General features: G+C 46.8%; 2 protein-coding genes, 1 long non-coding RNA gene and 1 pseudogene across 5 annotated transcripts; 2 read left to right on the forward strand and 2 right to left on the reverse strand.

The window, feature by feature from the left end:
* Positions 1-8,911: 8,911 nt before the first annotated feature.
* Positions 8,912-11,553, reverse strand: TEX101 (testis expressed 101). Its single transcript, XM_036835058.1, has 5 exons — positions 11,475-11,553; positions 11,206-11,349; positions 10,879-11,061; positions 9,326-9,454; positions 8,912-9,165 (listed from the first exon to the last, which is right to left on the reverse strand). Exons 1-5 carry the CDS (start codon positions 11,536-11,538, stop codon positions 8,945-8,947), a joined length of 741 nt encoding a protein of 246 aa, XP_036690953.1. The 5' UTR covers positions 11,539-11,553; the 3' UTR covers positions 8,912-8,944.
* On the forward strand, positions 9,152-13,062 carry LOC118885883. The gene is made up of 3 exons (XR_005017575.1): positions 9,152-9,725; positions 12,255-12,449; positions 12,686-13,062. It is a non-coding gene; the product is annotated as an uncharacterized LOC118885883 (long non-coding RNA).
* A 14,879-nt stretch (positions 13,063-27,941) lies between these two features.
* CD177 (CD177 molecule) lies at positions 27,942-34,815 on the reverse strand. Of its 3 annotated transcripts, XM_036835055.1 has the most exons (9): positions 34,718-34,815; positions 34,503-34,643; positions 34,078-34,260; positions 33,207-33,326; positions 32,928-33,044; positions 29,848-29,988; positions 28,940-29,125; positions 28,669-28,803; positions 27,942-28,402 (listed from the first exon to the last, which is right to left on the reverse strand). In XM_036835055.1, exons 1-9 carry the CDS (start codon positions 34,761-34,763, stop codon positions 28,167-28,169), a joined length of 1,305 nt encoding a protein of 434 aa, XP_036690950.1. In that variant the 5' UTR covers positions 34,764-34,815; the 3' UTR covers positions 27,942-28,166. The 3 variants fall into 3 exon arrangements, with proteins under 3 accessions (XP_036690950.1, XP_036690951.1, XP_036690952.1); XM_036835056.1 differs by lacking the exon at positions 34,078-34,260; XM_036835057.1 differs by lacking the exon at positions 28,940-29,125.
* Positions 34,816-42,171: 7,356 nt separating this feature from the next.
* LOC118885447 lies at positions 42,172-56,540 on the forward strand (annotated as a pseudogene).
* The last annotated feature ends 8,691 nt before the right edge of the window (positions 56,541-65,231 follow it).

Raw genomic sequence — 65,231 nt, forward strand, 5'->3', positions numbered from 1 at the left:
AAAGTATTCCTCTGGACTGTACAAGAAGGGAAACAGGGACCACTGATAAGGCATGGTATATGATATTAATCAGACTTCTTTTTCTCCTTCTTCATCAGAGCCTGGATTCTCCTTGTTTTTAGTTTCTCCACTTTCTGCAGGTAAATCTTTAGTTTCTTGGTTAAGTACTTCAGCCTGTTTTCTCTCTGTTCCCCTTTTCCCTTTTGTTTGCACTTTTTTTTTTTTTCCTGGCACCTTTTTGACTTCCTTTCCACTTTTGCAGCAGCAGGTTTAGCAGACCAGCCCTCCCATCTCCTCCTGGGCTCCTCCTTCATAGTCTTGGACATCATGGCTGTGGGGAGGGTGGGTGCCCCGTGCCTACCTGAAGGGCACGCTGAGATCCTTCCCAAGATGGGCTGCCTGGCCCCTGTGCTCCTCCCACCACCCAAGCTGCTGGGACCCTTGGCCAAGTAGGGTGGTGGGAGGGTGGTGGGAGGACCAGATGGAACTGGATTGGACCTGTTATTGATTTTTTCTTCTTTTCTATTGTATTTTATTTTTTTGCTTTGCTGAGCAGCTTCTGGGATCTTAGTTCCCTGACCAGGGATCGAACTCATGCCCCCTGCAGCGGAAGTGCAGAGTCCTAACCACTCACAGCCAGGGAAGTCCCTGTTATTGATTTTTAATATAATTCCATCGTGGTATGAGAACATAATTTCTATGACCTGAGTCCTGCCAAATTTACTGTGACTAAATTTTTGGTCCAGAATATGGCCTATCTTGATAAATGTTCCATGTATACTTGAAAAGGATTTGTATTCTGCTCTTGTAGAGTGCAATGTCCTACACGTATCAATTATGTCACATTGGTTGATAGTGTTATCCAGTTCTATTATATACTTGCTGATCTTCTCTCTGCTTGTTCTATCAGTTACCGAGAGCAGGGAATTGAAATCCTGAACTATAACTGAGGATTTATGTTTCACTCTGCAATTCCTTCAGTTTTTGTTTCACAGATTTGAAATTCTATTATCGAGAGCATCCATGTTTAATAGTTGTATCCTCTTGATGAACTGACTTGTTGTTCATATGAGATGATCTTTATCCTTGATAGTGTTCTTTGATGTGAATTACGCTTTGTCTTATATTAAAATAGCCATTCTAACTTTCTTTGAACTAATAGCATGGACATGGTGAGTTTTACCTTGTTTGGTGCTGGATATCTTTTGTCTACCTATACATATTATTGAGTTTTGTTATCAAATTCAGTTTAGCTTTTTGGAAACAGTTGGATCCTTTTGGTCTTGCCTTTATGTTTTGTTAGGCAGGTCTGGAACAGTGCTCATCTGGGGCTAATTATTGCCACTACCGAGGCAAGACCTTCCTGTGTCCAGCGCCCCGTAAGTTATGAATATTTCCATTCTGGCTGATGGGAACAGTCATTATTCCCTGCCTGATGTGAGGGCCAAGCCTGACCTCTAATCCTTTCAGATTGTTTTTACCCCAGTCCTGGTAGTTTCCTCACCCATATGTGATGGTCAACACTCTTCTGCAGATCTCCAGAGTTCTCTCTCTGTGCTGCCCTCCTCTCGCTGGTGTTCTGGCCTGTGAACTCAAGCTGCCTTGATTTCCTCAGACTCTGAGATCTGGATTATCCTTGGCTCAGACAGGGTGCCAGGCTCCACCTGAGTTCTCTTTCCCTGTGCTATGGACCGGAAATTCTCTCAAGATAAAAAGCTGGTGTCATCACAGGGTTTGCCTTGATTCCTTTCCCATCTCTCAGGAATTACTGCCCTTTGTTGCTTGATGTCAGGTGTCTTGAAAACAATGTATTTTGTCTAGTTTTTGTTTGTTTCATGTAGGAGGATAAATTTAGTCCCTGTTACTCCATTTGGAGCAGAAGTGGAAGTGTATCATTTTATTTTTAACCTACCTGTATCATTGTATTTGCAATGATTATCTTGTAGACACCATATATTTGGTTCATGTTTTTATTTTTTATTTTTATTTTTTAAAAATATTATTTATTTATGTATTTTGGCTGCTCCGGGTCTTAGTTGTGGCACTCAGGATCTTTAGTTATGGCATGTAGATTTCTCAGTTGTGGCATGCGGCCTTCTTAGTTGCCCGACCAGGGATTGACCCCGGGCTCCCTGCATTGGGAACGCAGAGTCTTACCCACAGGACCACCAGGGAAGTCCCTATTTTTAATCTCTTCTGATGATTAGTCTTTAACAATTTAATAATTGGTCTTCCATGGTGTTTTTAGTGGTTTTTCTAGGGAGTATAATACTCATACTTAACTCTTCACTATCTACTTATAATCAATATTTTGCCACTTCAAGTGAAATGTAGAAACTTTATGATCGTATAGATTCCTTTACCCTCTTCCTTTATGTTATAGTTGTTAATGGGAGAGGCCTTTAATTGAGATTTCACGGTTGGTACAGTATTTCAGTGGCATTGTGACAACAAGGAGGGAGACAGAAAGAAAAAGTCATTAGAGGCAAGATGGTTAAGGGTGGAGACCCAGTTACTGGGTAGTAAGAGAAAGGATGGAGAGGAGGCAGTGACAAGGGTGAAGTTATCAACTGAGGACTGGACTTTTTACAGGGACTGGTTGATACTGACAACAAGGAAGGGTACCATGTGATAGAGTCTGATTCTGAAGGCATAAAATCAAAGCAGTTGGGAGTAATATTGGACTAGGACCAGAGACTCAGCTTCCTCGTGCTAAAAACACACATTGGAGGCTTCCCTGGTGACGCAGTGGTTAAGAATCCTCCTGCCAATGCAGGGGACACGGGTTCGAACCCTGGTCCAGGAAAATCCTACATGCCGCGGAGCAACTAAGCCCGTGCGCCACAACTACTGAGCCTGCGCTCTAGAGCCCACAAGCCACAACTACTGAGCCTGCGAGCCACAACTACTGAAGCCTGTGTGCCTAGAGCCCATGCTCCACAACAAGAGAAGCCACTGCAGTGAGAAGCCCTCACGCTGCAACGAAGAGTAGCCCCTGCTCGCCGCAACTAGAGAAAGCCTGCACACAATGAAGACCCAATGCTGCCAAAAATAAATAAAAATAAAAATAAATAAATTTGTTTTTAAAAAACCACACATATTGAGATTTTGATTTTGGCTTAGGATGTGGAGAACATGGAAGACCTTAACTTCTGCAATAACACCAAGAAATATCTGGACATTATAAAATGTCACACATTGGAAAATTAAAGAGAAATGGAAAGGGAATTCCCTCGCGGTCCAGTGGTTAGGACTCTGCACTTCCACTGTAGGGGGCACAAGTTCGATCCCTGGTCAGGAAACAAAGATCCTACAAGCCTCAGGGTGTGGCAAAATGAACAAATAAACAAACAAACCCCCCAAAAACAGAGAAATGGAAATGGATACAAGAGAGCCCCTCTGGTTACCATAGAAGGGAGCCCTTCATAGGTGACTGGCAAGCCATGGCAGCTTCCTGAGGCAAATCCTGGGTCAGGGAGTTGAGAGGTGGAGGAGAATATCTGTCAAAGACAGATTTTACTGTGTCCACAAGAAGCCAGTTGATTTACTGGTGACAGCAGGAACAGATGGGATGGATTGGAGTCTGGCAGACCACCAAACACAAAAGTAGTTTTCTCAGTATAATAATTCTCTCCTCCATCTCTACTCCAATTTTATCAAGAAAAGGTAATTTAAGGTAATACTGAAAAACAGAAAAAGTGTTATCAGTTTGTGCTTTTTTTTACAGCTTCATTGAGGTATAATTGACATATAGTACACTGCACATATTTAAAGGGTACAATTTGATGATTTTTGACATATGTGACCACCCCAGAAACCTCACCATTACCACAGTCAAGATAATGAATGTATCCATCACTCCAAAAGTTTCTTTGTTCTCCTTTGTAATCTATTCCCCCCTCCTTCTCCATTCTAGATAACCACAGATCTGCTTTCTGTCACTGTAGATTTAACTTTCGTTCTCTGAAGTTTAATATAAGTGCAATCGTACGGTATGGACTCCTTTTTGTCTAGCTTCTTTCATTCAGGATAATTATTTTAAGATTCATCCACGTGGCTGTATGCATCAATAGTTCATTCCTTTTTTTACTGAGTAGTTTTCCATCATGAAGACATATCATAGTTTATTTATTTTTACACTGTTGATGGGCATTTGAGTTGTTTCCAGTTTTTTGTTATTATAAATAAAGCTGTTATGAATATTTGTATAAAAATCTTTGTATGGACATATGCTTTTGTTTCTTTTGGGTAGTACCTGGGAAAGGAATGGCAGAATCCTATGGCAAGTATATGTTTAATTTTTTAAGAAATTTCCTAAGACTGGGAACAAAGCAAAGTGTCCACGCTCACTACTTTTATTCGTTGTACTAGAAGTCCTAACCACTACAATAAGAAAAGAAAAGAAATAAAAGGTCGACATGCTGGAAAGAAAAAAAAAACTGTCCCTATTTGCACATGACATGATTGTCTACTTAGAAAATCTCATGGAGCCCACAAAAAAGCTCCTAGAACTAATAAATGAGTTTAGCCAGATTCAACACACAAAAATCAATTGCACTTATTTTCTATACCAGCAATGAAAAATTGAAAACTGAAATTTAAAAGTACCATTTACAATAGCCCCATAAAGGTGAAATAACTATGACTCTAACAACATATGTTCAGGACCTGTATCCTGAAAACTGCAAAACTAGAATTCTCATCCATTGCTAGTGGGAATAAAAAAATGATACAAGCACTCTGGAAAACAGTTTCTCAGTTTCTTGTAAAGTTAAACACACTCTTGCCATATGACCCAGCAATCCTACTCCTAAGTATTTACCCTAGAGAAATACAATTTTATGTTTACATAAAAACTTGTACCCAAATGTTTACAGCAAACACTTGTACACAAATGTTTACTTTATAACTGCCCCAAACTAGAAACAACCCAGACGTCTTCAATGAGTTAATGGATAAACAAACAGTGGTATGTCCATACAATATAATAATATTTCTCAATTAAAAGGAAGAGCTGTTGATATACACAACATGGATGAATCTCAGAGCCATCATGCTGAGTGAAAGTAGTTGGTTTCAAAAAGTTCCATTCTGTATGATTCCATTTCTATGACTTTTTTTGAGAAGACAAATCTATAGTGATCAGAGAACAGATCAGTGGTTGTCAAGGACTTGGATGAGGGAGGATGTGATTACAAAGGAGCAGAACAAGAGAGCTTTTGAGATGAAGAAACTGTTCTGTGTTCTGACTGTAGCATTGTTCAATTAATTAATTAATTAATTTTTTTGGCCATGCCAAAATTGTTTTTGGCCGCACATGGCTTGCAGGATCTCAGTTCCTCGACCAGGGATTGAACTCGGCCACGGCAGTGAAGGCCCCGAATCCTAACCACTAGGCCACCAGGGAACTCTGTGCCTTGTTTAATTTATACAAGTGATATTTCGCTGCAAAGGAAATTTCTTACTTTTTAAAAAAACATAATGCAGGGCTTCCCTGATGGAGCAGTGGTTAAGAATCCGCCTGCCAATGCAGGGGACGTGGGTTCAAGCCCTGGTCCGGGAAGATCCCACAAGCCGTGGAGCAACTAAGCCCGTGCGCCACAACTACTGAGCCCATGTGCCACAACTACTGAAGCCTATGCGCCTAGAGCCCGTGCTCCACAACAAGAGAAGCCACTGCAATGAGAAGCCCACGTACCACAACGAAGAACAGCCGCTGCTCGCCACAACTAGACAAAGCCCGCGTGCAGCAATGAAGACCCAACACAGCCAAAATAAATAAATAAACAAAAAAAACAAAAAAAAACTCATCTCCCACTCTGACATCACTGCCCCAAACGAGGATGTGCCCACCTGGCCACTATAACATCACTGACAAAAGAGAAGAATTTTCAAATTCTTACTTTCTGCAGTGCCCATCCTTCTTAGACTTCTACCTCTTTTCTTGTCTACTCTCTAGAACTTACTGTCTTTTTTTTTTTCACATCAGCATCAAGTTTCAGGTAATTGGCTGCAGTTGATGGTGGTTAGTTTTGTTGTTGGAGAGGGGTGTGTGTGCATGTGTAGTGGAGTTTGGTTCACTTCAATAAGCAGAAGACCCATAACCTCAAGTTGCCAGTCACATCTTATGGGTGCTGTTAAGTTGTAAAGCTGCTGGAAATAATGCCTGTCCCTGAAGTGCTGCTACCTTGACAGGGGAGATTATACGTTGTGTGGGAAACTGTAAAATATTGAAGGAAGGCTGGCAGAGGTACTGGGGCTATGCTGAGGGAGATCAGTGGGTGCCAGAGAAGTCCGGAAAGGTCTGCTGGAGTTGGCAGTGAGATGTCTAGTGGGGCCCTCTGGGGTGGGTAGGTGGGAAGAGGAAATGGAATTTCAGGGAGGAAAGGACGTGAACGCAGCCCTGGAGGGAGCAATGAATATCATTTGTGATGATGGAAGCTAAATCCGGGTGGGTGAAGCACATGTACGGCAGGGTGATATTATGCTATTACTGTTATCTCCCCACGCCCCCATTCTTTGTACTAATTCTCTTGCCCCTTCTCCTCCAGTCAGTCAGTAGGCCTATTACCCTAGAAATGCAAAGAGCCAGAAATACCTTCATGTTCAGCCCTGAAATTTCAGAGTAGGCTATGTAAATTGAAGTTGATGTAATTCCAAAGGCCCAACTTTTGACTTTTAGACTTGGAATTTTAAAGTTTCAGTCTAAGAATGAAGGCTTTATGGCATGATTGTTTTGTTTGTTGTGGGATCTCAGTTCCCTGACCAGGGATTGAACCCCAGCCCTGGGCCCTTGGCATTGAGAGTGCAGAGTCCCAATCACTGGACCGCCAGGGAATTCCTATGGCATGATTGTTGGAAAAAGAAAAAGTAGATTTGAGAAGAATGTGTGATAGTGGTCTGTGTATGCTGGGTGATAAATTGCAGGGTCTAGGCCGCATCTCGTTCTCAAGTACCTTGGGAGAAAGCAAGTCTCTATGAAAGGATCTTCTCTCCAGATCTTCAGGAATTTCATCACCTATATGGGATTCCTAGGCTCCTTTAGATTATTTGAGAGCAGTTGGAAGAGGCCCCGAAGTCGCTAAGAGGGATGGCAGAGCTTAACAGGGCCTGCGTGGAGCCCATGAATCCCCAGACAGGGTTGAAGATTTCCCAGTGGAAGCCAGCAGGAATGGAAGCTGAGAACCAGGCATCAGTAAGAACCTGGACATGAGCAGCATGAGAGGTGAGAACTAGACAGTCATCTCCTGCCCACCAGCACTATAGCAAAGCCCTGGGTGAGGAGAGTGGAAAAGAAAACAAGCCCTGAATTGACTGAACTTAGATCTGAAATGACTGAGAAAACCCTGACATGACCGAGTTTACTCAGACTGGTTAAGTTTCTACCTACCACTAGGTAGAATGGGGGATTGTTATAAACAAAATTATCATAAAAAGAAATAATATATTTAAAAACAAAATTATCATAAAAAGAAATAATATATTTAAATAGTTTATATTATATATTTAAAAATTAAGAAAGTTGGCACACTTGAGTTTGTGGACTGAGAAATTTGTACATGCTGCATAAAGCTCTCTGGCATATGATAGATATAATTTTAAAAATACCAAAACAATTCACAGGCCAAATTTTTGAAAATTGTGGCTCTCCTCCATTTACTCAGGAGTGTCTTCTGCAACTGTCTTCAGTGCCATTAAGAAGCCAGTGTCCTATGGGAAACAGCTACTTGGCTTTTTCGGTTCGTTTTTTGTTTTTGATTTTGTGTTTTACCCCAAATAGTACTTACCAGTCAAGGCTCTGAATGCTTGTAATTTCCCAAATTTATATGTCCCCTCATTAAGTTAAAGTTTTATTTGTTGGTGTTTCCCTCTTTAGAGAGATTCACCAAACTGACACAATGGAGAACTGGATGCCTGGGAACAAAGATAACGTAGTAGCTGGAGTGGGCCTTTAACTCAAATAGTAAGAACTAGAGAACTTTCTAGAAGGAGCTTGGCTGGACTATACTATGATCAGACTCCCCTGTCCTTTGTGGGAGGGGTCAACAGTTTGTATTAAAAGTCTCTCCTCCCACTCCCAGTGCAGTTTATTGTATGTCAATTAAGCCTCAATAAGGCTGTTTTTTAAAAAAATGAAAGAAAGTCTGTTCCCCTTTACTCTACCTTTTACTTTGCTCTATACAGCTGCTATATCACTGGAGTCTTTTACAATAACATAGGCTTTATGTATTCTTGAGTAATAAGTTAAATAAATAAGCATAAGAATGTGAAAAAAGAATCTCCCCACCCAATAGTTTTACACCAACATTCATCAGACCCTACTGAGCCCCAGGTCCCTCCTAAGTTCCTTCTGTCCACTGAGGAGGCATTAAGTAGTCAGCAGAGATGGGAAGGAATGATGTAAAGTGGGCAAGGGACAAACAGGATAGAGGGAGATGGGGCCACTATAATTGAAGAATTTAGAGTCTGATTTTTCTCATTCTGCCCCACCTCCCAGGGAAATATTAGAACCCCAAAGCAGGTGACGTTGGCCTTACAACTGGGTTGGGAGCGTTCTGGAGGAGGACAACATTAGCCTCTTGTCCAGCTAGCAAGAGAAGGACACCTATTAGAGTGAAAGGAAAACAAGACTTTAGGTCAAAACATCAGAGTTCTGGTCCTGGCTCTGCCCATAGCTATGTAAGTGTGAGAAATTCATTAAAGTTTTCGAGATCTTTGATTCCCTTTCTGCAAAATGTGTAGATTGGAGAAGATGAATTTTAAGGGCCCTTTTAGCTCAATAATGCCACTTCTAGTTTTGAGGCATACACAGATCACAGCAGAAACTTTATTAGAAATGTCAAATACATCCACTGGAACTGTTCTTCAAACTTCCACCTGCTCCTCAACTTGCTGATGACCACTCAAAAGAGATGTCCAGTGACCCGGGACCAGAAGCACCTACTCAACGGACAAGCGGTTGCAGCAACAGCGGCAGCAGTAGCTCTAACCTCCAAGCTGAAGTGTGAAGCCATGTGGCCCCACTTTCAACCTTTCGGGGAGAGACAGACCTGAGTGGACACGTTTCCTTCACCCACAGGGGCCCTATTGTAAAGATCCCAGACATCAGCCTGCAACCATCTGCGGATGTACAGCCTTTGATCTCCAAAGGTGCGCTGAGGTCTCCTGTGGAACAAGGAAGGATGGGGAGACACACAGATGTTTTAGGAAATCAGAGAGGAGTCCAGTCCTCCCTCATTCCTGGAACCCTGAGTGTCAGAACCTCTTGGGCTACACTCAGATGTCTGGTTTTCCAGCCTCTGAAACCATCAGATGTTCAGTTTACCTCCAGTGACCTGAAGTTTTCCTTGATAGCATCGATTTGTATCGTTGGGGCAGGGAAGAGAAGGAGCATTCAAACAGGACCCCAAAGCCAGACAGGTTGGGCAGCGGAGGGCTGTTGACTCTCTGGGAGCTGAAGGGGGAGAGAGAGGGACAAGTAAGGGCGCGTCCCGCCTCTCGAGTTGCCTCCCCTTGCTGCCTTCTCTTCCTCAAGTCTTTCCTGCTGATGCCTCTCTACTCAAGGACTATTAATACCACCTCCCCACCCCTCTCCGACTGATCTCTGTGCTGTCAGAACCCCATCCAACATGACTTCCAAACTCTGTGCTCAGGTGTGGAGATACAGATATGAAAAGGACACAGTTCCTGCCATCTAGGATCACTGCCTTGCAGGAGACAGACATGTAAGTAATTAACTACCATACTGAATTGTAGGCATTGTGTCCAAGGTCTAGTGGCAAAGAAATGGAGGAGGACCTAAGTACCTAAAATAATTTGGTTACATATTTTCCCAGAGCAGACGCCTGAGTCGAGATGGAGGAAGAACAGAGATTAGCTATGTGGAAATGGGGGGGGGGGGAGGGGAGCAAGGGAAACAGCGAGGACAGAGGGCTGGAGGTGTGAGGCGGCTTGGTGGATGGAGAATTGTGCGAAACTGTGGTGTTGATACGCAGCTGGTAGGCACAGGTGGGACTGGACTGTTTTTTATAGCCAGCGTCTATTCTGATTGGTCAGTACCATCTCCACTGTTAAATATTTTGAATCCTAGCCCCAACCAGAATACAATAAATGAGAGAAGGAAGAGAAGGAAATGAGCTGAAAAGATAGGCGGGGCCAGATTTCTATAGGCCTTGAGGACCAACAGGGGAACTGGGCTGTGGCCATGCGGCAAGGCGGAAGCAATGCTTGTTAGATTGATGATACCGCCACCCTGCTCAGAAACCTCCACTGACACTGTATTGCTTAATGAACCCCATTTACACTCCAGCCTTCACTGATGTCCCTCTGCTTGGAGCAGTGTTTCCAGACCTCAAGGTAACAATTTAGAGAAAGAAAGACAAGGGGGCTTCCCTGATGGCGCAGTGGTTGGGAGTCTGCCTGCCAATGCAGGGGACACGGGTTCGAGCCCTGGTCTGGGAAGATCCCACATGCCGCAGAGCAACTGGGCCCGTGAGCCACAACTACTGAGCCTGCGCGTCTGGAGCCTGTGCTCCGCAACAAGAGAAGCCGCGATAGTGAGAGGCCCGCGCACCGCGATGAAGAGTGGCCCCCGCTTGCTGCAGCTGGGGGAAGCCCTCGCACAGAAACAAGGACCCAACACAGCCAAAAATAAATAAATAAATAAAATAGGTTGCAGTCTCTTTAAAAAATAATAATAATGAAATAAAAAAATTTAAAAAAAAAAAGAAAAAGAAAGACAAGCAAAAGGTCTGAGGTCCTTTTGTGTATGGCCCACTTGGACCTAAGCTGAGTAAGAACACAAACAAGGAAGACCTCCCGTTTTTTCAGGGGTGTATAGAGCTCCTCTCAGCACCCATCTCTCCCCTCCCAGGGTACCGGCAATCTCTTCTGTCCTCCATAACTCATATAAGTCCTCTTTGTTGTTGCAGAAGGAATCTTCACAGTAGTTACTGTAGGAGATTGCGACTAGGCCAGGGGCTGGCGTGTGCTGGATAAACATTATTGCCGGTGCCCCGTCTGAGCTGCAGCCCTTAGTGGCCAAAATTGCTGTCTTGGTCCCTGCTGTGAGACAAGAGGGGAAGAAAGTGGATGGGGGTGGGGCCTAACGTTTGGCCTGGGGAGGGGGGAACCGCACTAACATGGACATAATCCCCTTCCTCCCTGCCCCGTCCCGCCAGCCCAATTGCCTCTTTCTCATTTTACCAGCTTTAATCATCAGCACAGTTTCCTGGCACAATGCCCCATTGTCACAAGTCTCAACTTTGTCTGTGGTCCAGTTAAATGTCTCTACTGGATCCGCTTCTAAACCCACGAATGTACTCTTTTGACAATGCAATTTTTGTGCCACTGGGGAGAAAATGAGATAAAGATAAGCACTTGCCCTTCTCCGTGGGGCCCCAAACCACTCCTTTTTCACCAGAAATCCATCCTCCGTGACCCAGCCGCTCTCCCCCCACATCCCCAATACATACAGATCAAGGTCGGGGCTCCCAGGAGAAAGAGGAACAGTAAAACCTGGAAACGACAGGCTCCCATGGCTTCTTTTAGAGACGTTTGGAAGAACTGATCAGGTCTGTGATTTGATGGAGAAGAAGCTTTTCAACCACATGGAACGAGATTAGATCTAAGTTCTGGCAACAAGTGCTGACTTCAGGGCAGAGTTGACGGGTATATAAAACGATGATCTCTAAAGTCAGTCTGTCCCGATCTAGCTTGTGAGTTTGGGCAAGTTAACTAGTTAACAAGCCTCAGTTTCCCTAGCTGTACTTGTCAGACTCAGCCACCTATACCAAGCTCAACAGCCCCCTACCCTCCAATCTCTGGATCCGTAATCTGGCCCAGAGGCCCCTTCTCCCTCAGACTCCGGAGTCCAGGTTCAAACCTACGCTCTTTCGAGGCCCAAGAACCTCAGTCCCCAGCCCCCAACTTCATCCGAACCCAGGATTCTGAGATCTCAGCCCTGTCCTACCTAGGGACCCAGGAGTTTGGGTTCAGTCACCTTTTCTGTCAGGACACATGATTCTGGGCACCCAGCCTCTCCCCCTCTCCGACCCAAGAGCGCAGAGCCCCGGCCCTCGCCCCGCTCAGCTCCAGGAGTCCCGCACGCCCCGCCCCGCCCCCCCCCCCCGCCCCCCGCCTTCTCTTTCCTCAGGACCCAGGAATCTGGGCCCCCAGACACCCTTTTACTCTTTAAGGGACCAGAATTCCTCCTGGCTTCTATATGATCTCACAAGAATCTCCTTGTGCCGAAGGAACGCCCTGGAACGCTCCACTCGCCCAGCCGGGCCTTCTCCTTCTGGTCTTTCCGAGGCACGGAAGGCGGGGCCTGCTTCACCGGACAGATCACTCGAAGCCCCGTTGGTCGATACGAAAGCATCTGATGAGCTCATTGGATGAGCCTGGAGGAACGCCGCACCCCATTGGCCTATCCCTGGCTGCCTTGCCAGGTACGCATGCGCAGGACGCCGAGGGGCCGGCAAGCCGGGGGACCTAGAACTCGCTGGTCTTTGCCGCGCTAGGTCGGCAGTGCGAGGTGGGCGGTGCATCCCCAAATGGCCTTGCTTACACTTTTCTCTCTTTGGGTTATGGAGTCCTTACTTCTCCAGCCACACTAGGAAGTTAAACCCTTGGCTTTCACCCACTAAACTTTTCTCCCTGTCCAAATTGCCTCGCATGTTTCCAGCCTGGCCCCTGCCCCAGCACCCATCCAGTGGCCGTAGCCGCTGGAAGTCAACTTGGCCTTCTCACCCGTCGCTTGCAGTGGTCCCTGCTCAGCCCAGGCCTCATGATCTGAACACGTCATGGCACCAGCCTCCTCCGTGACCTTCTGGAAGGCTGAATAGAGTAATGCGGGCTTCAGTGTTACTTCCGGCACCCCTGAATGACAGATTGCCATCGTATCTAACCCACGTGTGTCAGTATCATGAACACGTTGTATCATTCAGATTTCTTGTTCATGGCTGGAATATCCTATTTCATATATATATGTATATATATATATAAGCTTTCTGATGTAACATGAAGTAGAGATGCCCTTTGTGTTCTTTCAGACTTGGTACTGTTTCTGTGAGTTCTATGGTATAAATGAATATTTATTTTTAATAGAGAAAAATGCCGCAATAAGAATGGTGTTGGTAAAACTCTAAATTTTATGTAAAAATATATTAAGAGTTTTCAATTGGGGACTGTTAATATTAAGAATATTATTATTAATATGGTTATTAACATAAATATTAGGAACAGTTCATATATACAGTAAGAGAGAGTTCTGGTCCCAAAGACCCTGTCTCTCAGGACCCAGGACTCTGAGCCACCCTCCCTTCTTCTTGGGACTCAGGCCTCTAGCACTCACCTCCTTTGAGCTGTAACAGTATGTGGTTTTCCTGGGTCATTGTGTACCTATAGGTGTGGTGCAAGGTCTCGGATCTTGGCCACAATTGCCAATGCAGGACTAATGGGTTAGGGGAAACTGGAGGGCAGAGAGGGTGGTTGGGAGCTGCACAGACACCTGCTTCAAGCTCCAGAATCTTGTCTCAGGGCCCTCATCCCTTCCCTGTGCCTCTGACTGGCACTCACCCTTCCTCTTCTGTCCTAGCCCCAAAGCTGGCTTCTAGCACCTGTAGTGAAGGTCATCTTAAATTATCTCTTGGCCTGTTAATTAGTTTGCTGAGGTTGCCGTAACTAAGTACCACAGATTGAGAGGCTGGAAGTCCAAAATAAAAGTATCAGCAGGGTTGGTTCCTCCTGAGGGCTGTGAGGGAAAGATCTCTTCCAGGCCTTTCTCCTTGGCTTGTAAATGGCTGTCTTCCTCTTGTGTGTTCACATCATCTTCCCTCTATGCATGTCTTTTTAAAAAATATTTATTTATTTATTTATTTACTTATTTTATTTTTGGCTGCGTCAGGTCTTAGTTGTGGTGCCTGGGCTCTTCGTTGCAGCCTGTGGGCTTCTCTTCTAGTTGTGGTGCGCGGGCTTAGTAGTTGCAGCTCTCTAGTTGTGGCATGTGGGCTCCAGAGCACGTGGGCTCTGTAGTTGTGGCACCCAGGCCCTCTAGTTGTGGCTCACATGCTCAGTAGTTGCAGCGCATGGGCTTTGTTGCCCCGCGGCATGTGGAATCTTAGTTCCCCTACCAGAGATCGAACCCACGTCCCCTGCATTGGAAGGTGGATTCTTAACCACTGGACCCCCAGGGAAGTCCCCTTCTATGCATGTCTATGTCCAGATTTTCCCTTAGTATGAGGATACCAGTTGGATTAGGTCCCACCCTAATGTCCTTGTTTTAACTTCATTACACCTGTGAGGATCCTATTTCTAAATAAGGTCACTTTCTGAGGTAATGGAGGTTAGGACTTCAACATGTGAATTTGGGGGCAATACCACCCGTAACAGCCTGTTAGAGAGACTTGTGTTACAGGTGAAGCAGTGAGTGCTGAATAGCGCTCCAGGGGCATCCTGCTACCATTTTGTAATTTCTTCTGTGTTAACGTCATTCCTGATGCAGCCTTTGCTTCCCACAGAGGCTACCTTGATGGCTGGTGAAGGAGGGTGTGAAGATGCAAGACTGAGGGGGTATCCCTGGAGCGAGTCAGGGGCTCAGAGGCTCACTCAGGGATTCCAAATAGCCCAGAACAGTGAGCTGAATTCTGGGTTCCCTGTTAACAGAAGGTATATGTAGTGCATCCCAGTGGGTGAGTTTGTAGGGGAAACAGCCCTTTCTACCCAAGCCTACCCATCTGATTCTATTATGAGGAGAGTAAGGATCAGATATAGGTTCAATTCTTAGGGGGGATGTAGGATTTCTCCTGCCTTCAGGCTTGCCCTGTCTTTGACATCTTTGAGTGATTCCACATCAAAGGATCTGGGAAGAAAGTGCCCCCTTTCTCAGCCTATGTCTGTCCCTCCAAGTCACAGGCTTGGGAAGATGATCACATTCTTAAGTCACACTCCAGGTGACCTGGCCATAGGGTCGCTCCATCTCAGGTTTAGAAGGAACCTTGGAAGTGTAACACCCCCTCCTCTATTCTTCACCCCATCTCTGTTTATACACCTGTAGGGGCCTTTCACCACCACCCCTGTGGGAGAAGTGGCTCTGCCGTTTTGGTTTGAGAGAAATCCCTGGATCTTTCTTAGCCTGAGCTGATCTCTTTTCCTTTCTGAGCCTCAGTTTCCTCATCTGGAAAATGAGAAGGTTAGTCTAGAGCAATGGTTGGCAAATTATTTGTGACATTATATGGAAAATAAAATGAAAACAAAATGAATCGAATGGCTAACGTATAGTGAGGACATCTTTTTTAAACACTAACAGGACCATCATTGTTCACCTGGATTATTGCAATACGTGCTGCCCTTGCCCCACTTCAGTCTATTCCCCTCTTGGTATCAGAGTGATCTGTTAAATATAAGTCAGATTGTGTCACATCTGTGTAAAGCCTTCCAGTGGATTCCCATTTTACCCCAAGAGAGAGTCTAAGTCCTTAAAATGGTCTATAATGCCCTGCTCTGTCCCCATGTCCTGTTCTGCCCTCTCTCGCTCCTTCTGCACCCACACTGGCCTCCAGGTTGTTCCAGGAACACATGGCGGGCACACACTGACCTCAGGGGCCTTTGCATATGCTCCTCCAGCTCTCTGAAACCATCCTCCTTACTCCCACTTCCTGCCTTCACTCATGTCTCTGTTATAACAGCACTCTTTGCTGACTCTTGTTCAGAAGAACAGCAGCTGTGTCAATCTCTGACCCCTTGCTCTGCTTGAGTTTCTTCTGAGCACTTATCGTTGCCTGACATATTATTTGTCTCTATTTATTTCTATGTTCAGTGACTACTTTCCCCAACAAGAAGGTAAGCTCCACAAAGGCAGGGGGTTTGGTTTTGATTTGTTTATTCCCTGCTGTATCCCCAGCATCTACGACAGAGCCTGGTAATAGAAGGGGCTTGTTAAATAAATACACATCACGTTGGGGAATGAGGCTCAAGGAGATGGTGACGCTCAAACGCTGGGACTAGCACCCATGTCTCCGATTCAGACACTAGGCTTTGAACTGCTGGGCTCTTCCGGACTGTGCCGACCCACCGTTCTCACCGGGACCACCACCCCTGATGGGGACAGTCAAGGCCACTCCTGTTTCAGCCCTTCAGTTCTACTTCAATATGGGCTCTTGCTGTGGCCTATTTTGAGCAATCTATGTGCTTGCACCCAGCCCTCTCTGACCCCCAGGCCTTCACAGGAGCTGTTCTATCACCTGGGATGCCCTTCTGTCCTCTACTTATTCCCTGACGTCGTGCGCTCCTCCCCCTCTGTCGCCTGGTCTTCCTGATGCTCAGTAAATATTCGCTAAACTGTTGATGTCCAGAGTCTTTTGTCTATGCCTTTGTATTAGGACTTTTTGCTTTACGGTACAATGGCTGTGTGTGTGCGTGTGTGTCTGTGTGTTCATGTGAGTTTGTGTGTGCGCTTCTGTACATGTACATGTCCGTGTCTCTGTGTGCACGTGTGTGTGTGTCTGTGCATGTTTCTCTGTGTGTACATGCCTGTGTCTATGTGTATGTTATGTGTACATGTATGGCTGTATATGTAGACCATGTCTGGGTGTATTTATATGTGTGTCTGGTTCCTTCCAACTGTGTCCGATCCATCCCTGTGTACCCAGCACATGATTACAGTGTAGGCATCCAGTAAATGCTTGCTACTATATAAAGCTCCTGTAAACATTCATATAAAAAGACCTTGTTTGGACATATATTCTCATTTTCTAGGGTAAATGTGGAACTGCTGGGGCATAGGGTAAGTGCATAGTAGGTTTTATAAGGAATTCCCAGAACTTCTGCCAAAGTGGTCCCACAGTTTTACATTCTCACCAACAATGTAGGAGAATTCCGGTTGCTCTACATTCTTGCTAACCCATGGTTTTGTCAGACTTTTAAATTTAACCATTCTAGAGGGTGTGTAATAGTATCTCATTATGCTTTTAATTGGCATTTCTCTGATAATGAAAAATGTTGAGCAACTTTTCATGTGCTAATTAACTATTTGTATACCTTTATTAGCAAAGTGTCAGTTCAAATCACTGGCCCATTTAAAACTGGGTTATTTGGCATGAAAGGTTGCTCAACATCACTAATCATTAGGAAAATGCAAATCAAAACTACAATGAGGTATCACCTCACACCAGTCAGAATGGCCATCATCAAAAAATCTACAAACTATAAATGCTGGAGAGGGTGTGGAGAAAAGGGAACCCTCTTGCACTGTTGGTGGGAATGTAAACTGATACAGCCACTATGGAGAACAGTATGGAGGTTCCTTAAAAAACTAAAAATAGGGGCTTCCCTGGTGACGCAGTGGTTAAGAATCCGCCTGCCAATGCAGGGGACACAGGTTCAATCCCTGGTCTGGGAAGATCCCACATGCTGCGGAGCAACTAAGCCCGTGTGCCACAACTACTGAGCCTGCACTCAAGAGCCCGCAAACCTCAACTACTGAAGCCCGCACGCCTAGAGCCCATGCTCCGCAACAAGAGAAGCCACAGCAATGAGAAGCCTGTGCACCACAACGAAGAGTAGCCCCCGCTCGACACAACTAGAGAAAGCCTGCGCGCAGCAACAAAGACCCAACTCAGCCAAAAATAAATAAATAAATTTATTTAAAAAAAAAAACAAACCTAAAAATAGAACTACCATATGACCCAGGATTCCCACTACTGGCATATACCCTGAGAAAACCATAATTCAAAAAGAGTCATGTACCACAGTGTTCATCGCAGCACTATTTACAATAGCCAGGACATGGAAGCAACCTAAGTGTCCATCGATAGATGAATGGATAAAGAAGATGTGGCACATATATACAATGGAATATTACTCAGCCATAAAAAGAAATGAAATTGAGTTATTTGTAGTGAGGTGGATGGACCTAGAATCTGTCATACAGAGTGAAGTAAGTCAGAAAGAGAAAAACAAATACCGTATGCTAACACATATATATGGAATCTAAAAAAAAAAAAAAGGTTCTGATGAACCTAGGGGCAGGACAGGAATAAAGGTACAGACATAGAGAATGGACTTGAGGACATGGGGAGGGGGAAGGGTAAGCTGGGACGAAGTGAGAGAGTAGCATTGACATATATACACTACCAAATGTAAAATAGATAGCTAGTGGGAAGCAACTGCATCTCACAGGGAGATCAGCTTGGTGCTTTGTGACCACCTAGACGGGTGGGATAGGGAGGGTGGGAGGGAGACGCAAGAGGGAGGGGATAGGGGGATATATGTATACATATAGCTGATTCATTTTGTTTACAGCAGAAACTAACACAACACTGTAAAGCAATTATACTCCAATAAAGGTGTTAAAAAAAAAAACTGGGTTATTTGCCATCTTATTATTGCATTATAAGAGTGCTTCATGTTTTCAATATATGTGTTGCAAGTATTTTCTTTCAGTCTGGGACTTGTCTTTTTACTGTTAAGAAAATGGTAACTTTTGAAGAGAAGTTTTTCATTTTGAGAAAGCCCAATTTATCAGTTTTTTTCATGATTCATGTTTTTTGGTGTTCAATATAAAAATTTCATTTACCCTAAGGTCACAAAAATTTTTTTTGCTATGTTTTTTTCTAGAAGATTTATCATTTTGCCTTTGCATTTAGGTTTATGATCCATTTTGAGTTCATTTTTGTGAATGGTGTGAGGTAAGGATTGAGGTCCATTTTCTCCCTAAATCCACCAGTTCTAGAATCCTTTGTAGAAAAGATTGTCCTTTCTCATTAAATTACTTTCATACCCTTAGTTGAAAATCAATTGATCATATGCATATACATTTCTGGACTCTACTCTGTTCTATTTAACATATACATCTAGCTAATACCACACTCTGTTGATCACTGTATTTTTTTAAATTAATTAATTAATTTATTTATTTATTTTTGGCTGTGTTCGGTCTTCATTGCTGCGCCCGGGCTTTCTCTAGTTGCAGTGAGCAGGGGCTACACTTTGTTGCAGTGCGCATGCTTCTCATTTTGGTGGCTTCTCTTGTTGCGGAGCGTGGGCTCTAGGGCATGTGGGCTTCAGTAGTTGTGGCACGTGGGCTCAGTAGTTGTGGTGCATGGGCTTAGTTGCTCCACGGCATGTGGGATCTTCCTGGACCAGGGCTCGAACCCGTGTCCCCTGCACTGGCAGGCAGATTCTTAACCACTGTGCCACCAGGGAAGTCCTAGAACACTGTATTTTTGTAGTAGCCTTAAAATCAGATAGTGTAAATCCTCCAACTTTCTTCTACTTTTGTAAAACTGTCTTAGCTATTATAGGGCCTTTCCACTTCATTATAAATTTTAGAATCAGCTTGTCAGCCACTACAAAAGGCTTGCTAAACTTTTGATTGGAATTGGAATTTTATTTTAATTGATTTGAATTGCATTGAATATGTACGTCAATGTGGCAGAACTGATATCTTCACAATATTGAGTCCTCCAATCCATGAACATGATATCTCTCTCCACTTATCTAAGACTTCTTTCACTTCTGTTAGCTATACTCACTAGATTTTAGTGTACAAGTCTTCCACATATTTTGTTAAATTTATTATTTGATATTTTATGTGTGTAGATGCCTTTGCAAGTGGTATTTTTAAATACTTCACTTTCCAGTTGTTCATTGCTTATATATAGGAATATTTAAGAGTATAGAATAGAGAATAATATAGAATAGTTAAGCTTTGTTAACATGGGTATAGAATAGACTTTACTCTAGGGCTGGTTTAGCTCTACTCATAAATTATAACTTTTCTGGGGTCTCCACTGAATGTCCTATGTGTTCAACAAGGTCTCTCTGCCTGGCTTATTGAAATTGGAATGTTTTCTCTTTCTGTGTGAGCTTTGGACATTGTTCCATATATAGCCCCCTGGAAGGTTATTTTAAGTTTGTTTGCACGCAAACTCACAAGCTTAAATAAAGGGCTTTTTTTCTCAATTCTAAATTGCCTGTATCTGCTCACGTAGCCCTGGTCAGGGAGACATGGCATTTTTATTTGTGTGTTTTAAATTAATTTTTGGCATTGTGAAGCTGGCCCTAACCCACCTCTAAATAAAGTAACCCTAAGCGGGCGTTTTAACAAGAGTTAGTGTGGGTTTAAAATGTTAATTATTGATGTAAATAAAGTAAATCTTTCTTTGGGTTCAGTTTTTAAAGCCATCAGTAACTCAGTAAAGATTCTTAATAGTGACAATGACAAAGAGGTGAAAGGGGAGTCAATGAATTCATTCACCTTTGCCCTCAAGTAATTAAGATCCCAAAGTGGTCAGAGGTTCTTTGACTGAATGAAGTGTTCTCAGGACCCTGAAACTCAGGGAGCCGAAGAGAATTCTACAAAATGCCAGGCCTCTGTGTCAAGAGACAGCTACAGAAAACAGAACCACCGCTTCATCTGAAAATCTGTTATAGTTAGTGTATGGGGTAGGTTGTTTAATGGCTACAAATTCCTCCCATCCCTTTGTAATGTGTCTTTGCTCTTCTTCCCATCCAAAGGCAAAGTCTTGTTTCTCCACCCCTTAAAGCTAGGTGTGGCCATGTGACTTGTTTTGGCCAATGGGACATTAGCAAACACAAAGCACTTGCACATTGGGGTTTCCCCTATTTTGCTGCCTGGAGACCATCACTTAAAGAAACCTGGATTAACATTGAGCATGAGAAACCACATAGAGAGACCCAGCTCACAACCAGCACCAACTGTCAGACGTGTGAGTGATGCCATCTTAGTTAGACCCTCCAGCCTCAATCAAATTGTCAGACAAATGCAGACACATGAGCATCTCCAAGTGAGACCAGCAGAAGAACCACACGCTGAGCCCAGTCTACTTGATGACCCATAGAATTGTGAACAGATCAAATGGCTGTTGTTTTAAGTGACCATTTGGGATGGTTTGGAAGGCATCAGTAGATAACTAACATAATATGTTGTCGCAAACCCAAGTATCCATTTGTGGCTAGACCTGCGGAAAGTAGTGTTAAAGAAAAATCTCAGGCGTGAGGTGTGACCACTGAATGTTATTCTTGCTAGCGAGGCCGAGCTATTGGACAGCTTGGGTAGAAGTCAAATAGAATGGTTTAAAAGGAAGTACAAATAGGCGCTTCTATTCAATTTAAGCCTAAATTTGGCATTAAAAATTACCAATTGGTTCTTGGCTGGGGTCATAACGTAAATTTGAGTTTCCTAATTAATCTTTCTCATTGGAAAGTTTTTAAGAGGTACAGGGGATTCCCTGGTGGTCCAGTGGTTAGGGCTAGGTGCTTTCACTGCTGAGGACCTGGGTTTGATCCCTGGAGGGGGAACTAAGATCCCGCAAGCCTCGCCCGTTTGGCCAAAAAAAAAAGGTACAAAAAGTCAGACCAAATATATGCCTCTGTTCACCTGAGTTTTACAGTTGTCTCATCTGATTGGTCACTGGCTGGTGCACATCATAGGAAAATTTTGTTTTTTGTATACCTGGCTCCAGTTTCTTATTTTGTATTAGCTTTCAGTGGCCTGCACCCATTGCTTTTTCTTTTACCACTGTTGTTCCACCAGGAGAATCCAGCCTTCTTGTATCTTGGGAATTGTAAGTGTTGGTCATCTTGGGTGACTTCTCAAGCCATAATAGGGGGACCCACAGTGCCGATGGCGTCAGTGCTCACACACCACACACCTTGGATACTGAGGTGCACATGCTTTTGGCAGTGACCAAACTTGGTCCCCTACTCACACACCCAGAGGTGAGGGCACCCTGACAGGTTCAGAGCTGGAAGGGAGGGTAAGAATCTATTCTTTAAGAATCGAGAGCTCAGGGGACCCTTGAGGGCTCTCAGGGCAGGGTATGGCCAAGCCCATGTGTGCATGCTCCCTGGCTCTCTCTGGGGTGTGCACAGTGCTGTGCTGGGACTAACTCCACCCGGTTCATGAGAGCCAATGTTGACATTTTCAGGAATTTTGCAAGCCAGTTGCTAAACACAGCCACTATTAAAAATTAAATCATGTCAACTTACAACTAAATTATATTACAACAAAGGTAACAAATACTCAAAAATCATCACTTCCTAAATTATCTTTCTACATTTCACTATTACCTATGTTCTTGAGGCTATTTATAGATACTGTATTTGTATAGTAGAAATAATGGTTGTTCATGGGCATTTCTTCCCAACTCCATGGGGCAGGGACATCGTGGTAGCTTGAAATCAGCCACAGTGGGAGTATTTATACTATGGGCATTGGCACATGCTACAGATCAGAGCTTTTATTTCTCCCTTCAGGGAAGCAGTTGTTCAACATTTACCAGCACACCACGAGTGTGCATGGCCTTGTGTTCAAGTGTAGATTTATGTAGAAGGGAGCTCTCTCCCCCTGTTTCAGTATTGAGCCTTTTCATACCAGTTATACATCTATGAAGTGCATGGCACCCCCTAGATGTAGAGCATTTGTGCAATGCACAACATGACCTGTGCAGTGGTCACGGTGGTCCTGACTCTTTGTTATATGTTGTCACAGTGATATGTTTAAAGTACATGAGGGAGTTCCCTGGTGGCCTAGTGGTTAGGATTCTGGGCTTTCACTGCTGGGCCCAGGTTCAATATCTGGTCAGGGAATTAAGATCTCGCTTCACACCACCACTCATTGCTGCCTCTCCGAGATCATGGATGCCAGTTTCTTTTATAGAATCAAAGAGGGAAGTAAAGTAAAAAGGCAGAATAGAGAGGGAGAGGCAGGGAGGAAGTAAAGTAAAAAGGGCCATCAGTCTTGCAAAACATCTCCTGGAATGGCCATCCTTGGGGAGGGGATGTGTTAATTTCTTCCTTCTGGCAGCCATTTACAGGTGGGTAGGGTTCCCTGAGGCAGGCCATTATGTATGATTATAATAACAAAAGCAAGGAAAAGCAAAGGCTAAAGTCAAAGAAACAGATCTAACTTGGAGTCAGAATTGGCTCTTCCCTGTTACAAGATTATCACTGGTGGTAACAGTGAAAGAAGTGCAGGTGGAAAGCAAGGTACTGGGAGTCGATGTGGGTGTGGCACTTTGTTACTATGGCAGCAGTGGTGCCTAGGTTGATTGTGGCGTCAGCTGGTTTCTACGGATGACCCTAGAGAGCAAACATGGGGAAAAGGAGCAACTGAAAGGTGAGACTGTCCAAACGGAAATGTGATGGACAATCAGAAAGCTCCCTTAGCAGAGCGTCCCTTGTTTCCTGTAGTCACAGGGCACATATGGCTGAGGACGAAGCCCAAAGTCTTAGTGAAAGTGTTACAGAGTTGCACTGCCAGGTAAATGTTCAACCCTGCCACTTTGTGCTAAGGAAAAAAGGCACTGGGGGAGAAAAGATTGTGACCCTCATACATGGGACAGAGTCCCCTTACAGGGGACTGCTTCTCCTGCAGACCCACAAGAGTGAATTTCCAACGTAGTCCAGAGAAGCACGGGGCTTGGTCCGGCATGGGCATGCCACACACTGAGAGCGTTACAGGACCTCGCCAGTCTGCAGTGGCAGGAGTCCTGGTGCATGTGTATGAACAGACTCTGTGCCAGTTATCCATTTATTGCCTCTCAGCTCCAGATCCACTCTTCATTGCCCTGCTGGATCTTGCAAGCATTTTTCATCGTCTCCCTGGCACAATGTTAGGCTTTGCCAGTAGAGGGTGCTAAACGGACACTGCAGGAGGAAGAGCTTGTCTTCCAGCCCCAGGTATAGAGGTTGCTCCCTAGATCTGCTTGCTATTCTCTTATCTTTTTTTTTTTTTTTTTAATTATTTATTTATTTATGGCTGTGTTTGGTCTTCGTTTCTGTGCGAGGGCTTTCTCTAGTTGTGGCAGGCGGGGGCCACTCTTCATCGCGGTGCGCGGGCCTCTCACTATCGCGGCCTCTCTTGTTGCGAAGCACAGGCTCCAGACGCGCAGGCTCAGCAATTGTGGGTCACGGGCCTAATCGCTCCTCGGCATGTGGGATCTTCCCAGACCAGGGCTCGAACCCGTGTCCCTTGCATTGGCAGGCAGATTCTCAACCACTGCGCCACCAGGGAAGCCCTCTCTTATCTTTTAAAGTTCTCTTTACCCTTCTTTACCCCTTAGTAACCCATCCCCTCTTAATCCTCATCCCCTGTTACTAGTTAATGATTTTCTTTCTTTCTTTTTTTTTTTTGGTCGCGCCGCGGGATCTTAGTTCCCCGACTGGAGACTGAACCCAGTGCCCCCTGCAGTGGAAGCATGGAGTCCTGACCCCCTGACCACTGGGCCGCCAGGGAATTCACTAATGATTCTTTATATTAACTGGGTTCGATCCCTGGTCGGGGAACTAAGATCCCGCATGCCACGTGGCCAAAACAAAACACCCAAAAACCAAAAACCAAAACCAAAATACTTTCCCCTTTAAAATTGGTGTGTGGTTCCTGATGGCTGCCTGGACCCTGGCTGATACAGATTCTAAGGGTGTGAGACCAAATAGGACCAAGAGAAAGGCTTCATGGGGCCAAATTCTTTCACATGGGATACAGGATTGAAGGTGTTGGTTCAAGCATCTGGGAATATCATTTTGAGCCTGCTAGGTTAGTGAGTTACTATCTGGACTCAGTGCTAGAACTTCTCCAGCGTATTGGAGAGAAACAGAGTCCCAAGTTTGGGGACCAGGGGAAGCTGGAAAAAGTCCATCTTGTGCAGCCTCCTTATCCTATCCCGTGGGAAGGCATTACGAAATACACAGAGGAGGGGACATCGAGAGCGCTGTGGTGGCAGAAGAACCTCTGAGACAGAAGATGCCCTGTGGCCACAGGGTGGAGGATAAACTGTGCGTCATCTACTCCTCACCCCATCACGCTGGTGTAAGTCCTAGGGGACTATAGGTCTGAGGCAGGTCTCAATATTCCTTCTAAACTGAGAGACAATTTGCTACACCTTGTGTGGCTCCCTTTACAAAAGAGATCAGTCCTTTAGGAGTTGGCTGGGGGGATGTAGCACATTTTGACATACTACTCCTACTCATTTGTGAGGGAACCCATAAGACTGCCAGTTTTGAGTGGATCGTAGAGCAGGAAAGGGCTCTGATGCAGGTTCAGACTGGAAACCTAGCTGCTCTGAACCTCGGGTCATCTGACCCAAGAGACCCAAGGTCCCTGAAAGTTTCTGTGACATAAAGAGATAATAGGATAATCATAGTGCAGAACCTTGGGGTTTTGGAGCAAAGGTATGTCTTCTTCTGCAAATAACTATCCTCCATCTGGGAAACAGCTCCTGGCTTATTACTGGGACCCAGTAAAGTTTGAATACCTGACCATGGGACACCAAGAGCATTGTGACCTGAACTGCACATCACACACTGGCTGCAGTCAAGCTACCGAACCATGACGTCGGGCACGCTCAGCAGCATCTGCCATCCGTGGAGAAGGTGTGCATGAGATCAGGGCACAGGTGGACGCCCCAGCAGGTGGCTCAGGCACCCATGGCACCCGCTCCTCCTGCCTCTTCCCCCACCCACACCTATGAGCTCATGGGGATTCCCCGGGATCTGTTTACAGGGGGACTGAAGGCACAGACTAGGTGTATGCACAGATCTGGAGCGTGGGCTGGCACCAGGCAGAGGTGGGTAGCTGCTGTGTTAGCACTCGCACGTGTGGTCCTGAAGGAGTGATGTAGGGAAATCCTTCAGGCGGCAAAACTTCAGGGGTCCACTTTGTGGGAGGGAGAGGGGTCCTCAGGTCCACTTCTACATGGACCCCTGGTGAGCCACTTGGTCAAGGACTTGGTGAGAAGAAAGGTATCGAATGAAGACGGGGGGATATGTGTAAGGTCCTCTGGGGATGGGCACAGAGTGTGAAGATGTTCACGTCCCACACGAATGCCCACCAGAACCCGTGCCCTGAGCATGGGTACCCTTGGTATCCTGTGGACAGTGTCAGGCGGCTTCTCTCGCATCAGTGCTTGCACACGGGGCCCACGTGCAAAGTGGCCACGTGGGCGGTGGAGGCTCCACATGGTAACAACAAATGGGTTAACTCTCCCCAAGGTGACCTGGCTGTTGACTGTACTCAGTGCCCAAACCAACAGAGGCAGAGGCCAACTCTAAGCCTGTTATGGCGTCTTTCTACAGCAGGACTACCCAGGACACACCCCACCCTCGAGGGGACTGAGCTTCCCCCCCACAGGGATAAATACACACTGGGGGTTCTGATTTGCCTTCCTCGGACTCAATGCTTCTGTCAGCCCTGCCATTTGGGAACTTAGAAGATGTCTGTTCTATTGCTACAGTAACCCATGAAGTATTGCTTCCAGCTAGAGGACATATTTTAAGGCAAAGGAAGTGAGGCAATTAACTCCCATCCATGGAGCTCACTGATCTTCCAGGTGCCCCACTACACAGAGACAGCTGACCTATCGGAAGGGTGGAATGGCCGTGATGGCTGATGAGGGCACCAGGTGAGAGAAGGTACCCTGCCGCCCAGCAGGAGATGCTGTATGTCTTGAACCGGTGGCCAGTCCATCGTGTCACCTCCCCCAGAGCCAGAATGCAGGGGTCCATGAATCAGGGGAGGATAAGGGAGTGTCCCCTCCCACTAGTACACCTAACAACCCGCTTAAGGAATTTTTGCTCCTGGTCTCTGTGACCTCGGGCTTGGTGTGGGTGAGGGACCCCATCAGAGCTCTAATCAACTGGAAGCCAGGACTGCCCCCTTGCCATTCTGTGCTCCTCGTGCTGCTGAAACAACAAGCAGAGACGAGGGCCACTCTGCTGATGGCCAGAGGGAACCTGACCACCAGAGGGAGGCTGGGTTGCTGGATCAAGGAGGACCATGTTTGGAAGCCAGGGGATGCGTTGGGGGTAATATCTCCTTGGCCAGTGGCCCTGTTCAGCAGAAAGTGGCCAAGAGCCAATAAAGACAAGACCATTGAACACTTACTTCCCTTAAGAATGAAGATTTGAAAAAAAAAAAAAAAAGAATGAAGATTTGTGTCACACCAGTTGTCCAGGGGAGGTGTTGGCAGGTGGTAAGAGAACACAGAATGGATGGTAGGAGAGGGCAGCTCTGATCACCACCAGCTACACAGTCAGGACCTTTTCATCTTCGTCATAGGCTGTTTTTCCCCATCTTCCTCTCACTGTGGTACATGAAGAACTGGTTGTCTAATGCTGTGGGTGTGTGACCCATTGTCATTAGCACAATATGGTTCTATGATTAAGTAACGGGTGGGAATTGTGTCTTCTGTATTGAGCACTCTGATTTTCATCCGGACAAAGGAAAAGGGTGACTGCTGGACACTTTCTGTTTCCTTCTTCAAATTCACTCTCTCCCTTTCTCCCCCTGCCCTGTGCTGTGGGGACCGTCAATGGGATCTCTTGCCTTCCAGCTGGGTTCAGTCAATGGGGAGACCCAACAGGAGACCAGAGGGAGGACATTGAGTGAGGTTGGGGTATTAATTCCCCAGCTCCCTCCCTGTAGTGTCGCTGTGGGCTGGATGGGTTTTCAGCCTGGGATCAGAGATCCTGTCAGGCAGCGTTCTCTAAACACCACCCCCTCCAGATTCTAGTAATGGTAATGACTTCTCCTCAGTGTTTCAGGCCTAGGATGATAACAGCCCCAATGATATCAGCCTCAGGAAACTGTGCAAACCCTCTTGTTTCTCTGCTTCACGCAAACCCTTAAGTTATTCAAGTGGGGTGAGCCCGCTGTTGGTGCTGAGGCCCTGGCTACTGGGATAGAAGCCTCATTGGTCCCGGTGCACCTTCACCTCCCAAGTCATGGCGATGCCCAAATACTTTTGCTTGCAGCAACCTGAAGGCTCTGCTGCCACCCATTGGGGTCCAATGGGGATGCGGACCAGATCAGTAAAGGACAGTCTGAGATGGTGAATCCGGATTCCTCTCCTCCCTCATGCCAGATCTCTGGGAGTCCTACCCTCCCCTCACGTAGAGAAACCCCAGCATTTGGGGGAAAGGACAATGTCTTTATTATCGCACACACGGGGCCACTGCCTGAATGTCCACCCTCCCGCAGGGCAAGCTCAGCTGCTCCGAGGCCCTGTCGTCAGGTCATACAGTATGTGGGGGCGGGGGGTGTGTGTGGGTGATAACTCGTGTAGAGGACTGGGAAATAATTCAGTGTCCAAGGCTGTTTAGTTATGAGGTCAGAGGGAGGGGTGGGGCTAGGGGGTCAGCAGGGGCTAAGAATCATGGGGAAATGGGATCAGCAGGGAGGGCGCCCCACACCAAAGGGCTAGGGATAGTCCCAGCCCTCCCACCCAAGCCAGGTCGGGGGCAGGGGCAGCTCCATCGGGCACTATAGCTTTATCATGGTCCTCAATCACGGAAAAGACCCCAATATTCTTGGTACCGTTCAACAAGGAGCTGGAAGGTTGGGCCAAGCAGCCCTGGATGTTCACTGGGGAGGTCAGCCCACCTGGAGAGTGAAGATCGAGTCAGAGAGGGCTCAGATTTCCTCAGCTTAAATTCCTAAACCCTAGGAATCCTAGACCCTCCCCTCCGCCCTCAGACCAAGAGACCAGGCTCTCAGTCCCCTCCTCCCTCCGACCTAGAAAATCTGGGTCCCCAGCCCTGTCCACCCTCAAACGCATAAGCCAGGATCTCAAGCAGCCTCCCACCTCAGGACCAGTGAATTCAGGCCCCCAGCCCCTTCATCCTTGGGACCTGACCTTCAGCACTCACCTCCCCTGAGAGCAATGTGACCCTTGTAACAATGACTGGTGCCCTTAGGACACCTCACAATATCAGAGTTTTGTGTGCAGGATCCAAAGATGGACAGACAGGTGGGACATTGCAGGTCTCCCGGGGCAGGGGGAGCTGGGGAGCAGAGAGAAGGTTGGGGGCACACAGCTCTGCTCTTAGCTGTAGCCACCCTCCTTGAGCCCCAGGGTGTATCTCTGGGGCCCCATCTCTCCCTACCCCTGGTCCCACCCAGCCCACCGGGGTCCCACACCTGGATGAGGGAGGGAGTTCAACAGGACGCTGCTGCTGGCAGCCGAGTTGCACTTGTCGGAAGAGCAGAACCGGGCAAAGGAGGCGACGAGCACTCCGGGGGGCCCCGTGTGTATGGACACAGCCTGGGAACCCTGTGTCCTGGCCTTGCTGCAGCCTTTGCTCCCCAGCAGGAGTGATCTGATTCCTGAGGGGTGACACAGTGAAAGCTGGGCGGAGGGAGGGGAGACTCCGAGGGCGGCAGAGCCAGGGGTTCCTCGGTACACAGCAGGCAGAGGGGGGAATGTGGGTCCTCTGATGACAGGGGCACAGGTCCTGGTGAGGGCGCGGGGAAGACTGGGGCCAGAGCCTGGGTCCTCCTCCAGCTCTGCCACCTCTCAGTTCTTGCTCAAATGTCACCTTCTCACTAGAGCATCCCCAGAGAGCAAATTACAACCTTTACATCACTCTCCCGATCTCCTTTCCCTGCTGGATTTCTTTCCATAGCTCTTATCTTCATACGCATCTCTTACTCTTTTTTTTTTTTTTTTCTGCTTCCCCACTGGCACGTAAAGTTGCAAGAAGGCAGATGCGATGGGATCTACAGCACCTAAAATAGTGCCTGGCACACAACGGGCAGCTCATTAGACCTTGAGTGGAGTCACTGAGGTTACTCTGTGCCAGCTCTCTCAGCCCTTTGCCTGGAGTACCGGATACAGCCTAGCAACTACCCAGCAGGGTAGGTACTATTATTGCCATCACCTCGCCCCCAGTTTTCAGAAGGGGAAACCAAGGCGCAGAAAGAGGGAGAATTGGGTTTAGAACTGCAAGCATGAGGGGAACCTGGCAGGAAGTTCAGGGCACAGAATCCAGGGCAGGGAGACGCAGGACCCCGTGCGGCGGTCTTGCCGTCTTGCGCAGCCCACACACCTACATCTATGAGCAGAAGCGTCTCCTGACACACCTCCCCAAGATTACACAGCTGCTCGCTATTCGCGGACCATGTGACAGGTTTCTGAGTCAGGTCTTGAGAAGTCCGAAACATGTTCCCCCGATGACAGGTCAGAATAGCTGCGGAGAAAGAATTACCAGGGTCTGTGTGATTCAGGGACCTGCCTGGTCCTGCGCTTGGGAAGATGATCACATTCTTGACTCACCCTCCAAGCCACCTAGCCACTGGGTCCCTCGACCTCAGATTAGAAGGGACACAGGAAGTCCGAGCCCCACCCCCATTTTTTACCCTGTTTTGCTGGAACATCGCAGGGACTTTTCCCAACCCCCCTTGGGGACAGCTGTTCCTCCCTTTGGGTGTGAGAGAGATGGATGGCTCTTCCTTAGCCTGAGCCAATCTCTACTTCCCTCTCTGGGCCTCGGGCTCCTTATCTGGAAAATGAGGAGGGTAGCCTGACACCACATATTTCTTTTAACTGAGAAACCCTATGTTCCAAACAAAAATACTCAAATGCTTCGTGTGCACTGAACACTTACTGAGGTGCCCGACTGCCATGACTAGTTTCCACGGATTAACCCGTTTAAGCCTCCCAACGAGCTTGCCTCACCTGGATTGCCTCATTTCCTCCTGGCACCCCGGCCCCCGCTCAGCACCTCCACTTACTCCCTGACATCTTGCTGTACCCCATCTTCTCATGCCTGGCCTTGACGATGCTCAATAGATATTTGCTAAACTACCGAACTGAACTTAACCAGGGAAGGCAAATGCACCGTCCAATATCTGGCTCTGATGCTGAAAGCCAACAGAATATGGACATATATTAGGGATATCCATTTGTGGCCTAATGGCTGTGTTTTATGTGACGTGTGTGGTTTGGGAGCGTGCATATGTGGGATGTGTGTGGATGTGTAGTGGGTATGTGGGGTGTGTGGGGTAGTATGCGAATGTGTGAAATGTGTATGGTGTGTGATGTGTGGCGTGTGTGTACAGTGATACAGTGTGTTGGTGAGGTACGTGGTGTATGTTTGTTGCATGGGTGTGGCGTGGTGTGTCCCGTGTACCTGTGTTTTGTTTGTGTGTGCTGTCCGTGGCATGTGATATGCGGTCTGTGTGCTGGGCGTGGCATGTGCTATGTGTAGTGTGTGAAGTCTGTGGTGTGTGCGGGACGTGTGAGGTTTAAGGAGGCCTGTGTGCGGTGTGTGACGTGTGGTGTGCACTTGGCACAGTGTGTGTGTTTGTGTCTCCCGCGTGTATTGTGTGTTGTGTGCGTTATGGTGTGTGGTGTGCGTGGCATGCATCTGATCTGTTCCGGAAACGCCTTCTGGATTGTGAGTGTTACCTCGTCCCAGAGATGAAGGCCCGATGAGTAAACCAGCATTAATGAAAAGGAAAGATTCAGACTCTGTCCTTCTCTGCTCAACACCCTTCCACAGCTCCCCTGCCCTCAGCAGAAAGGCCAGCCCCTCAGTCTGGCTGGGCAGACACCTGACCCACCACCAGGACCCCCAGCCTACCTCTCGGCTCCCCCAACAATATCCGTCCCCAAGACACAGCAGGGCATTTCCTGCCTCCTTGGCCTGGCACCCGCTGTTCCTTCTGCTTGGGACGGCTCTCCCTTCATGGCCCACACTCACCTTGTCCACCTGGAAAACTTGTGATCGCCCACCACCCCCAGCTGCACCCCATCCTCTCGATGAGCCCCTCCTCAGGCAGAGCCGAGGGACCCCTCTTGAAACCAGCGGGCTGCCCCCACCTCCAAGCCTTTGTCCATGCTGTTTCCTCTGCCTGTTCGTGTCCTTTTCCTCTTCTGTGAATAAACTGCAGCTCATCTTTAAGACCCGGCTCGTAGGTCACTTCCTCTGTGAAGCCCTCCCTGATTCGCCCCTCCCAGGACATTAGTATCATCCCCCTCTGAGGCCCCCCAGACCCACTTCCATGACAGCCCTGTGACCATCTGTGTCTGCGATGTCTCCCTTCCCGGTCCTGGAAGCCCTTTAGGGCAGGGCCAGGGTCTGAGCCCTCTGGGGTCTCCACAGGAGCCCTTGGAATCCTGTACAAACTCACGTCAGCAAACGCATCCTGGGTGCCAATCCTCAGCCAGCACTTGTGCTGCCCGAGGCCGGAAGCCTGGTGTCAGTGACATCTAGGCCCTGTCCTCAAGGCTCCCCGTCCAGCCAGAGAGATCCAAGCAAGAGGAACGTTTGCTGAACTCACTCAACTCTCTCCCTGAAGCTCGGACAGGGAAGACCCTTCTCCCACTTTCCTAAGACCCCACTCCCCTCTTCGCCCCTCTCCCCTCCTCACCCCACTCCCCACCTCGCCATGGCAGGTGCTTCACATCAAGACACTCTAGGCCACTCTCATCCACTGGTGTTCCAGTTTGGCTGGGTTACCATGGGGAAGTGGGGACCCTCCCCGTGTCCCCGTTTGGCTCTTACTTTCCCTGTCACACCTGAAGCACCCTTGATATCCTCCCTGATCTTTTTTCTCTGCAGCATGGCTGCTGGGGTGCTCCAGTACCATGGGTGGGGGATGGGTGAAGGGTGGTCAAGGGGAAGTGGAAGACCCAGGGTTACCCAAGATCAGGGGTATGGAGAAGTGGAATTGGAAGCAGCAAGTCACTCCCAGCAAGGAAACCAGCAGGCACACCTGCACTCACTTCTGCAGCCGATGGATAGAGTGGCACGCGAGGCAGCTCACCCTCCCTGCCCCTCTGACCTTCCTCCCTGCTGCCCTGCTCCTCTCCCACCTGCAGGCTGCCCTAACTTGGCCAGGCCCAGCATCGTTTAAAACACCCACCAGTGGATTCCTGTCCTATAGGAATGTCCCCTGGACCACGCACCCTCTGTCTCCCCTTGAGCTGGACACCTTACTGGCACCCCACCTGAAGCGCCTACTGGGAGAATCCCTGACGTCACACCTGCCTGAGTGAGTAATAAATACCTGAATGACATGACGCTGGCTTTGTTGGGATGTGTTTGGATGTCCGCCTTTCACAGGGTCATCATGCCCCGAGGCCGCGGCACAGGGCGTTTGGTCTTGTGGGTATGACACTCACCTTTAGGATCACAGGTCTCCCGCAGACTGATGGGCCCGATTTCCTGAGTCCCATTAAGCAGGTTGCAGCCTGCTTGGGACATGCACCCCTGGACTTTTAGATGGGTGGTGAGGCTCCCTGTGGAAAGTGAGAGAAGGGGAGAGAGAGAGACACTGCTGCTGGGACCATCCAACCCTCATGCGGGGAGGCGCAGCTCTGGGAAGCCAGGCCCACCCTCCTCCGGGTCCCAGACCTCAGCTCCCTTTCCTCCCCAGAGACTCAGATCTTGGTCCGGCTCACCAGCACTGAGCAGGAGGACCCCACTGTAGCAGTGTGCGCTCTCGGCGGGACAGGTCAGCTCTGCTGCAGACCCACAGCTTTCGGCAGACAAGCAGACTGGACACCGCACAGACCCCAGGGCTGGGGAGATGACAGAGAAAGGGAGGGAGGACTGAGAGGGCTCTGAATTCAGACCACGTGCCTTCCCTCCACCCCCCTCCCCCATTTTGCTGGTCCCCAAGAATCAATTCCCTAGTCTCCCCCAAATGTGCCCTCCTCGAGCTCTTCTCATGAAGGCCTGGGGTGCAGGGCATTTGGAACATGAGCTAGAGAGAGAGCAAGGTGGGGAGGGAACGTGAGATGTGGGAAGGGGCGCCCGGGACTGAGCGCAGGAGGTGGTACAAGTCGGGGAGGGGTGCCCGGGGAGGACCCAGTGGCTTCATCCACAAGTTCCACTGAACAGCCCAAGAAGACAAGACGCCCGTGTCCACAAAAGATGCCAAAGAGTAGAGAAACGCAAAACACAGCCCCAAACCCGATTTATGGTCTCAGACAGAAAAAGACAGTGGGAAGTCACAGGCCAATTTCACTTAGGAGGAGGAGATGCCAGAACCCTCACTAGAACACGCGTGAACCAAATCCAATGGGATGGAAAGAAGGAGCCGGCGCCAGGTCAGGGCCAGAGCCAGAGCCGGAGGTGGGTGGTTGAACGTGGGAAAATCGGTCCAGTTTTCTGCTCCAGGACTGTTGGAAGAAGCTGTGCTCGGGGAGGGGGTGCTGGGGAGGGTGGGCAGGGAGGGATTCTAAAGGAGCATCCCCTGTGTGCTCACCCCAACCCCTCAGCCCCGTGGCTTCCCTCCTCCCAACCACCCTCCTCCTCTCCCTCCGGCACCTGTGGGTAGGGGCGGGGCCCAGAGAGGGAGGCTGGTGGAGAGGTGGTTGCACAGGTTCTCCCGGCACACCCGGGTGTAGGAGGCGATGGACAGGCCGGGGCCTGCCCTGTGCTGGGTGACGAGGGCCTCGTGATCGGCTGCCTGGGTGCAGCCCTTGATGAGCACCACGTACACGTGGGGTCCTGGACCGAGAGAGAGAGACAGGCCGGGGTGAGGTCATGACCAGGGGGCGGATGTGCCTCGTGCTCTGGGGTGAGAGGCTGCAGAGGAGGCCCCCGGGCAGCTGAGGAGGGGACAGCTCCTGGTCCTGGGGGGGAGCAGGCTTTCGAGTTTGTCACAGAATGCCGGTAGGACCGGGGGCGCCGGGAGCGTCTCTGCACAGGGGAGGGTGGGAGCCAGGCGGGGGCCCACGGGCCCTCCTTACCGTTCTCCATCAGCATCAGAACCTCCTGGCAGCTCCAGCCATCCTCACAGTGTTCCTGGCTAGTCGTCCACTGGAGGGGCAGTTCCGAGGCACTCCTCACGGACACCAGTGTCCCCCGGTAGCAGGTCAGGGCCTGCACTCCTGAGATGGGAAGAGCCTATCAGTCTTAGCGCATCCTCCAGGGGACTCCCCTCCCGTCTGGGGTCCTCACTCACGGGGCACGGTGATGCCCAGGAGGGCCAGCAGCAGGGCAGGGCTCATGATCAGGGCAGCTGGAACCCTCCCTCCTGCTCTTTCCTCCTTTTTATATCTCGCCTCACTCAAGGCAGTCCAGGAAAGGGGTGGGGAGGGCAGGGACTTGCTAAATGGGGCCTGGGCCTCCCTCTGAGTCTCAACACCTTAAAGGCAGCAGGGGTGGGGAAGGGTGGGGGCTGGAGGGTTGGTGAGTGAGGTCGAGGGGGAGTCTGGGTCCTCCCTCTTTCCCCAGACCCAGGAGGCTGGGCCCCCAGCCCCTCCACAGTTAGAGATTGAGGCATCCTGGCTCCTAGACCTCACTGGTCCAGATCCCCAGCCCTCTTTCCTCCAGAGCCCAGCTGTGTGGGTCCCCACGCACATCCTGTTTCAGGGCAGTTTGTGAAGGCGGTTTCCTCACCTCATAGCAACTTGGCCACCTTCTGGCCCCAAGTGAGGAAATGGCCCAAGTGCCTGTGAAGACACTGTGAGTTGAGTCTTGGCTGGTCCTTACGCTCTCCCTATCCTAACCTCTGCCCCCCTCCCACTTCCCTTTTCTTTCTCTTTCCTTTCTATACTGCCGTCCTTCTTATTCTCTTTTTCACTTACTTCCCTCATGCTTTCTCTTCTTCTACTGTTCTCTCCCCTCCCAGCACAACGCAGGCCCTAGAACTCCATCTCCCCGCCACCCAGGAGGGAGCTGAGGAACGGTGGGGTGGGTGGAGGGGTAGAGACTGAATCTCTGTCAAAGAATTCGGATATTCCTCGGCAAAGCACGGTGTCTTTGCCAGAAATAGATGGAACAGTGGTGTGCTAGAAGACCAGCTTTTCAGAAAAACAGCATCAACAAACCCTGCCTCGTAACATCGGCCTATTTCTATGGTGTAAATACTCCTACCGTGTCTGATTTTAAGCTACCAATCATTTAACAACCAGCTCGCAAAATTCCTAAATATTTAACAATCGGCTTTTGCAAACCTGCACAAACCAGCTCTAGCACGCTGGGTGGGAGGGAGTCAGGGAAGAATCAGGGGCGTCTGTCGGTGGCTGCAGAGGCCAGACGTGGGTGTGTGAGAAAGAGGAGGGAAGGGAGCAAAGAGTGCGAGCAATGGTGGAGGGCAAGAGAAATGAACGCGAAACTTACAATACATGTTTATTTCAACATCTTTATACATTGTATTCTTCTTTGCCTTTGCAAGTTTAAAATTTGCTCTATGGACAGAGGCACGTTCCTCTCATCTCCCACTGTGTCTCCACTACTAACATGGAATAGCATAGGTGCTCAATAAATATTTATTGAAGGACGGAAGGAAAGGAGGGAGAGGAGGGAGGGAGGGAGGGAGGAAGGAAGGAAGGAAGGAAGGAAGGAAGGAAGGAAGGATGCAACAGTGCCATCACCACATTTGTATAGGTTGTGCGCTAAAGAAACATCACCCCCTCCCCAGTGATCCACATTGTTGCTGTGTGAATGGCGCCCTCTGGAGTTGTGTGTGGCCTGAAGCAATGTCCCTGGAAGAAGAGAAGGAAGGGTGGGCAAAGAGGCACATAAGGTCATAGGCCATCAATTAAATGTCTGATTTTAGTCAACAGATATTTACCAGGCTGGAGTCTGTGTCTGGTACTGTCCTAATTTCTGGGGAATCAGGAAAGCCAATAAGAATGAAGCCACTGCTTTTGTTGAACTCACAGTCTAGTGAGAGAGACAGACACTAAACAAATACATGAGCACCAAAAAAAAAAACACAAATGGTGCTGGGTGCTGGGCAGAGAGTGAAAACCAGGTGATGTGAAAGTGAGTGACTGAGCTGGGATCAGGGAGGGCCTCCCTGAGGAGGTGACATTTGAGCTGAAAGCAGAATGAAAAGAAAAAGCTTGCCGTGGCAAGACAGGCAGGAAGAGCATTCCAGGCAGAGGTAAAAGCAGGTACAAAGGCCCTGAGGCGGGATCAAGCTTGGCTTATGCGAAGGTTAGAAAGAAAGCAAATGGCTAGACTATGGTGGGTAAGGGGGAGAGTGATAGAAGATGAGGGAGGAAAGGCTGGCAGGGGCCCAGCAATGTAGGGCTAAGTTGGGTTATTAAGGCAATCTTTCTGGGAGTCCGGTATATTTCAAGTGACTAATGCAAAGTCTGGATGTGGGGCTGTTTAGCAAAAGGTCTGACAGTCCTTGGTGTGTAAAACTGTTTGCTACCAGACCGGATTCCGTTGCTCCCTGATTGTGTAGCCTTGGGTCATTTACTTCCCCTCTCTGAACTTTCCTCTTCTGTAAAGTAGTTGTAATGATTACCTGCACCTCATGGGTTGTGGTGAGGATTAATATCTGTATATAACCCAAAGTAGGTTCTCAACAAATGATACAAATAGTTAATATTAGGAGCCTTTACTCTGTTCCAACCCTAGTCCAAGCACTTTTTGTTTCAACTCATAGACTCATGACTCATACCCTGAGGGAGATTCTATTAATAGCTTGATTTTATAGTTAAAGAAACTGAGCCCCAAAGGAGTTAAATGACTTGCCCAAGGTCACACAATGTGGCAGAGATAACTGCCCACCAAAGATCCATGCTCCCTTCAGGGTGTAAAGATGTTACTAAGTGGCAACTGCCTAGCCAGGAATTACATTTCCCAGCCTCCCTTGCCTCTAAGTGAACCATGTGACTAGTTCCCACCAATGGAACGTGGGCAGAAATGACTGGTGTCACTTTTGAACCTGAGTGGTTACAAAGCAGGAGTGCCACCTCCTTCCTCAAATAGTCCATCAAGTAAATGTGATACAAATGAGAAATAAACATCTATTATGTTAAACCACAGAAATTTAGTTTGATAATATATCTGTTTCAACTACTAGAATTTTTAATACACACAGCCAGGAAGTGCTTTCCTTGGGATGGATGTCCTAGAAGAAGAGCCTGAGACAGAGATTCTTCTTGTGCTAAGTGCTCCAAGACATCCACTTGTAGCATTACCAGTACTGGTTCTTTTCTTTTCCCTACCCTTCCTTTTCCTTCCCTTCCCTTCCCATTCCTTTCCTCTCCCTGTTAGGAGCGACAATTGCAACTATTCCTTGTGCCTCTTGTAGAAAAGGATCCAGAAACTAAAAGAGGGAAAGGAGCTTGCCAAGACCTCTGTTTCAGGCTCTGGCTGAGCTAAAATCAGTTCTGGGCCCCTCAGTCCACACTTTGGCCGACTCATTCTGCTTTCTCCTTCAGAACTGGCCAATGGGTTCAGCAGGTATGAGAAGCCTGGGTCATGCCAGAATGTGCTGCGATATTTACCTATAGAGGACAAAGCAGACCCTCTAGCGCTTGCGTGGGGCTTCTTCCATGTTTATTTCCAACAAAGACACTTTCTTTGCCCCGAGACTCCTTGAATGCTGGGAGGAACAAGTACATCGCCTCTGGGTCTCTACAACCTGGGTTTGTCTGTTTCTGCAGGATGAGAGTCATTTTAGTTGTTGATGACAATATTCTACCTGGGTGATGTTGCGTCTTTTCTAGTGCGTCACATCCAGAGGTTCGTAATGTCAGTTTGTCGCGTTATTGGCTAATTAATAAGTGACCATGTGAACATCCCAGTCTCCACCAATAAGACCCTTTTATTTCCTTGTACACACCATTTCCAGAGAATCCTCCCTTTTCGACACAGATTACACTTGGGTCGAGCTTCTCCACCTGCCCTGCGCTGCGCATTATGCAAAGCCCTTCCACTCAGGTGGCTCATCCCTCAGAGCTGATGCTGTTAACCCACCTCATGAAGTGGGAAACAGCCCTGACAAGGGAGAATGAGCCCTTGAGTCACAGAGTCAGGAAATGGTGGCAGCATCCGGGAGCCCAGGCCTTCCCAGCAACCTGCACTCTGTCCCGCTGCACCAAATCTCCCCAAACATGGTCGAGTCATCTGAATGATACATTTCCAGTCTCATCTGCCAAGCACCCAGTTTTCTCCAGCAAAGAAAAATTACTCGTATGGCAAAACAGTTCACATTCAGATTACAGTATAGGACCTTATGTTATAAAGAGGAAGGGATCCAGAGCGTGTGATGAAAAGTTACACTTAAATATCTCTATCGGCCTTTCTGTACTCACCAGAGGAACAAAAACAAGTAAAAATCGAATACAACTACTGGCATTGACTCCGGTCAATATCCTCCAGCGCTGGAGGCACGGTGGATAGATTAACCCTTTGGAAGCCAATCTCACACTAAACCTTCCAAGTCCTTTGACTTGGAGTTCCGTTTTGGAAAAACAATATTCCTAGTGTGTAAGGAGAAGGGGAGCTGTAATACCTGGAAATTGTGAGCTTTTAGTAAAGAGGCTGAGATTCTAGACCAGACATTGTTTCACTCTGATCTGAACAATTTACTTCCTCTTTCTTGCCTTCAATCTCCTCCTAAGTAAAATGAGGCATGGTTTTCAATCTTTTCACCATACAGGAAGAAGAAACAGGGAAGGATAAAAGTCCAACACTGCAGCGGCAGGACTAACATCTTAGCGTTTACAGCACTGTGGAGAAAGCCGTCTTTCCTAGAAGCCACCAAGCAACGTACACCCACAGTGGTTTGAGCTGAGAATGCACTCACCTTCATCAATAACATCAGTTGTCAGGCAAAAATCTTTCAAGATAATTCCACTTGACCTCACTTTAGTTGAAGTAATATAGAAATGGAATGGAATTGTTGAGTCACATGGTAGGCATATGCTTAAGGTTTTAAGAAACTGCCAGACTGTTTTCCAGAGGGGTTGTGCCATTTTACATTCCCCACCAGCAGTGTGTGAGAGGTTCCAGTTTCTCCACATCCTTGCCAATACTTGGTATAGTCAATCTTTTCCCTTTTAGCCATTCTAAGAGTTCCGTGGTGGTATCTCATTGTATTTTTTTCATTGTAGCTTTATTTTGTGTTTTTCTAGTGACTAATGCTATCGAGCATCTTTCCATGTGCTTATTCACCATCCGTGTATCTTCGTTGGTGAAGTGCCTGTTCAAATATTTTGCCCATTTTTTTATTGTCTTCTTATTGAGTTGTAAGCACTTTGTATATTCTAGTTGCAAGTCCTTTGTTAAATAGATGTTTTGCAATAGCTTTCCCAGAAATAAAGGCATATGAGGCATATGTCCAAATAAAGACACATGAAGACATATGAATGTTAATAGTAGCTTTATTTGTAATAGCCCCAAACTGGGAAACAATGCAACCAAACTGTGATATAACCACACCATGAAATATTACTCAGCCATAAATAGGAATGAGCTATTGATACATGCAAAAATTTGAATATGAACTTCAAAATGATTCTGCCTAGCGTATTTATGAGGTTCATCCATGTTGTAGCATGTATCCGTACATCATTCTTTTTTGTGACTGAATAATATTCCAATGTATGTTTATACCAGAATTTGTTTATCCATTGACCCATTGATAGACATTTGGGCCATTTCCACCTTTTGGCTATTGTGAATAGTGCTGCTATAACATGTGTACATGTATTTGTTTGAGTAACAGCTTTCAATTTTTTTGAGTATATACCTAGGAGTGGAAGAAACCAGACACAAAAAGTCACATATTGTATGATTCATTTATATGAAATATTCAGAATAAGTAAATCCATAGAGACATAATTGGTGGTTTCCAGGGGTTGGGGGATGGGGGAATGGAGAGCAACCTCTTAATGGGTACAGAGTTTTATTTGGAAGTGATGAAAATGTTTTAGAACTAGATAGAGGTGGTGGTCATACCACATTGCGACTGCATTAAATGCCACGGAATTGTTCACTTTAAGATGGTTTATTTTAGGTTATGTGAATTTCATCTCAATAAAAAAATTATACTGAATGAAAGAAGCCAGATGAAAAAAGAGAACATACGATAACATTCCATTTATATAAATTCTAGAAAGTGCAAACTAATCTATTGTAAGTGAAAGAAGGTAAATGATTGCCTGGGTACTGGGGGGGGGGGTGGTGGGGCCGAATGCAGAGGGAGGGATTACAAAGGCTCGTGTGGAAACTTTTGGGTGGAATGGATACGTTCACCGTCTCAACTGTGGTGATGACCTTATGGGGTGTGTATGCACATCAAAACTCATTAAACTGTGTACCTTAAATACGTGTGGTTTCTTGCCTGTGCATTATACCTCAGTAGAGCTGTAATCAAGGCTTGATGTTATGGATTGCCTGTGTAGCCAGGAGGAGAGAATATTGTTCCTCTATTACTGCTACTTCCAAATAGGTAGACACTGGATGTGTGCCCACTGGTGTGCAATAATAATAACTATTGGCCTTTATGTGGCATTCACTACATACTGGGCACTTCAGGCGTCATAGCTCATTTAATCACCCAAATGAGTCAGCTGAACTCATTTACTTCACTCAACTTTCCTACCCCCTGGCCTTTGCACATGCTGTGTCCTCTGCCTGGAATGCATTTCTGCCCCTTTGTGAGCTCTAGGTTAACTCTGTCTGGGTCATTCTCCATTAGATGTCTGTCTTCAGGAAAGTCTTCCCTGGTCCTTCCATCTAGGTCAGCGTCCCAGTTATGAGGTCATAACTAACTATATGAGAGGACTGAGGAGCAGCTAAACTCACCCTGTAGGAGAAACTTTTAGGGAGTGGTCATATGCGTCTGATGATAAAGACACCATCTTTTCCCACAATGACAGGATTTCTCTATGTAAGGTATAGGGCAGGACACCCAGAGGTTTGGCACAGGGGAAAGAAAAGAAACCAGAGAGAGAGTCACCATCTGAAGGCTGTCCTTCACTGGTCGGGTGCACATCTCCATTCCAGCTCCAATGGTAGCAGAGCCTTCAGGGTGCTGCAGTCAAAGGTATTTGCACATCACCATGACCTGGGAGGTGAAGGTACACTACACCAATATGGATTCTACCTAGCGGTCAGGGCCCCAGCACAAAAGGGGACTCGTTCCACCTGCACAACCTGAGAAGAGATTGAAAATGAGATAATTGGCAAGGGTGTGTGACTGTGGTGGAGACACAGGGTGAGAGCAGTTTCCTGGTGCTGATACCACTGGGTTTCTGTACTGGAACACTGAGGAGTTGCAAGACAGAGACATAGAGAGAATCCTCTCTGGAGAGGGCTACTTGACAGGAACTCCAACTTCAGGCTGAAAAATCCATCCAGCCCACAGCAACACTACAGGGAGGGAGCTGGGGAATTAATGCCCAAACCTCACTCACTGTGGTCCCTCTGGTCTCCTGTTGCGTCTCCCCATTGACTGAACCCAGCTGGAAGGCAGGAGATCCCACTGACAGTCCCCACAGCACAGGGCAGGGGGAGAAAGGGAGAGAGTGAATTTGAAGAAGGAAACAGAAAGTGTCCAGCAGTCACCCCTTTCCTTTGTCCGGATGAAAATCAGAGTGCTCAGTACAGAAGACACAATTCCCATCCGTTACTTAATCATAGAACCATATTGTGCTAATGACAATGGGTCACACACCCACAGCATTAGACAACCAGTTCTTCATGTACCACAGTGAGAGGAAGATGGGGGAAAACAGCCTATGACGAAGATGAGAAGGTCCTGACTGTGTAGCTGGTGGTGATCAGAGCTGCCCTCTCCTACCATCCATTCTGTGTTCTCTTACCACCTGCCAACACCTCCTCTGGACAACTGGTGTGACACAAATCTTCATTCTTAAGGGAAGTAAGTGTTCAATGGTCTTGTCTTTATTGGCTCTTGGCCACTTTCTGCTGAACAGGGCCACCGGCCAAGGAGATATTACCCCCAACGCATCCCCTGGCTTCCAAACATGGTCTTCCTTGATCCAGCAACCCAGCCTCCCTCTGGTGGTCAGGTTCCCTCTGGCCATCAGCAGAGTGGCCCTCGTCTCTGCTTGTTGTTTCAGCAGCACGAGGAGCACAGAATGGCAAGGGGGCAGTCCTGGCTTCCAGTTGATTAGAGCTCTGATGGGGTCCCTCACCCACACCAAGCCCGAGGTCACAGAGACCAGGAGCAAAAATTCCTTAAGCGGGTTGTTAGGTGTACTAGTGGGAGGGGACACTCCCTTATCCTCCCCTGATTCATGGACCCCTGCATTCTGGCTCTGGGGGAGGTGACACGATGGACCGGCCACCGATTCAAGACATACAGCATCTCCTGCTGGGCGGCAGGGTACCTTCTCTCACCTGGTGCCCTCATCAGCCATCACGGCCATCCCACCCTTCCGATAGGTCAGCTGTCTCTGTGTAGTGGGGCACCTGGAAGATCAGTGAGCTCCATGGATGGGAGTTAATTGCCTCACTTCCTTTGCCTTAAAATATGTCCTCTAGCTGGAAGCAATACTTCATGGGATACTGTAGCAATAGAACAGACATCTTCTAAGTTCCCAAATGGCAGGGCTGACAGAAGCATTGAGTCTGAGGAAGGCAAATCAGAACCCACAGTGTGTATTTATCCCTGTGGGGGGGAAGCTCAGTCCCCTCGAGGGTGGGGTGTGTCCTGGGTAGTCCTGCTGTAGAAAGACGCCATAACAGGCTTAGAGTTGGCCTCTGCCTCTGTTGGTTTGGGCACTGAGTACAGTCAACAGCCAGGTCACCTTGGGGAGAGTTAACCCATTTGTTGTCTCTGTGGGGAGCTGAGGTAGGAGATAGATGGGCCCTGGACAGAGCAGCTAAAGTTTGTCGAGAGGAGTAAATTTGAGCTTTGTTTTCCCTAGACACTCCAACGACAAAGTTAGTGGCAGGAGCTGAGCTCTGCTGGAGTAAAGAGATAAGATGACCACATCTATCACTCCTGAGGTCAGGAAAACCTTCCCTGTCTGCACATGCGCAGGAAGCCTCCTCAGGGTCAGGGAGGGGGCGCCACCCCATAAATAAGTGTTGTCAAACCTCTCTCATCAACCTCTGTGCTGGAATCCATCTCGGCAAAAAGATGTGCACGCCTATTGGGAAGGGTCCTAGGGCAGGTCAGATGTGGGAAAAGAAGCGAGATAATTGGCTAGAGGAGAACAAAGATGCAGAAGAACTGCCCTCTATAAATGATTTAACAGCCTTTTTACTGTGGTCCGCCCACACCCTTTCTCTCCTGGTGTGTATTTCTGCCTAGCTTGTCTTATATAAATAAACTGTTTCTCTGTGTGCTCTCCCACATGTTGTGCTGTGTTGTTAATTACAAACTTTGTACCTGTTTTTGCAGTTTTTGCCTATTTGAAACATTCTTGTTACCACAGGGCAAGAGCCAGGGCAACTTCACTTCTAGTCTCTAGCCCCCCCCGGTGGACTAGGGGCTAGGATTCCTGGTTTTCATCCAGGCTACTCAAGTTCAATTTCTGGGCAGGGAAATAAGATCCTGTGTCAAGATCACTCGCTGCTGTCTATCCAAAATCAGAGCCTCCACCACCCACATAGCCACTTTGCACATGGGCCCCGTGTGCAAGCACTGATGCGAGAGAAGCCGCCTGACACTGCCCACTGGGTACCAAGAGCCTCCTGCTCAGGGCGTGGGTTCTGGTGGGCATTCGTGTGGGACGTGAACATCTTCACACTCCGTGCCCATCCCCAGAGGACCATCCACATATCCTCCGTGTCTACATTTGATGCTTTTATTCTTACCAAGTCCTTGACCAAATGGCTCACTTCTGGTGCAGAAGTGGACTTGAGGACCTCTCTTCCGCCCACAAAGTGGACCCCTGAAGTTTTGCCCCCTGAAGGATTTCCTTACATCACTCTTTCAGGACCACATGTGCGAGTGCTAACACAGCAGCTACCCACCTCTGCCTGGCGCCGGCCCACACTGCAGTTCCATCCATACACCTAGTCTGTGCTTTCTGTCCTCTGTAAATAGATCACAGGGAATCCCCATGAGCTCATAGGTGTGGGTGGGGGAAGAGGCAGGAGGAGTGGGTGCCATGGGTGACTGAGCCACTTGCTGGCGTGTCCACCTGTGCCCTCCATTCCTGCTTGAGCCTGATCTCAAACACACCTTTTCCACAGATGGTGGACGCTGCTGAGCGTGCCCAACATCATGGTTTGGTAGCTTGACTGCATCCAGTATGTGATGTGCAGTTCAGGTCACAATGCCCTTGGTGTTGGTGGCCAGGTGTCACTGTCAGTTTGAGCTGCTATAACAAAATATCATGGCTTATCAAGAACAGAATTATTGGGGCTTCCCTGGTGGCGCAGTGGTTGAGAATCTGCCTGCTAATGCAGGGTACACGGGTTCGAGCCCTGGTCTGGGAGGATCCCACATGCCGCGGAGCAACTGGGCCCGTGAGCCACAATTACTGAGCCTGCGCGTCTGGAGCCTGTGCTCCGCAACAGGAGAGGCCGTGATAGTGAGAGGCCCGCGCACCGCGATGAAGAGTGGCCCCCGCTTGCCACAACTAGAGAAAGCCCTCGCACAGAAACAAAGACCCAGCCCAGCCATAAAAATAAATAAATAAAAACCTTCATGGATTAAAAAAAAAAAAAAAAAAAAAGAACAGAACTATTTCTCACAGTTTTGGAGGCTGAAAGTCCCAGATCAGGGTGCTTGTGTGATCAGGTTCTGGTGAGGGCCCTCTACTGGGCTGCAGATGGTACATTTCTCATTGTATCCTCACATGACTGAAAGAGAGCCAACTAGCTCTTCCTTCTTCATGAAAGGGCACTGCGGTGGTTAATGTTCAACTTGACAGGTCTAAGGGATGCCCAGATAGCTGGTAAAACATTATTTCTGGGTGTTTCTGTGCGGGTGTTTCCAGAAGAGAATAGCATTTGAATTGGTGTACTGAGTGAAGATGGCCCTCGCCAAAGTGAATGGGCTTCTTCCAATCCATTGAGGGCCTGAATAGAACAAGAAGGTAGAAGAAGGAAGAATTTGCTCTCTGCTTGAGCCGAGACACACGTCTTCTCCTGCCCTGGGACATCAGCCCTCCTTGTTTCAGGCCTTCGAACCCGGACTAGGACTTATATCGTTGGCTCCCCTGGTTCTCAGGCCTGAGGTTTGAACTGGTACTGCCAGCTATCCTGGGCCTCCATGTACAGACAGCAGATCCTGGGACTTCTTAGCCTCTATAATTGCATGAACCAATTCTTCATAATAAATCTGTTTCTATGTATTCATATACACCCTACTGCTTCTGTTTCTCTGGAGAACCTTGACTAATACAGGCACTAATCCCATCATTAGAGTTCCACCCTCATGACCTAATGACCTCTCAAAGACCCCAGCTCCAAACACCTTCATACTAGGATTAGTGTTTCCAGTGCACCAGGTACCCAGACTCCACTGGGGCCCAGTAATAAGCCTAGAGCCCCTTTCCAAATGTCTGATTGCAATCTTCAGAAGAAGGCATAGATTTTCTCCAAAACATGGAGTTCTGCACCGTGATTATCCTATTGGACCTTGTAAGATGTTCCACATTGTAATATACTGGGTTTGAAACATAAACACTGTTACTGCCATTATTTTCTAAATACAATCACCCAGGAGTTATTTAGAAGAACTTTTTTATATTTCCAACTGGGAGATTTTGGTGGAAGGAAGCTAGGGTTAATTTCTAGTATAATTCTTTTGTGGTTTAAATGGTTTGTTCTTTTTTATAATTTATGGCGACTCCCTATATGGCCTATTGCTTACTATCCCTACTGTTTGATATTAAAATGTATCTGCATTTATCAACACATGATTTTACTTCTTCAGAACCAGTTGAGGATTAGCCAAGTCTGATGTCCTCTTACAGGAAGTTAAGGGTTTTGCCCAACTGTACTTGTGAAACAAGGTTACAAGCTTTTAAAAATCAATTTCCGATAAATTAATTTGCAAACTGGGTTCCGGCTTCTCCGTTCTTTGGCAATTGAATAAAGTTTGTTCTGTTCCAGTCCTCCCACTCCCCCAAAAAAAATCAATTGCAAGTCACTGATTCATTGCAAAAAAAATCAACTGTGGGCTAAAAAAAAGTATCGGAATTTAGATTTTGCTTATTTATTTGTAGAGCCTTGAACTAGCTAATGCTCATTTGGTTTCTAAATTATTCATGTTGGGTCTAAAGTCAATTTCAGTCAAAGAACCAACTTTTAAAGCTGTTTACATTCTTCTAGTTTGAATTACAAAGATAGAGGGGAGAGAAAGGGGGGTTAAGAAAAAGAGAGAGGAGAAAGAGGAAGAGGGAGAGAGAGAAATGAAGAATAGAAGGAAAGAAAATTAGCTATAGAATGGAGAAGGAGAAAAAAAAAAGTAGAGACAGAATGAAGTTCAGATCTAAAGATCAGCCTGTCTCTTCTGGATATTGACCCCTAATCTGATCCCAGAACCAGACTGATTCTTAACTCTGACCCTATACAATCCCACATTCTGAACCTAAACATCTCATATCAGTTCCTGACTCTGAACAAGCTAAGCCCTAACCCTGATTCTGTTATTTGCACTGCAGACTTGAACTTTAAAGAATCTAAAATAGTCATTCCCCAAGTGGACATTCACATCCAGAGATGGTGTTTCATGGGCTTACAGTGGGTTAGGCAGCTTGTGCCCTTTCAGCCTTCAACTTCTCTCTCTGCATCGGTTTTGTCACCCATCCCTCAGAGCCTCTAAAGACATTTACTGAAAAAAAAATCACTTCCCTGGTCTTCCATTCCTTTCACTGCCTCTTCCCTTCTCAGTCAAGCATCTTCAACTATCTGGACATATTTTCTTTGCTTCTATTTTTTCACCTCCCACTCACTCCTCCATGCTCTCTTTCCATCTCCTCTTTCTCTAAAATTGCTTTTACTGGGCTTCCCTGGTGGCGTAGTGGTTAAGAATCCATCTACCAATGCAGGGGACATGGGTTCGAGCCCCGGTCTGGGAAGATCTCACATGCCGCGGAGCAACTAAGCCCGTGCACCACAACTACTGAGACTGCGCTCTAGAGCCCGTGAGTCACAACTACTGAAGCCTGCACACCTAGAGCCCGTGCTCCGCAACAAGAGAAGCCACCACAACGAGAAGCCCGCGCACCGCAACAAAGAGTGGCCCCTGCTCGCCGCAACTAGAGAAAAGCCCGCTCGCAGCAACGAAGACCCAACGCAGCCAAAAATAAATAAAATTAATTTATTAAAAATAAATTAACTTTTAAAAATAAAATAAATAAAATAAAATTGCTTTTACCAAGGTTGAGGTAGGAAATAGATGGGCCTCTGGGCCGTACAGCTGGTGTCTGTCAAGTGGAGTAAAATTGAAGCTTTGTTCTCACCCAGACACTCCAAGGACAAAGCTAGTGGCAGGAGCTGAGCTCTGCTGAAGTAAAGAGATAAGATGACCACTCCCGAGGTCAAGGAAAACTTCCCTGTCTGCACATGTGCAGGGAGTCAAAAAGGGAGGGGGCGCCACCCCATAATAAGTGTGGACATACCCCCACAGGCCTCTGCGGTGGGATCCATCTTAGCAAAAAGTTGTGCACTCATCTTGGGGAGGGTCCTAGAACAGGTCAAATGTGGAAAAAGAAGTTAGATAATTGGCCAAAGGTAAACAAAGACCTGGAAGGACTGTCCTATATAAATGATTCAAATCACCTCTTCACTGCACTCCTCATTCAGGACACCCACACTCCTCTCTGGGTGTGTATTTCTGCCTAGCTTCTTCTTCTTCTTCTTCTTTTTTTTTTTTTTTTAATATTTATTTACTTGGCTGCGCCGGGTCATAGTGGAGGCACATGGGATCTTCGTTGCAGCATGCGGGATCTTTAGTTGCGGCATGCAGGACCTAGTTCCCTGACCAGGGATCGAACCTGGGCCCCCTACATTGGGAGCACAAAGTCTTAACCACTGGACCACCAGGGAAGTCCCTCTGCCTAGCTTCTGACTTACTGCACTCCTCCTTATTAGAGAGGATGCCCATACCCTTTCTCTCTGGGTGTGTATTTCTGCCCAGCTTCTGTCTTAAATAAACAAACTGCTTCTCTGTGTGCTCTCCCACATGTTATGCTGTGTCTCTAATAATAAACTTTGTACCTGTTTTTACAGTTTTTGCCTCCTTGAAACATTCTTGCTTTCAATGAGGGTAGAGCCAGGGGAACTTTGCCTCTAGCTTCTAGCCCCTGGTGGTCTAGCTGCTGGGATTCCTGGTTTTCATTCAGGCTACCCAGGTTCAATTCCTGGGCAGGGAACTAAGATCCCTCTTCAGGACCGCTCACTGCTGTCTCTCTGAGATCAAGGTCACCAATATCCTCTTTTATTGCTAAACCTGCAAGGTGCTCCTCAGGCTAGTTTTGCAGCCTTTGACATGATACACTACTTCTTTCCTGGAATAACCCCTGAGGGTAAATACAAGTCGAAAAAGAAAGAGAAATTAATTTTTCCTAGTGCAAAAAGGAAAAGAGATTCCCCTTTTCTTTCAGAGCATTTTCTTTAGAAAATGTGTCATTGTAAATTCTTTCTCTGTCCCTTTGAGATGTATGTAAATCTTTTAAAAATCTAAATAAGATTCTTGCCAGCTTTCCAACCCAGGGAGTATCTTTCCCAAGGACCTGGGAGTTATCGTTTTGAAAATGTGATCAACAGGGAAGATGGCACCTCTGTCTCCCAGATTCTGGGGGAGGGTAAGAGCCCAGTTGAAGTGGACACCGCACTCCAGGTTGCAAAACTACCTCCAGTCGTGAAGATGTGAGAAGTTTATTTTTCCTTTGGATAAAGCTAATTAACTAATACAGATGATCACCCCCAACTACCAGATGAATTTAGGATATGTGACAAATGGGGCTGTCAAGTCCTCTTACCTGAGGACTAGTTACTGTTTATCTTAAGAACATGTATGTAGGGGGTTGTATCTGTCTGGCTATATAAGGGAGTGAGCTCTCTTTCGGTCTTTGCAATTTCTTAGCAAACTGCCTGTAGTGTACATCACATTTTGGTTTAATGCTATAATAAAACTTTTTCTTTTTTCTCTTCTACCTGTGCGGAGAGGTTTTCTGGGTTGAGAAGAGCCTTTGTTTTTCTTTTCTTTTTCTCTTTCAAATTGAATATATTTGACATATAACACTGTTTAAATTTAAGGTGTACAATATTTTAATTTGATACATTTATATATTGCTATATGATTGCCATTGTAGCAATATTTCACACCTATATCCCATTACATAATTATCTTTTCTTTTTAGTGGTTGGAATAATTAAGTTCTAGTCTTTTAGCAAGTTCGATGATTATAATAAAATGTTGTTGTCTATATTCATGTTAGAGCTCTATGGCTTATTTACTACTTGTTGCAAGTTTGCACCCTTAAACAACATCTCTCCTATCCCCCGCAAGCCCATCTCCTTGTTACCGACCAAGGTTCCTGGCCTCCTTAATCAATAGAAATTGATCAGAGGCCAGCCAAGAAATTCAGGCAAGGCCTTATTGGGGTCTCTGCTGCAGCGGGGCGCGGGGTGGGGGGGGAATGAGAACAAGTAACAGGTTTCCTTGCTGGCTCGCTTGCTGAGGGGGCTGCGAGCTGGTTCCTCACATGGGGGGAGGGTAAGAGTGTGTCCCGCGGTGGGGCTGGAGGAGGGGCTTAGGTGGTTTGCCCATCCCTCAGGTGGTGGTGTGTGCAGGGGACATAAGCAGTACCCCGATTTTGCTCCCCACCCCCTGCTTTTACTGCCAGCTCTTCAGAAGTGGCAGTAGGGCTTTTTGGTCTCTTTGTATCTTGTTGTCCAGATTTTGCCCCAACTGCGCATGCATGCAGTTATTTTTTTTAATCCCTTATAGTTTCTTTGTATTTTGTTGCGCAAGGAGACGTTTGTCCAGGTGCAAGCATTGCAGCACTGCAGCATAGGGTCCCACGTCCCAGCCTGTCTCATCCTGGTAACCACCATTTTTACTCTCTGTTTTAATGACTTTGGCTTTTTAAGATTCCACATATAAGTGATATCATACAGTACTTGTCTTTCTTGGTCTGACTTATCTCCCTTAGCATCAGGCGCTCAAGGTCCATCCATGTTGTCATAAATACCTGTAGCAGGATGTCCTTTCTCATGATGGAATAATATTCCATTGTATATATATATATATATATATATATATATATATATATATATGTAGACTCACCGTCTTTATCCTTTCATCTGTTGATGGGCTTTTAGTTTGTTTCCATATCTTGGCTATTGTGAATAATGCTGCAATAAACATGGGAATGCATATATCTCTTTGAAATCCTGTTTTCATTTCCCTTGGGTCTATACCCCAGAAGTGGAATTGCTGGATTTCATTGTAGTTACATTCTCGAAACACCCCCGACCTTCTGAATTTCTAAGACATCACCTTGCTGGCCAATCCTCAGAGAGGAGGTGCAGCCCTCTCCTTAAAGATCATCAATGAAGAGAGCCCCATGACCTTGATCACAGGGTCAGGGCCATCCTCTGGGTCACCTTTACAGAGCTCACTGGGCCCCGGGGGTGGCTGAGACCTCTGAGGAAGGAGCGTGGCCCCAGGCCCCTGACCTATTCTCAGTCAGTCACCCCTCTGTCTCTCCACAGACCCAGTGGCACAGCCCTCCATCGAAGCCAGCAACACCACAGTCACAGAACATGAGAATACCGTGGTCCTGACCTGCCACACAAATGACACTGGGATCTCCATATGCTGGTTCTTCAATGGCCAGAGGCTACTGCTCACAGAGAGAATGAAGCTGTCCCCAGACAAAAGCACCCTCACCATCAACCCCGTCAGGAGGGAGGATCCCGGGGATTATCAGTGTGAGGTCTCCAACCCGGGCAATTCCAGCAAAAGTGACCCCCTCAGGCTGGATGTGAAATGTAAGTGACCACTCGCCCCATGCTACATCTTCCCGGGAGAATTACTCTACAAACGGTGTGCAAAATGGATAGAGGTCACAGGGGGCAGAATAGCAGTTAAGAGACCATTATAGTAAACAGATGGCAAAATCTTAATAGCGCCATCTCTGGAAAAAATACAATTAGTTTCTAATCCTGGGTCTGGCATTTACTCTGTGACCTTGTACAATATTTTTTTTTTCTGGCGCACTTTCTTTATATGGTAAAAATAAAAAGTATGTAAGATTTACCATTTAAATAATTTTTAAGTTTATAGCTCAGTGGCATTAAGTACATTCATATTGGTTTGCAATCATTACCCATATACATCCACTACATTTTGGTTAGTATTGTCATTTGAAATTATTATCTTCCAGTCCGTGAACACAGAATGTCTTTCCATTTATTTATGTCTTCTTTAATTTCTCTTACTATGTTTTCTCCTTTTTGAAAAATTGTTTTTCAGTTTTTCTGTGTACAAGTCTGTCACTTACCTGGTTAAGTTAATTCCTAAATGTTTTATTCTGATTGATGCTGTTATAAATGGAATTTTAAAAATTTCCTTTTCATACTGTTTACTTTTCATGTATAGAAAATACAACTGTATTTATGTGTTGGTTTAGTATCCTGCAGCTTTGCCAAATTTGCTTATTAGTCCTAACAGTTTTTTGTGACATTTTTAGGGTTTTCTATATAAGGTCACATCATCTGCAAACAATTAATTTTGCTTCTTCATTTACAATTTCGATGTCTTTTATTTCTTCTTTTTTTTTTTTTTGCCTACTTGGTCTATTACTTTCAATACTATTTTGAAGAGAAGTGGCAAAAGCAGGCATCCTTATCTTGTTCTTGATCTTAGCAGAAAAACTTTCAGGCTTTCACATTTAGAATGATGTTAGATACGGGTTTTAATATATGGCCTCTATTATGTGGAGGTAGTTTCCTTCTATTCTGACTTAGAGTGTGATGAAAGGATTTTGAATTTTGTCTAATGCTTAAACTGATTTAATCTCCTTCTTAGTTACAGGTCGATCATATTTTCTATGTCTTTGTGATTCCACCTTGGTAGCTTTTGAGTTTCTAGGAATTTGTCTATTTCATTGAAGTTATGCAACTTGTTGGCATATAATTATTCATAATACTCTTGTAATTCTTATTATTTCTTGAGAATTGGTAGTTACGTTCCCACTTTCATTTCTGATTTTAGTAATCTGAATCTTCCCTTTTTTTCTTGATCATTCTAGTTAAAGGTTTGTCAATTTTGTTAATCCTTTTTGAAGAACCAATTTTTGTTTTTATTGATTTTCTCTATTATATTTCCATTCTCTGTTTATCTCCACTCTAATAGTTATTATTTCCTTCCTTCTGCTAGCTCACGGTTTGGTTTGTTCTTCTTTTGCTAGTTCCCTTAAGTTGTAAAGTTTGGTTGCTGATTTGAGATCTTTCTTTTTTTTTCAATGTAAGCATTCACAATTATAAACTTCTTGCACAAGATTATTAACTACTCTGAGCCTCAGATTCCTCAACTGAAAATTGCAGTAAAAGCACCTGCTTCATGGCATTATTTCAAAGATTTAATGTACTATTAAATTAAACTCTTGGTAAAACGCCACACACAGAGGAAAATGTTCCATAACTGTTAGATGCTATTACTACTACTATTACCATTAGGCTCTATAAAATCAGGTACTCCTACCGTCAAGGACTACCTGACTCTAGATCCACCTGTTAGCTATATGACAATGGGCACGTTTTTTCACCACTGGAAGCCTCAAGTTTTTCACCTATGAAATGGAAATAATGTCGATCTGGCAGGGTTACATGAATCAAATGAGATATATGTAAAGTATATAGCCCACGCGCCTAGAGCCCATGCTCTGCAACAAGAGAAGCCACCGCAATGAGAAGCCTGTGCACCGCAACGAAGAGTAGCCCCTGCTCACTGCAGCTAGAGAAAGCCCATGTGCAGCAATGAAGACCCAACACAGCCAAAAATAAAATAAATAAAATAAATAAATTTATTTTAAAAAATGGATAACCAACAAGGACCTACTGTATAGCACAGGGAACTCTGCTCAATGTCATGTGGCAGGCTGGTTGGGAGGGGAGTTTGGGGGAGAATGAATACAGGTATATGTATGGCTGAGCCCCTTTGCTGTTCACCTGAAACTATCACAAATTTTTAATTGGCTATACTCCAATATAAAATAAAAAGTTAAAAAAAAAGAATATTTATTCCTTGAAGGAACAAGTAGAGACTACTTCATGTTGACCGTTGTTTCTCAGAGCACCTCCCACTGTAAAATAATGTCACCTTCATTCATTCTTCTCTGTTCTTTCCATGACAGATGATTCAACACAAGGAAGTTCTTCTGGCCTCTCAGGTGGTGCTATTGCCGGCATCGTGATTGCAGTCCTGGCTGGGGTAGCTCTGATAGCACCCCTGGTGTATTTCCTGTATGTGAGATAGACTGAAGGGTATGATGCCTTTCCTCTTGTTCTGCTTTCTCTGAGGCTAATCATCATGCTTGGCAGAGAGGAGACTTCATCTCTGTCTCTGGCCTGGATCTGCTCCTTATGCTTCCTAAAGCCCTGCTTCTTGGCACTAATTCTTAGGGGTCTCTTCTTCCCTGGTCTTCATGCTTCATGCTTCATGTCTCCCGGACATGGTTATTCCCAACCCCATCTGGTTTAGAGGGAGCAGAGCCCATTATGTTCCTCTGTCCCCAGTCAGGGAAGCCAAGGTCCAAGAAGGAAAACTAATGAGGAAATGAAAGGAGAAGCAGGAGGAAGGGAGTCCTGTGCTCTGTCGACAACAGTAGCAGGAGGAGAGAGGGACAGGACAGGAAGAGAACCTAAGAAAAGCAGAAACAACCAAAGGCCTCCTGGGCAATAAATAAAGTGAGAAAAAAACAGCATCTACCTACAAAAGGGGAAAGGTGTCAGGGTAGAAATAAGCTCAGAAGCAGTTGGCATGAATGGCCCTAAATGTGAACAGCCAGTAAGCAGGAGAGGAGTAAACACTAGAAGGGATGATAGGTAGATTGAAGAAGGAGGTCCTCAGAGGAAAGAGGACCAACCAAGGTATAAATGAACATTGAGGAGCCCCAAGGAATCATGCTGACAGTGTCCTTCCTAATTCAAGGAGCAAAGATCCTGTGCCTGGGAATAGCAGTCACAGTGTCTGATATTTATTTAGGGCAAGTGACCAGCAAGACCTCTCGGAGCACAAATCCTCAGACCACAACCAGAGTAAGTAAACCTGCTCACCTCGTGAGAGCTCATATGTTCTACTATATACCCTGCCCTAGCAGGGAATCCCGGATTTCCAAGTGAATCCCTACCTTCTGAATTATTAGAGGGGATCTCAGTTTCCCAGTCTTACAACTGGCATAGGTCCTCACACCCTTCCTGCTGCAAAAGATTCCCCTGAGACACAGCTGGGGGAGAGACACTCACCCCTCCTAGGCCAGGCAAGTCAGGCAGGCCATGAGATGCACATGTTTCCAGAAGCCTTTTCCTCATCCTACCTCCTTCCCCCTCCTGCCTCTATTACGGATGCGGGCATCTCCTTTGGTGAGGCTTTCCCTGCCTTTGGTGCTCTGGGTACTGTGGGCCTCAATGCCCCTCCTTGCCGCTGGAGCCTGCGGCTGAGACACACACCTGGGCAAAACTCGGGCCTTGTGAACTGGAAGAAATCTTCAGAAGTGCACTGAGGTCTCTCCCCACCCCTCCTTGGTCTAATGCCCTGGGGTCTGGACCACAGACTGAGGGAAGTGAATTCCTTAAGTCTTAATCATGGGCCACCTCCCCACCCCACCCTCTCACCACCTGCCACCTCCTTCAGCTAGAAGCACAACAGCTTAGGAACGCCACATTCTGAGGCCATAAGTCAGCTCTGCATTTTCATGGGTTGGTAACTCTTCTTTTGCTTCCCCAGGTCAGGGCTACTCTGACAATTCACCCAACAAGCCAGTTTCATTGGCTCTTTTTCTCATGAAAATATCTCTGTGTAGAATGGGTTATTCTTGAAGACACAAATGGGAGATCAAGTTTGGATCAAAGTTCCTCACTGCAACAACAAACAAAGAAGTATTGGTTAATCACTCCCATGGGTCTAATTCATGCAAGAATGTTGGCTTTAGAATTTTTCCCATCCTGTATTTCAATCCTGGCTGTGACCTTGAGCAAGTAACTTAACCTAGTTGATTCTCAGCTTTGTCCTCTGTAAAATGGGCATGCTGCCTACTTCAAAGGGAAGGTCAAGGAATTAAATGACAGAAATGTAAAGCCCTCATCACAATGCCCAGCTCAAGGAAGGCACTAGATCATTCTCCTTGCTCTGCCTCCAATCTGATCCTGCCCTTACTGTCAAAGGATCATTTCCATTCTAATGGGTCTGAGGCCTTAGTTCCTTTACTGTCTATTAATAAATTTTACTGAATATTCTCATCTTAACCTTCAATAGAATATACACACATACTGAAAAGTGCTTAAATCATATTTGAACAATCTGAACAACCCATGTAAGCAGCACCCAAATCGATAAATAAAACATGTCATTCCCCGCCCCAAAAAAAGACCTCCAGTTACTTCCCTTCAAAGAGTAACCACTATCCTCACTTCCAATGCGATTATGCTCTTACATAAAGGAAAAACACAGTATGTCCTTACATGTGTCTGGCTTCTTTCATTCAAAATTGTTTTGTAAGATTCATCCATCTCATTGTATGCCCTTGTGCTTAATTTATTCTCATTGCTGTATCATCGTATTTCATTGTAGCATTCCATAATCTATCTCTCCTAATGATCATTCAACAAGATGTTAGTAAGCAGAGAAAATGGGTAATAAAAGCCCTTCTCTGAAGCTAAAAGTTTCAAAGTGGTGAAAGCATGTGGTGCTGAATCACACTGGACAAGGTGAGGGCCTGGCCTACGACACTGATTTAATTGACTGCTGTTCATTCCTTTCAGATCGATGAAGGTGCATATTCTGCCCTGAACTTCAATGCCCAGGAATCAAAGAAACCAACTTCAGCCTCCCGTCCCCAACAGCCACAGAAGTGGTTTATTGAGAAGTTAAAAAAAAAAAAAAAAGAAGAAGAAGTAATGCAAAAAAAGAAGAAGAAGTAGTGTTCCCTGCATTACTGACTTATTCCAAGTTTCTCATCCCATCGCTAGGAGATTCTTTCACCCTTAGGGAAAATGGGAAGTGTGTCTTCCCCCCCGCACCTCCCTAATGAGGCACATCCTGGCTGCCGGGTCACAGCCCCTTCCTTCAGTGTCAGTAGATGAAAAGGTACATCCAGGAGGAGGTCTGGAGGAAACCCAGCCTTCCTTGTCATTGAACATTGGCAAAGCAGACCTTGGGAGAGAGTTGCCGGAACGTCCACCCCTCCCATTTGCTGACCTAGACCAGTTTTATTTATTTATTTTTTAATATAAATTTATTTATTTATTTGTTTTTTATTTTTGGCTGCGTTGGGTCTTCGTTGCTGCGCGCGGGCTTTCTCTAGTTGCAGCGAGCGGGGGCTACTCTTCTCGTCCTGGTGTGTGGGCTTCTCATTACGGTGGCTTCTCTTGCTGTGGAGCATGGGCTCTAGGCGCGCGGGCTTCAGTAGTTGTGGTTCACGGGCTCTGGAGCACAGGCTCAGTAGTTGTGGCGCACGGGCTTAGTTGCTCCGCGTCATGTGGGATCTTCCCAGACCAGGGCTCGAACCCGTGTCCCTTGCATTGGCAGGCGGGTTCTTAACCACTACACCACCAGGGAAGCCCTAGAACAGTTTTAAACTTGCGTATTCAGAGCACACTCATTCCTTCCCACCTCAGTCCTGTCCTATTGGAGTCTAACTTGAATTTGCCATAACCTTGAGAGTTATGTCCTTATGCACTGAAATGCATGTGCCAGAAAAGACGAGAGAGAAACAGGAAAAGGAAAAGCTTCTCCTAGCTCTTCAAAGTCCAGTATAAATCCACAGGAAAATACATATATAACCAATTTAGGACTGAAAATTCTACACCTTTGTCTACTGTCAGGATTGTCTACCTGCAGGATCAGGGCCTAAACACCTTGTTGCTTACCTAGAATACCACCTAGGCCCTTTGGAAAACTCTTCTTCAGAGAACCTACCAGAAGAAACTAAAAAACTACTTGTCTAGGTCCATAAGTAATTCCTGATAAAAAATGCAAAAAATGCAGGTACGTTTAAATAACTTTATGGGCTTTACTCCAGGAAGTGCCCACAGAGGAAGGGGTTATTGCTTTAGGGGGCAGTTGGCTCTTAACACATACAATCTGCTGGGACTTGGGAAAGGAATCAGAAAGCTACCCTTCAGAGATGATCTAAATAATTGCTAAAGAATGCACAGTTTGTGGTACTGAGTTTTTCCCCTTCCTTCTGAGACATTCTGCAATTTTAATTTTTGTAACTCCTTTCTATGTGAAAGGGGTTGTTTACTTAATTTGCTGTGCAAGCCAATCAGACTGCCTTAGGTGAAAGAAGCCACCAAAACCCCTCAAGTCCCTCTGGCCAGGAGCTCCTCAAGCCTTTTATGTCAGGGGCTCCACATAGAAAATAAGAAGAAGCAGTTTTCTACATTCATGGCCAGAAAGGGATCTCAGTTTCTAGGCATCTCAGACCAACCATCAGCACCATTCTATTCCGTGTTTCTGCCTGTGCACGTTCCATCTGCCCCACTCACCTTCTCAGGAAACCTTGGCCTCTGCTAAGGTGTGTTTGGTTCTTGGGAAGCAGGAGCACCTGAAGGGGACACGACCACCCACGCAGTTGGCATCGTTTACAACCTAGAACGCTGCACTGGTGCGGATGCTCCTTAGGACACAAGGGGAGGATTGTAACTCAGCTCTCGGCTCCGTGAAAGCCTCTGAAACTTGTTTTCTCCTATGGGGTCTATGAGACCCAACGTGTCAGCATAAGAAGGAAGGGCAGGAGAAGGAGAGGCACGTCTACTTCCCACCCAGCCTCCTTCTGCATCGATGGAACCTCCTTGAGGCTGTTGAGAGAAAGGCTTCATTCCATATTCATTACTTGATCTAACGCTGTGTGGAACTGGCCCCCTCAAAGAGGGTTGGTTGGGGGTTCTCTGTACTCAGGAACCTCTTTCAGGGTCTTTTAACCCTGACACAGACTGTATATACCTCCTCTCATCCACGCTATTCTGTGTAATTTAATTTTGCCTGGCTAAGGCCGCTTCTGAATTATTTGTAAAATTTGCTCTATATTGATAATAAAAATTATATATCAGGCATCAACATGCTGCCTCACAGTTGGTACTATTTTCTACAATGTTTTCTTTACAGGCAGAAGAAACAGAAATTGCTTAACAGGGAGTCAGCGTGAGCCTGTTTCTAAGTCCACATGGTATCTGATCTAGTGATCAGAGAATTCGCTAAATTCATTTGCACACCTGCTAACAAAGTGAGTCCATCTAGAGCAACAAGCCACAGCTCCAATCTGCCTGGAAGAAACTGCCTGTCTTCCCCTGGGACAGAAGATGATTTCGTGGGTAGATCTCCTGGCCTCTTTACTAGGGACAAATCACACTTCCCACGCAGATGGCTCCCGTGAATCAGATACAGCGATACAGCTTTCACTCCAACAGTCTCCACGGCCTCAGGGGTATAGAAATCTCTCTAGCACCCTCCCTCCTCCTTGTACCCTGTTCCTTTCTTTCTGCCCCTCAGAGGGTCAGAGCTCTTCTAACCTGGATAACCTTCACTCCTTAATTAGCCTGTTATCATTTCCTGCACTTCCAAGCAATTGAAACGTGTGCTGTCTTTCTCCTTCCTCATGCCATGGTTTCTCCTGGCCCTCTGCAGTGCTGGCTCCCTTCCCAAGACCCCTGGAAGCGGCAGATTATCAGCACCCATCTCTCGGCCAATTCAAAGGTACTTTCACTGTCCTCACACTGTTCACTTTTACAGCATCTGAGACCACACACAACTTCTTCCTTCTGGACACTCTCCTCCTACCAGCCCCCCCGTGCATTGCACCCCGACGGCAGATTTCCTACTCAGACCTGCTTGTCTCGCTCCACACCACCCTCCTTCCACAGCTTCCATGACCTCTCTGCAGGTGGCTTCTTCATCTATATCTCTAGCCGGTTCTACTTCCCAGAACTCATGACACTCACATCCAAATACCTTCTGAAATTGCTCCCCATCTGAACTGGCTTTCCCCCACAGGTCACTCATTTTTCTCAGTGACGCCACTGCTTCTTCAGCCCTTGCTCTTTCGTTTTCTAGATTCAATACCTCGTCGAAGCCTGTTGATTCCTTGTTTAATATCTCTCAGTTGTGTCATTCTCTCCACTCCCATACACCTAAATGACCCAGGCCCTCAACACCTCTGCTGGAAGTGCTGCTTCCAGCACTGAAGTTAGCGGAGTTAGCATCGCCCCACAGCTGGGGCGCCTGCCGGCCACTGGTGGGGAACTCTGACCCCCAAGGAGACGGGAGGAACCCCAGAGTGAACTGGTAGGATGTAGGGGGACCGAGGGGGGAGGAGAAGTGAAGGCCAGACAAGATCAGCACCCCTGAGGCCGGGGAGATCAGGAGAGGCAGGTGGGAGGGACTCTCCGGGAAGAGCGGGAGAGGAGCGGAGGGCGTTTGCCCCGCCCACTTGGGCCCTGGGGAGCCTGCTGAGTTCGCAGGCGGATCCCCTGCCCTCCAAACCCCTCTCCAGGCCACGTGGGTCCTCGGGGGCATAGGAGGGAGACGGGGGTCATCAGGAGAGGCAGGCAGGAGGGGCCCTCTGGGAGGAGCAGGAGACGAGCAGAGGGCGATTGCCCCGCCCACTCAAGCCCAGGAAGCCTGCTGGGCTCCCAGGTGAGGTCCCCCATCCTCTGATACCGGGGGTGGGGGGCACGCCTGGTCCCCTTCTGTTCTGTTGAGACTAAGCCCCACCCCCACCCCCCACAGTCCCCAGGGCCTTTTCCAGCCCTATGGGTCCTAAGCATAGGCCCCGCCCACTGCCCAAACCTCACCCTTGCCTAGGTCCCGCCCTCCACAGCCAAGGCCTTTTCCCCCTTTGTTTTTTCTTTTTTTCTTTTCCCTCCTCCTCTTTTTTACTACTGTGGTACTGTTGCACCTTCTGGTTGTTGATTCATCTATATTTCTATATTTTTATTTTTATATTCTTTCTAACATATCTGTTATTTTCCTAGTCTAATTTTATTTTGTACTTTGCTATTGTTCTCTCTTCTTTTTTTTTTTGCCACCCCCCCCCCCCCCCCCCACCCCCCGCGCTGCTTGCAGGATCTTGGTTCACAAGCTGGGTCTCCCCAAGAGTGGGAAGTGCTGTTAGAACATTAACTAACTACCCAGGAGCAGAAGGAAATGGGGCTCTCTGAAGGGCCTCTCCCTACATATTCTCCCCAAGTTACCTCTGAGAGTTGGACAATTCAAGGCTATGTCCCAGCCCTAGGATGTGATAGTTATTTTCTGTTATAAAGGTGGGGGAGGGATCACAAAGCAGAAGTGGGACACTGGAAAGGACAGACTAAAAAGAGCTGCTTAAGCATGCTTTGTTTAAAGGTCAAGGTCTTGTGAATCATGCCAAACTCCCTTCCCTGCCTGGGCTCTCTATGAGGATGAGCCTTGCCCCATACTTGGAGCCCCCTTGAACCCAGAACTCTTCTTGCTTGGGGACCAGAGCAACAAAGGAAAAAGGGAACTGGGAACAGGATGACAAATAAATACAAGCAGAGTGGCAGGACCCCTGAAATACTCAGTGAGATTATAAGGAAGTAAAACTAGTTTTCTTGTACGGCTCAGACAGGTTTTGAGAGCAACTCTACTATTAAGTGACCAAAATATTTTCAGTAATGACAGAACTTTTGGAATAAATGCATAGGCACTAAGGACAACTACTTTTAAAGTGCCCATATTTATCTGGATATGATATACTTATAAAAGGAATCCTATAACTCCTTTGAGTCTCATAACTTTATTGTTTTAACTTACATAGAACTGTGGAACAGTTTGATATGACCAGAAGTTTGAAGAAAGAGGGAAAAGCAGGAATAAAATAGGAGTATATACGGTGGCAGAGATGTGTGAAGAAGAAAAAAGAAGATCAAAGAAAAGAGTAATACAAACGGAACAATAAATTCCTACCATACTACAGAGAAGAAAGTAGAGTGTTAATTATGGTTAAGATCAGCAAACAGGCCCACTCCCCCAACTGAAGCTCTCTCACTTCCATTTAAACCCAAGAAGGGCTTTGTTACCCTACATTGGAGTGTTAGACTTTGTGCGTTTGTTGGCTAGTTCACATTAGACAGAGAAATTTGATTAATATCAATTCTTCAAAGAACCAACTAAAAACTTGCCTATCACTAAATTAACAAAGAGCAAGAGTTATTTAAAGTGCTTCATGGGTTTGTGAGCTTATTCTCTAAGGCAACTTCTCTTCTTAAGAATCCTAAGGCCTCCATATCACCCAGCAATTCCACTCCCAGGTTTATATGCAAGAGAAATGAAAACACATGTCCACATTAGAACTTGTACACAAGCTTGGAGGGAGATCAAGATAGGAGAGTAGAAGGACACAGAGCTCCCCTCCCTGTATGACACATCAGAAATATATCTACCTAGTAAGACTGGCGGAAAGACACAACGAAGGTTGTGAGAAAGATGCACACAGAATCTGGTAGGCAGAGAAGAGAAGTGATCAGGTCAGGACCTGAGTCCCCGGGAAGGGACACAGAAAAGGAGGAGGATTGCAAGGGCTGAGAGATCCTCCCTGGGGAGTGAGAGGTTCAAACCACATACTGGGCGCCACAGGCCTGGGGTCCAAAACTGGGAGGAAGAGTTTCAAAAGCAGTGGGACTAATAGTGGGGCTGTTTGAAACCTATACTTGGTTGGTGAAGAACGCACACACGCTCACTTACTCCCGAAACAAGAAGGAGGAAGCGGATTGAAACTGCCCAGGACTCTGGCTGGTTTCCTGGGACTGCCCTGGCACGTGACCCAGCCCCAGCCGGTACCCGACCCAGCTCCTCCTGCTCCAGCACGGCTCCCCTCTGGGGCCAAGGTGCCAACGCTGGGAAGGGGAAGGAGACTACACACTTAGGCAATGAAGCCAACTTGGACCGACCCTCAGGGCTTCTGCTCCAGCAACTTGTGACTCACCCCGGGCCCCAATAGGGGGTGCTGTCCACTGAGCAGAGGAGAAGCCCCAGCTCACACCTGGCTCTGGCTCTAGCCCCTCCATCTCCTACCAAGCTGATAGCTGTCAGCACCCCCTGGGGGAAGATGAGACACATGCTCACATCAGATTCAGCTCTCCCACCAGCTACTGGGCACACACATAATGTATAGGGATGCTCCATACAAGGACACAAGTTCAAGACCAGAATAGGTAACGGTTTCACCTAATTTCATACAGACAGAGAAAGTTAAGCAAAATGAGAAGATAGAAGAATTTATCTCATTTGAAAGAACAAGAGAAAACCCCTGAATACACAACTAATGAAACAGAAATAAATAATTTACCAAATGAAGAGTTCAAAGCATTGGTAACAGGAATGATAAACAAATTACAGAAAAGAATAGATGAACACAGTGAGAATTTTAACAAGGAATTAGAAAATATATATTAAAAAAGAACAACTGAAGGATACAATAACTGAAATGAAAAACACACTATGTGGAACTTACATCAGACTAGGTGATACCGAAGAATGCATAAGTGATGTAGAAGATAGAATAATGGAAATTGCCCAATCAAACTAGCAAAAAGAAAAAAAAATTTTTTAATGAGAGCAGCTTAAGGTATCTCTAGAACAACATCAAGCATACCAACATTCACATTATAGAGGTCCCAGAAGGAGAAGTGAGAGAAAGTTGTCCAAAAAGCATTTGGTGAAATTATGGCTGAAAACTCCCCAAACCTGAAAAAGGAAACAGATATCCAGGTACAAAAAGCACAGAAGGTCCCAAACAAGATGAACCCAAAGAGACCCACACCAAGATGTATCATAATGAAAATGACAAAAGTTAAAGAGAGAATTCTAAAGACAGAAAGAGAAAAACAAAGAATCTCATATAAGAGAACCATCATAAGGCTATCAGCTGATTTTTCTGCAGAAACCATGCAGGCCAGAAGGGAGTGGCAAGATTTATTGATATTTAGACTGCTGAAAGGGGAAAACCTACAACTTAGGATACTTTATCCAGCAAGATTATCATTTTGAATTGAAGGAGATAAAAAAACCTTCTCAGAGAAGCAAAAACTAAGAGTTCATCAATACTGAACTTACCCTAAAAGAAATGTTAAACGCTCTTCTGTAAGTGGAAAAGAAAAATCTACAACAAGAAGTAAGACTCTATAGGAAAGAAAAAGATCCCACTGATAAATGCTGTCTGTCAACCACTTAAGCTAGTATGAAGAAAAAAGGACAAAATATTGTAAAATCAACTATAACTACAACAGTGAAGGGATAAATATGAAGACTTTCTCATGGTAACAAAGGAAATTGGTCGCTTAGCTGACTCAGAACCAGCTGTCCTCACCCCCAGCCCAGGGCCCTGCCCCACCTCTGGATGTCCCCAAGGACCCAGTGTGTGAACATCCCCAAAACTGAACTCTATAAACTCTCAGTTGTCCTCACTCAAGGCAGGCAGTGTAACTGGACCAGCCCTCCAAACGTGTAGTGGATGGTTCATATTTCCTCCTGTTTATCTGCACTGCCCGGCTCAGGGCCCTGAGGGAGACTAACCCTCCATTTCAGAAAAGATGGGGAGCACGCAGACCTCTGTGTGGGTGACAGGATTTCCACTTCACATGCCAGGCTTCAACTCCACCATCCCCAACCCTCAGCATGTGCCCGCTCCTCGTGGGGTGAAGCAGCTGAACCTCATGGAAAGCACCACCTCCACATCGAGGGCGGCCGGGCCTGAGAGGAACCACAGTGAAACTGCTCCTGTCCCAGCGCTCATCCCCCCCAGCACCAAAACACACAGATGGGGCCCTGCCCTCCCCCAGTCTGGTCCCACAAGGTGATAAGCCACCCGGGACAGGAAGAGAAGTGAAACCCACCCCTGAGGGGGAGTGGGTGGGGAGGGGCTATAAGCAAGGAGAGAAGCAAATGAAGGGTGAAAGGAAAATGGGAATAAAAGCCACTGTCTCCAAATGCCTCCTCTAGCATAAACATCAGCACGATTTCACGCATTCTCAGAACGGAATGTACCCCTCCAACGGGCCAGAGAAAGAAAGAAAGCAGAGACTACAGTGTCGACCTCACAGAGGGACGAGACCCAAACTGCAGGTGGCTGGAGAAGGCAGGATTCCATTGCCTTCCAGAACCAGACATCCAGCCCCAACTCAGTTAGTCTCAAATATCAGTGTTTGAGGTTCTGCTTTTTGTTGCTGCAAGGTGAGGCCTATACATCTGAATTTATAACAAACATCCCAGGTAACTCTGATGCAGATGGTCTGAGGACCACCCCATGAGAAGTCCCGCCTCATCACTGCCCCACAGGACTGCTGAGTGGTTAGAGCACAAGTAGAAAGTCCCCCAGGCCTCTGACTTCCTCCTCAGCCCCACGTCCTGGCCCTGACTTCTTAGACCCGTAGTAGGGGCCTGGGACCTGGGGCCGAACCACAGCACCCAACACTGAGCTGTGTGGGTAGAGGGAGCAGAAAAAGTGAAAGTATTCAACTTACAGGGGACGTGACACCTGTGTACGCATCACTTGGGCAAGGAATGGATTAGTGAAGGGTTGCTATGCAGGACTCATGGCTCAGGG

The sequence above is a fragment of the Balaenoptera musculus genome, chromosome 19 (genome assembly GCF_009873245.2).
Source record: "Balaenoptera musculus isolate JJ_BM4_2016_0621 chromosome 19, mBalMus1.pri.v3, whole genome shotgun sequence".
NCBI classification, from domain to species: Eukaryota; Metazoa; Chordata; class Mammalia; order Artiodactyla; family Balaenopteridae; genus Balaenoptera; species Balaenoptera musculus.

Bases quoted from the DNA above. Each gene is read 5' to 3' on its own strand.
- TEX101 (XM_036835058.1), bottom strand. From the start codon at position 11,538: ATGGGAGCCTGTCGTTTCCAGGTTTTACTGTTCCTCTTTCTCCTGGGA. The intron at 9,455-10,878 runs GTACCCTGGGAG...CTCCCCCTTCAG, and splicing joins GAGGACAGAAGAGATTGCCG to CTCCCAGAGAGTCAACAGCC. The intron at 9,166-9,325 runs GTAAACTGAACA...CTTGTTCCACAG, and splicing joins AAAACTTCAGGTCACTGGAG to GAGACCTCAGCGCACCTTTG.
- CD177 (XM_036835055.1), bottom strand. From the start codon at position 34,763: ATGAGCCCTGCCCTGCTGCTGGCCCTCCTGGGCATCACCGTGCCCC. The intron at 34,261-34,502 runs GTAAGGAGGGCC...CTCTCGGTCCAG, and splicing joins TCTGATGCTGATGGAGAACG to GACCCCACGTGTACGTGGTG. The intron at 29,989-32,927 runs GTGAGTGTCATA...CTTTCTCCGCAG, and splicing joins GGAGACCTGTGATCCTAAAG to CTATTCTGACCTGTCATCGG.